Source organism: Orcinus orca, chromosome 2 (assembly GCF_937001465.1).
Source record: "Orcinus orca chromosome 2, mOrcOrc1.1, whole genome shotgun sequence".
NCBI lineage: Eukaryota > Metazoa > Chordata > Mammalia > Artiodactyla > Delphinidae > Orcinus > Orcinus orca.
This window is the reverse complement of record NC_064560.1, coordinates 150,260,326-150,332,414: the sequence shown is the minus strand read 5'-3', so window position 1 is coordinate 150,332,414 and position 72,089 is coordinate 150,260,326.

Genomic DNA, 72,089 nt, shown 5'->3' with positions numbered 1-72,089 from the left:
GCATGTTTCTTATAAGTTTTAAGTCAAGGGTTTTCTACCTGTGTGTGATAAGTTAAAGAATGGGTGAGACCTGCCTCTAAGCTATTGAAGTACATATGTATAGGAAATTTGTGGAGGTACCATTGCTAAATACATCCCCAACTCTCTTTTTTTCTGCTTAACCTTAAGCATTGAATCTGTGGAGACTTTCATGTTTAATATATGCAAATCTATAAGGAGAAAGATCAAACTGAAGCTGCTGACCTTTTACTGATTCTTGTTGAACCACAATTGCTGGTCTCACTGTAGCACAGCTTTTCCTGTTTTCCCAAGACCATCGATGGGGCACTGGGAGAGTTTAGAAGATAAGATCAAGCAGTAGGATGGTGGCCTCCTTAAAAATTTCCTTGAAACTGGGGTCTTATTTGGCAGTAGCTTTGAAATAAAGAACTGAGCTTTCACACAATTTCGTTCCCCATAAGTTAAAGTTCTCACTAATAGGCTTTTTAATACAAGCTTGATATTATCCAGTGTGGCAGACAATAGATGATCTGACATTTAATGTGAAGCTTCTGAGGTGGCACATGGATTTTGGAAGCTTCTGAGGATGTGGTGAAGTGGAAGTAGAAAAAAATGCTCTTTAAAATAGACACAAAATTTTTAAATAGCTATAAACTGTCGTTTCTTAGATAATAGAACAAAATTGAATGTTCAAGTTCTTCATCTTAATATAAAAATTCCTTTATTCTTTTTTTCCACATAATTTTCTAAAAGTGAGTTAATCAAGTTAAAAGTTACATGCATATATAGCTTTTGTCTGTTTAAAAGCTTGAGTTACTTCCAAAATTCAGATTCTATCTACTTTTTTTTTTACACACACACACTGTATTTTATTTTTACAAGAGATAAATAAACTGACACCAAGCATTGTAAATGGTTGACCACAACAAAAGCAACAATGATTGCAATTACCAAACACGAAACACACTCATACTATGTCATAATATTGACATTCAGTCCAGTAATCCTCACCTGTAACAGCTCCTTTACTTTGCAGTGAAAATTGATTTGTATATTTTTTGCCTCTGAGTCCTTGTGGGAATTTTTTTAATTCAAACGGAAAGTCACAAAAGTTATAATCATCCTCATCAGTTCAGTCAGTCCCATGTAATTAATTTTTTTATCTTGATCTTTTCTTAGCACTTTTATGAATTCATCAGTTTTCCATTAGAGTTCTGAAAATGCTTATTCATTCAGTTCAGCAGTATAGTCAGTTACCAGAAACCTGTACTTGTCAGAGTCTTTTCCATGAATTCCTTGAAGATGAAACCCTTTTATAGGAACATTTTTGTGAAAGCATAAGAGTACACCCAGAACTGTCTGTAAAAATGACAAAAGACTTAAAAATGACCACAGTTAAAGATTTGATGAAAGTTCATAATAATGCAATTGACAAGGAAATTTAGTTAACTCTGAGATATACATTAAAAGTAATAACTAGAATTATGACTTATAACATAATACCAGAACATATAAGATTTTTTAGAAATTTCATGTAATGTCTGAAACATTTATATCAACGTATTTCCATACAAATAACCCAAAGAAAGCTTAGTATTAGTTCTTTTTTTGTTTGTTTGTTTATTTTTTTGTACTGCAGGTTCTTATTAGTCATCAATTTTATACACATCAGTGTATACATGTCAATCCCAATCACCCAATTCAGCACACCACCATCCCCACCCCACCGCGGTTTTCCCCCTTTGGTGTCCATACATTTGTTCTCTACATCTGTGTCTCAACTTCTGCCCTGCAAACCGGTTCATCTGTACCACATCCACGTCTCAACAAATGACTCAATTTCGTTCCTTTTTATGGCTGAGTAATATTCCATTGGATATATGTACCACATCTTCTTTATCCATTCCTCTGTCGATGGGCATTTAGGTTGCTTCCATGACCTGGCTATTGTAAATAGTGCTGCAATGAACATTGGGGTGCATGTGTCTTTTTGAATTATGGTTTTCTCAGGGTATATGCCCAGGAGTGGGATTGCTGGGACATATGGTAATTCTATCTTTAGTTTTTTAAGGAACTTCCATACTGTTCTCCATAGTGGCTATATCAATTTACATTCCCACCAACAGTGCAACAGGGTTCCCTTTTCTCCACACCCTCTCCAGCATTTGTTGTTTGTAGATTTTCTGATGATGCCCATTCTAACTGGTGTGAGGTGATACCTCATTGTAGTTTTGATTTGCATTTCTCTAATTAGTGATGTTGAGCAGCTTTTCATGTGCTTCTTGGCCATCTGTATGTCTTTGGAGAAATGTCTATTTAGGTCTTCTGCCTGTTTTTGGATTGGGTTGTTTGTTTTTTTAATATTGAGCTGCATGAGCTCTTTATATATTCTGGAGATTAATCCTTTGTCCATTGATTCATTTGCGAATATTTTCTCCCATTCTGAGGGTCATCTTTTTGCCTTGTTTATGGTATCCTTTGCTGTGCAAAAGCTTTCAAGTTTCATTAGGTCCCATTGGTTTATTTTTGTTTTTATTTCCATTACTCTGGAGGTGGATCAAAAAAAGATCTTGCTGTGATTTATGTCAAAGAGTGCTCTTCCTGTGTTTTCCTCTAAGAGTTTTATAGTGTCTGGTCTTACATTTAGGTCTCAAATCCATTTTGAGTTTATTTTTGTGTATGGTGCTAGGGAGTGTTCTAATTTCATTATTTTACGTGTAGCTGTCCAGTTTTCTGAGCACCACTTTTTGAAGAGACTGTCTTTTCTCCATTGTATATCTTTACCTCCTTTGTCATAGATTAGTTGACCATAGTTGTGTGGGGTTTATCTCTGGGCTTTCTACCTTGTTCCATTGATCTATGTTTCTGTTTTTGTGCCAGTACCATATTGTCTTAATTATTGTAGCTTTGTAGTATAGTCTGAAGTCAGGGAGTCTGATTCCTCCAGCTCCATTTTTTTTCCTCCAGACTGCTGTGGCTACTCGGGGTCTATTGTGTTTCCATACAAATTTTAAGATGACTTGTTCTAGTTCCATAAAAAATACCATTGGAAATTTGATAGGGATTGCATTGAATCTGTAGATTGCTTTGGGTAGTATAGTCATTTTCACAATATTGATTCTTTCAATCCAAGAACATGGTATATCTCTCCATCTGTTGGTATCATCTTTAATTTCTTGCATCAGTGTCTTATAGTTTTCTGCATACAGGTCTTTTGTTTCCCTAGGTAGGTTTATTCCTAGGTATTTTATTCTTTTTGTTGCAATGGTAAATGGGAGTGTTTCCATAATTTCTCTTTCAGATTTTTCATCATTAGTATATAGGAATGCAAGAGATTACTGTGCATTAATTTTGTATCCTGCAACTTTACCAAATTCATTGATTAGCTCTAGTAGTTTTCTGGTGGCATTTTTAGGATTCTCTATGTATAGTATCATGTCATCTGCAAACAGTGACAGTTTTACATCTTCTTTTCCAATTTGTATTCCTTTTATTTCTTTTCCTTCTCTGATTGCCGTGGCTAGGACTTCTAAAACTATGTTGAATAATAGTGGTGAGAGTGGACATCCTTGTCTTGTTCCTGATCTTAGAGGAAATGTTTTCAGGTTTTCACCATTGAAAATGATGTTTGCTGTGGGTTTGTCATATATGGCCTTTATTATGTTGAGGTAGGTTCCCTCTATGCCCACTTTGGAGAGTTTTTATCATAAACACGTGTTGAATTTTGTCAAAAGCTTCTTCTGCATCTATTGAGATGGTCATATGGTTTTTATTCTTCAATTTGTTAATATGGTGTATCACATTGATTGATTTGCATATAGTGAAGAATCCTTGCATCCCTGGGATAAATCCCACTTGATCATGGTGTATGATCCTTTTAATGTGTTGTTGGATTCTGTTTGCTAGTATTTTGTTGAGGATTTTTGCATCTATATTCATCAGTGATATTGGTGTGTAATTTTCTTTTCTTGTAGTATCTTTGTCTGGTTTTGGTATCAGGGTGATGGTGGCCTCATAGAATGAGTTTGGGAGTGTTCCTTCCTCTGCAATTTTTTGGAAGAGTTTGAGAAGGATGGGTGTTAGCTCTTCTCTAAATGTTTGATAGAATTCACCTGTGAAGCCATCTGGTCCTGGACTTTTGTTTGTTGGAAGATTTTTATCACAGTTTCAATTTCATTACTTGTGATTGGTCTGCTCATATTTTCTGTTTCTTCCTGGTTCAGTCTTGGAAGGTTATAACTTTCTAAGAATTTGTCCATTTCTTCCAGATTGTCCATTTTTTTTGGCATAGAGTTGCTTGTAGTAGTCTCTTAGGATGTTTTGTATTTCTGCAATGTCTGTTTTATCTTCTCCTTTTTCATTTCTAATTTTATTGATTTGAGTCCTCTCCCTCTTTTTCTTCATGAGTCTGGCTAATGGTTTATCAGTTTTGTTTATCTTCTCAAAGAACCAGCTTTTAGTTTTATTGATCTTTACTGTTGTTTTCTTTGTTTATATTTCATTTATTTCTGCTCTGATCTTTATGGTTTCTTTCCTTCTGCTAACTTTGGATTTTGTTTGTTCTTCTTTCTCTCGTTCCTTTAGGTGTAAGTTTAGATTGTTTACTTGAGATTTTTCTTGTTTCTTGAGGTAGACTTTTATAGCTATAAACTTCCCTCTTAGAACTGCTTTTGCTGCATCCCATAGTTCTTGAATCATCGTATTTTCATTGTCATTTGTCTCTAGGTATTTTTTGATTTCCTCTTTGATTTCTTCAGTGATCTCTTGGTTATTTAGTAACGTATTGTTTAGCCTCCATGTGTTTGTGGTTTTTACGTGTTTTCCCTGTAATTCATTTCTAATCTCATAGCGTTGTGGTCAGAAAAGATGCTTGATATGATTTCAATTTTCTTAAATTTACTGAGGCTTGATTTGTGGCCCAAGATGTGATCTATCCTGGAGAATGTTCTATGCGCACTTGAGAAGAAAGTGTTATCTGCTGTTATTGGATGGAATGTCCTATAAATATCAACTAAATCTATCTGGTCTATTGTGTCATTTAAAGCTTCTGTTTCCTTATTTATTTTCATTTTGGATGATCTTTCAATTGGTGTAAGTGAGGTGTTAAAGTCCCCCCTATTATTGTGTTACTGTCGATTTCCTCTTTTATAGCTGTTAACAGTTGCCTTATGTATTGAGGTGCTCCTGTGTTGGGTGCATATATATTAATAATTGTTATATCTTCTTCTTGGATTGATCCCTTGATCATTATATAGTGTCCTTCCTTGTCTCTTGTAACATTCTTTATTTTAAAGTCTATTTTATCTGATATGAGTATAACTACTCCAGCTTTCTTTTGATTTCCATTTGCATGGAATATCTTTTCCAACCCCTCACTTTCAGTCTGAATGTGTCCCTAGGTCTGAAGTGGGTCTCTTGTAGACAGCATATATATGGGTCTTGTTTTTGTATCCATTCAGCAAGCCTGTATCTTTTGGTTGGAGCATTTAATCCATTCACGTTTAAGGTAATTATTGATATGTATGTTCCTATGACCATTTTCTTAATTGTTTTGGGCTTGTTTTTGTAGATCTTTTTCTTCTCTTGTGTTTCCCACTTAGAGAAGTTTCTTTAGCATTTGTTGTAGAGCTGGTTTGGTGGTGCTGAATTCTCTTAGCTTTTGCTTGTCTGTAAAGCTTTCGATTTCTCCATCAAATCTGAATGAGACCCTTGCCAGGTAGAGTAATCTTGGTTGTAGGTTCTTCCCTTTCCTCACCTTAAGTATATCATGCCACTCCCTTCTGGCTTGTAGAGTTTCTGCTGAGAAATCAGCTGTTAAACTTATGAGAGTTCCCTTGTATGTTATTTGTCATTTTTCCCTTGCTGCTTTCAATAATTTTTCTTTGTCTTTAATTTTTGCCAATTTGATTACTATGTGTCTCGGTGTGTTTCTCCTTGAGTTTATCCTGTATGGGACTCACTGCGCTTCCTGGACTTGGGTGGCTATTTCCTTTCCCATGTTAAGGAAGTTTTTGACTATAATCTCTTCAAATATTTTCTCTGGTCCTTTCTCTCTCTCTTCTCCTTCTGGGACCCGTATAATGCAAATGTTTTTGTGTTTAATGTTGTCCCAGAGGTCTCTTAGGCTATCTTCATTTCTTTTCATTCTTTTTTCTTTATTCTGTTCTGCAGCAGTGAATTCCACCATTCTGTCTTCCAGGTCACTTATCCGTTCTTCTGCCTCAGTTATTCTATTGATTACTTCTAGTGTAGTTTTCATTTCAGTTATTGTATTGTTCATCTCTGTTTGTTTGTTCTTTAATTCTTCTTGGTCTTTGTTAAACATTTCTTGCATCTTTTTGATCTTTGCCTCCATTGTTTTTCCGAGGTCCTGGATCATCTTCACTTTCATTATTCTGAATTCCTTTTCTGGAAGGTTGCCTATCTGCACTTCATTTAGTTGTTGTTCTGAGGTTTTATCTTGTTCCTTCATCTGGTACATAGCCCTCTGCCTTTTCATCTTGTTTATCTTTATGTGAATGTGTTTTTTGTTCCACAGGCTGCAGGATTGTAGTTCTTCTTGCTTCTGCTCTCTGCCCTCTGGTGGATGAGGCTATCTAAGAGGCTTGATGTGAGGGACTGGTCTCTATCTACTTCTTAACCGCAACTGGGAAACTGACTTCTTGTAGATATCTCAAGTATATGACTGGTTAATATATTTGCCATTCTCTTGTTGTCATAAAGTTGAATCATATAAAAATATTTTTGCCGACAAAAAGGGGTCAAATTTTGGGAGTTTCATGTGGGTCAACCTATTATATTTGTTTCTAGTCTCTCCTCTTGTTTTGTGAAAGACACGGTCCTTACTGACAGTACAAAGGGTATTAGACAGTATTTGTATGTGTAATCAGTATCCTTTTATCTATGAGAATTTAAAAATTATTTTTTTCTAGTTTTCAGAAAAGTTTATTATATAAAGAGGGGTTTATGTCAATGATATGGGGAGAAATTGTATTTCTGCTACCTTGTAGTGCTTTGAATATATGAAATATTCTGGGTCAAATATATTTGAAGAACTTTCTATTTCCAAGACACAATATAATACTCAACACTTAACATTAGTGAAACCTTTGTTTTAGCATTTTATGTAATACACAGTTCAATGTACCACCTATTTATTGTGCACATACCATTTGATTCTGTTTGCTTTTTTTAATGAAAGACCATCAAATATAGGGAAACTACTTCTGTAGCAGTTTTTTAAGAGAACTATAAATTTATGTGCAACAGTGACTACCCAATTAAATACTTACGTTTTGTTTTTTATTTTGTGGTATGTGAGCCTCTCACTGTTGTGTCCTCTCCCGTTGTGGAGCACAGGCTCCAGATGCACAAGCTCAGCAGCCATGGCTCATGGCATGTGGGATCCTCCTGGACTGGGGCACGAACCCATGTCCCCTGCATCGGCAGGTGGACTCTCAACCACTGTGCCACCAGGGAAGCCCCTAAATACTTACTTTAATAAGCTCTAAGTACATTTTCATAATATTCTCCCTAAGGAATATTTCATTACAAGGTTTGATTCTTTTATATGTCCATTTTGGTCACAGGTCATTAATTGCTGATAGGGATGATTATACTTTACAATTTTGTGTAACATTTCATTTCCTAAGAATACTCTTCTTTCTAAAACAATGTGATATCCTTGACAAACTGAAGTATTTATGTGTATATCATAAAAAAATGTATAAATGCTGAAGTGTGCTTTAATGCAGCCTCATGTAATGAAAACTGAAATTAAACTTTAACTTAATAGATTGTTTTTTTTAATTGAATGTCTTTCCCCCTCAATTGGGAGTATTCCAATTTTAATTTTATTTCATTAAAAAGAAAGAAAATAAAAATATATTTTCTGACAGCTAATAGAAAACAATATTTCCCACCAAATATTTAAATAATTTTCTGATAAAATCAATTAGAATAATTTGAAATTGACCAATTTTAATTTAAAATTTATAATTTATAAATTGACTTCTGTGCCAGACCATGAGACATAAACATAATTTTAGTATGACTGAAAGTTTATTGAGAAGCTCTTAGGATATTTGGATTGAATATGGATGGGGAAAAAAAGGGAAAAATGTTTTCTGAATTGATATTGTTTTATATGTTCGCAACACATTAACTTATTGAATTAAAAAAAAAGTATCTCAAATTTTTAAAGTAATATTTACTGTTACTAATGAATTTCAGAGAAGATAAAAGATGAAGGAAATAAAATCAGACAAGTGTCACTGATGGTCTGGTTCAGGAATAATCTTTTTCTGGCTTTGCATCAGCAAATTTATGATACTCCATACCTAATCAAAGACATGCTGTGCTTGAGGTGCTTGGTAGGTAGGCTTCTAGACATCCAAGTGGAGATCTAGAATAAGCAGTTGGCTATAGTAACATAATGCCATAATAATAATAATGACAACAATAACAACCACCACATTTATTTAGTACTCCCGGTCACCTGTGGGTCTTAAAGTTTTATTTGCATTATCTCAACTGTACCTATGAGGTAGGTACTATTATTATCCCCGTTTTACAGATGAAAAGACTGAGACACAGATAAGCAGCTTTCTTCATGGTCACACTGAGCTGAGATTTGAACCAAGTCATTTGGACTCCACACTTTTACACGATATGCAGCTAATTCCTGTAGGGGGAGGAGATTGCAGTGGAGATATTTTTGAATAGACATTGATTGACTTACTATTGTACCCATGTACCTTCCCTTTTTTCCTGTTGAAATTAGTGGAAATCTCTCTGTGCCCATGGGAAGAAAATTTTTTCCACTTGATCAACTTGGTCATTAGATTCTTTGCTTGTGACCTATTCAAGGATTTTGCTTCTGTAGTTATAGCTTATTTCTTTTCACAATCAATTTAGTCTCTTTTATCTGAAAATTCCCATCAAAATAAAAAATCATAGTATCTCCCTCTTAAAAAAATCTAGTCCTCACAATATTCCTCTAGCTCCTACCCCATTTCTCTACTCTTTTTCACACACATATTCTAGACACACTATTTCTACTATTCTCTTTCCTCCTTCACTTTTCAATCCACTTCAGTTAAACCTTTTGCCCGTGATCTACTGAAATTGCTTTTGTCAAAGTCACCAATGTCTTCCATCTTGATAAGTCCAGTGGTCAATCCTTGTTTCTCAATTTAGAAATTCTCAGCAGTATTTTCATGTCTACACCCTTTCCTTATATAATCTGATGTAGACCTGTGATTTTTAATACTGTCTTATATTCATGACTATCAAGTTTATATATACAGCCCCAATTTCTGAGCTTAAGAATGATATACCTATTTTACCTTTTCAAAAGCTCCACATAGATATATAGTAGGTATTCTAAATTTCATTTTTTTCAAAAAGAACTGTCACTTTTGGCTCCATCCCTTACTTCCCATCATCCTGGTCCTGTTTCAGCCTTCTACATCTCAGTAAGTGATGCTGCCTATATATAAAAAGTATACATAGGAGTGGCAATTGTCTTCCTTTTTCTGTACATCTAATACATCAGCAATTCCTGTCAACCCTACTTTCAATATATTTCCCAAGCATCACTACTTTGCACCTTTTTCATTATTACTACCTCCATGATTATTAGCCTTCTAAATGATCTGTTTGTCTCTAATCTTACCTATTAATTATTTTGAAATATGTAGCTCTACTGCTTAAAATCTTCTAAGTGTTTTCCATCATGCTAAAAGAAATCCAAATTACCTCCTATAGCCTATGCACTCATAAATTATCTGGCCCCTGCCTATTCTCATACTGTGCTCTATCCTGTTTCCTCTTCTTTGTCCACTTTAGTTTTCTCATTTTCCACCAAAAATATAAGCTTATTATCAGCTTAGACATTTACATTTGTTCTTATCTCTCGACCTCTGTTTTCATTGGATCCCAAGGCTGGATTACTTTCATCTTTCAACTTCCAGTTGAAATGATACTTCCTTCATAGGACCTACATTGACTAATGTAACCCACCCAGCTTAAGTTACTTTCTGTTTCCTACATCTTCCTGTTTATTTCTTTTTTGGCCCTTAATAATTGTCTTGTGTTTTTATTGACTGATCAATTCATTCATTCAATTATCGCTTGTTTTGTTGCAACCAGACTTCCTGCTAACTTTCCTTCTTGTTTTCCTGCAATTCTTAGCTCTAAGAATATAGGTGCTTGGTCAGGGACATAGAATATGCTCAATAAACATTTGAAGAAGGAATTAATTATACTTTAGAATTGACAGAGGATTTTAGGTATATAAACTCGTTATCTGATTAACTATTATCAGCAAGGAATGCAGTATATTTCCTCCCATCCTAGAGGCCTGACATTAACATGGCTTAAAAGATCACCTATTCCGATTCTGTTCCTCTGCTACCATGATGAAAACCTCTTTTTAGAGAGATTTAATTGGCTTGCAAAAATTATAAGAAAGGATTGAGATGGTTTACCCCTAAACAACCTAATGTCAAATTATTCAATGCCTGCCTTATACCCCTCTTTTGACAGTTTAGTGTTTGACATATTTTAGAAAATAGATAGCATCTACAAATTAACCTCTTTAAGTAAATCTAAATATACTCTATATTAAACTTGACAAGATTAACATCTGAAGAAGTCACCTTCTTGAAGAAATAATAGATAAATGTACGACTTTTTAGAATAGGGTGTTTCTCAGTCTCTATCTCTGAGATTTAAAAAAAGGTAAACAAATTAATCCAGTGGTACCAGGATATCTTCCACCAGTTATCAAGGTGATCAGAATGTATCAATATTCAGATTTAACCAATAAGTACTGAATAAATACTTTGCATTAGGTATTGTGCTGATTACTTTTGCCTGTGTTATCTCATTTAATTCGCACAATCATTTGGTAGTTATTTTCATAATTTTTGGTTTGAGAGAAAGCCTTGTACAGCAAGTAAGCTACCAAAGTCCTCTGACTCATAATTAATTGCTCCTTACTTTGTATTTTACTGTCTCTACACTGTTAGAAAAATATCTCTGCAATATAATTAGTGGGAAAAATTTGGCATCTTGACAACTGTATTGTAATGTACCACGTTATACAAGTGCTCACCTTCTCAAGCCCCAAACCCTGGATTTTCCTTTATTTCTCCCTTTCCTTCATGCTCATCCCTCATATTTAATTCATCAATGGATCATGACTGTTCTGTCTCTAATTTGTGTCTTGAATTGGTTCACTTCTTTCCATCTCCACTGCCATTGTGCTGGTCCAAATCTATGTCATCTTTAAACTGTAATAACTGATATTTCTATTCCTGTTCTTGTTGCTTACAAACCATTCTTCGTAGGCTACAACTAAAATTGTCTTTTAAAAACTGAAATCCAGTCATAGCTTTCTATTAAACAAAACATAAATATCAGCCAAAAATAAAACAACAACAACAACAACAATAACAACTCTGTAATGGCTTATTATCATATTTATGATCAAAACCAAACTCTTACCTTGGCCTACAAGATCACATGCTCAGAGTCACATGGTCTGACTCTCACCTACTTCATCTTCTACTAGTCACTTCTTCTTTTTCTAGGTTCCAGCTACAGGGGCTTTCTTTCTTTTACTCAAACATGCCAAGGTCTTTTATGTCTTGTGGTCTTCGCATTTGTTACACCCTTTTCCTTCAATGATTCACAATTATTTTTTTCATAGCTGGTTCATTTCCATAATTTTGGTCTTGCAAATATTTTTTAAGAAGAACTTTGGTGATCATTTCATTTTATACAGTGTGCCCCTTCCCCCTTGTACCTACTTAGTTACACTTAACTGTACCACACTGTTATTTTTTTTAAAAAATGATCACATTTTAGTATTGTCTTTATTTCTTTACTTGTCTATTTTTCGAGTTTCCTCACAGAAGAACATAAGCTCTTTGAATCAGGATCTTCTCTGAATTATTTACCATTGTGTTGTCATGCTCCAGGATAGTGCTGAATACCTGTTTCTGGAGTGAATTAGTGAAGATGAGAAGGATACAAGTAGAATTAAGAAAAATGACAGAATCTTTAATCTTCACTTCATTCCAACTCAACGCATAAGACTGAGTCTTTATTATACAATAGACAATGAAGAGAAAAGAACAAAATGATTCTAAGGAGTAATTTTGGTACTTACAAGAGAACTATGCTTTAATTGGAAAATAGCAATCATCCACTTAGCAATGCTTGTAGAAACATTTCTAAACACTTTCTTTGTATTAATTCAATAATAATTATTGATCTTCCATATAATAATGGAGTAAATTCCATTATTATGAAAATGACTCATATTGGTAATCTAGCAAGATATATCTCTCACGGTATATAACTAAACTGACAATCTAATTTCAGATCACTTTAAATCCAATTGTATGGAATTTAAAATATATATTTTTTTTCATGAAGAGATAGTAGCAAAGATAAGCTAAAACCAGAGCTGATAATTTGAAAAGATTATTAAACTACCCTCTGGTAAGAATGATTAAAAAGAAAGAATAATCAAGATTTCAAAAAGTATCTGCACCCTCATGTGCATTGCAACATTACCTACAATAGCCAAGATATGGAAACAACCCAGATGTCCATCAACAGATGAATGAATAAAGAAAATGTGATATACATATACAATGGAATATTATTCAGCCTTAAAAACAGAAGGGACTCCTACATTTGTGAGAACATGGATGAACCTGGAGGATATCATGTTAAGTAAAATAAGCCAGTCACAGAAGGAAAAACACTGTATGATTCCACTTACAAAAGGTATCTAAAATAACCAAACTTATAGAAGCAGAGAATAGAATGATGATTTTCAGGGAAAAGGGAAGGGGAGATATAGGAAGTTATTGCTTAATTGATATATGTTTCAGTTATACAAGATGAGTAAGTTCTAGAGATATGCTGTATAACATGTGCCTATAGTTAATAATACAGTATTGTGTGCTTCAAAATTTGTTAAGAGAACACATTTCATGTTAAGTGTCCTTAACGCACACACACAATCACACAAGGAAATTTTTGGAGGTGATGGGTATATTTAGCATCTTGATTGTAGTGATATGCATATGTCCAATCTCATCACAATGTTAAATCTGTGCAATGTTTTTGGATATCAGTTATATCTCAATAGAGCTTAAAAAAAGAAAGAAGCTGCAAAAGGCAGTATTAGTTATAAAAATTGGATACAGATTATATTGCATTATACATGTTCAAAATATCAACAAAAATGTACATGTTAATATAGTTGAAAAATTGGATGAAATAGATAATTTTCTGAAAAACACTTAAAGTATTAAAATGGCCTCAAGAAGTAAAAATCTTAAGAGACCTATAACTACTAAAGAAATTGAATCAGTGTTTTGTTTTCTGCTCCCACCTCTCAAAGTCCTAAATTTAGAAGAATTTACAAGGTCATTTCACAAAACCTTAAAGAAAAGATAATGTCATTGTAGTATACTACTCTAAAGACTACAGAGCAATAGGTCTTCCAAATCATTCTGAAAAACTATCTCAAAACCACACAAGAACAGTAAGAAAAAGAAAAATTACAGATCAATATTTATGAACATAGAGGTAAAATTCTAAAAACAAGTAGCAAAATATATAAAGTAATACATAGATAAAATACACCAGAGTCAAGTAGAATTTAATCCCCAAATGCAAGGCTTGTTGAATAGTTGAAAAAATATTTTAATTGCTACAAATGCCCAAACAAATGATAATTAAGACATAAACACTAGAAACATTCAATTTAAGGTCAAGAATAATCAAGGATTCCAGCTATAATGGCTTCTATCTAATGGCTTCACTTACGGGGCTCAATAAGGTAAGATTTAAAAAGAAAAACGGAAAATTATAGTAAAGGAAAAATAAAACTTCACTGTATGCTGACGAAATGATTGCTGATGAGAAAAAATTTTAAAACATCAGCATAAAAAGTAGTACAAAGAACAATTTTCTATGCATCAACTCGTTAAAAATAATTTTCACAGTAGCAACTAACCCCATAAGGCATTTAGAAAGAGAGGCTATACACCAAGTGTAAGATCTGTATAGGAAAAAAAATGTGTGTGTTTCTATATATATATATGTACATATGTATATAATCACTAAAGGACATAAAGAAATGTAAAATAAGTGAAAACGTATCTCATCCTTGTGTATGGGGGATGAAATATTGCAAAAATGCCCATTTTTCCTATAATAATTTATGTATTCAAAGCAATTTCGTTAAAAATTTCAACAGGATCACTTCTGGTAATTTATAATTGGAAGACTAAAGTGGTTTAAAAGAGCCAAGAAAAAAATTTTAAATAGTTTTTAAAAATCAAAATATAATATAGAAATATGTACAGATTATTAAAGCTTAATGCATTGTCACTAAATGAACTAACTCATGAAATTACTACACAGATTAAGAGACAAAACATAATTTGCACATCATTAGCCACCTTCACATTCTCCTCCTCCAGTAGTGACATCTCCCAAAGATAACCACTTTCTAACTTCTAACACCACATTTTAGTTTTGACTGCTTTTTTTGAACTATATTTAAAAGGTATAATAAACAATGTATTATTCTATATTTGGCTTCTTTTCCTCAACATTGTGTCTGTGAAATTCACACATTTCTTTAGGTATGACAGTATTTCATTTATTTTCAATGCTATAGAGTATATAGTTTCCTCTCATTTGTCTACTTTGTTCGTATGCCACAATTTATCCATTTTACTACTAATGGATGTATGTCTTGTTTCATGTTTGGGGTTATTACAGACAATATTACTAAATGATTTTGTGCTTGTCTTTGGCACACACACACACACACACACACACACATATGCATATCCCACACCCTTCTTTTGTGTACATATCCAAGGGTGGGATGGGGTTTTAGGGTCATAAGATGTGTGTATGTTCAGCTTCAGTATGTACTGCCAAACACATAGCCAAAGTAGTTACCCAAATTATATTCCCAGTTGCAGCATTTCCATTGTTCACAACCACCTCAACACTTGATATTGTCAATCCCTTTAATGATAGCCATTCTGGAGGGGCTGTAATGGTAGATCATTATGGTTTACTTTGCATTTCCTGATGACTAGTAGAGTTGCTAAATGTTTATTTATTGACTACTTAGATATGCTATTTTATGGAGTTCCTCTCCAAGTCTTTGTCCATTTTCTATTAGGTTGCCTGTTTTTATATCTTTGTGATTTATATATTTTTTCCTGGACACAAATCTTTCTACGTGTTATAAATATCTTCTTTAATTCCTAGCCTTCTTTTGCATTTTCTTAATGTCTTTTGATGAATATACATTCTTAATTTTAATACAGTATAATTTATCAAATTTTCCTTTATGATTAGTACTTTTATTTTTTTGATTTTATTTATTTATTTATTTAATTTTGGCTGTGTTTGGTCTTCATTTCTGTGTGAGGGCTTTCTCTAGTTGCGGTGAGTGGGGGTCACTCTTCGTTGCAGTGCGTGGGCTTCTCACTGTCTTGGCCTCTCTTTTTGCGGAGCACAAGCTCCAGACACGCAGGCTCAGTAGTTGTGGCTTATGGGCCCAGTTGCTCTGTGGTATGTGGGATCTTCCCAGACCAGGGCTCGAACCCGTGTCCCCTGCATTGGCAGGCAGATTCTCAACCACTGCGCCACCAGGGAAGCCCCTGATTAGTACTTTTTTTCATGACCAGTTTGGGTAATCTTTGTCTGTCCTATGTGTATTTATTTCCTGTAGCTGTTGTAACAAATTTCCAACAACTTGGAGGCTTAAAAGAACAATTTATTCTCTCATAGTTGTGGAACCAGAAGTCCAAAATTAGTATCACTGGGCTGAAATCAAGGTGTTGGTAGGGCTGTGATCCCTCTGGAGGCATTATGAGAAAATCCCTTTTATGCCTCTTCCAGGTTTTGGTGGCTGCTGACAGTCTTTGGTTTGTGGCTGCATGACTGCAGCCTCTGCTTCTTTACATTGCCTTTGCCTCTTCTGTATGGTCACATCTCCCTCTGCCTTCCTTTTAGAAGGATACATGTGATTGTATTTCAGATATCCTGGATAATTTCCCCATCTAAAGATTCTTAATCACACCTGAAATGTTGTTTTTTCCAAATAAGATGATATTTACAGGATTCAGAGATTAGGAGGCCATTAACTCAGCCTACTACACCAAGCTAAGGAAGATCTCCTATTATATTTTCCAGATGCTTTGTTCTTCACATTTCCATTTGCAGTCTATCTGGAATTGATGTGTATGTGTGTGAGGGTGGAAGATGCAGGAAGGATACAGGTTTTTCCACATTAATACTTTTGAAATATAATATCAGTACCATCTCTGTCATAAGTTAAATGGTCATACATGTATGGTACTGTTTCTGAAATTTCCCTGGCTTCCATTGGCTATTTGTTTTCCTTTGCATCAACAGAATTCTGTCTTAATTATTGTAAGGCTAACATAAGCCTTTATATATGATATACGTCCTCTATGTTATTCCTCCTCAAGACTGTCTTTTGTCTTTGATATTTTTGGCACAATCAGTTTATCAGTAACCCTCCCTGGAACTTCCCCCTCCCCCAAAAATTACTTGCTGAGCTTTAGATTGGGATTGTATTGTACTGAATCTGAAGAACAATTTTGGGAGGAATTTTCCATTTTATGATACCAAATCTTCAAATTCTTGAATGTCATTTCTTCCATTTATTTTGTCCTTTGATTTCTTTCAATATTTCATAGTTTCTGTGAAGAGGAATTAAAAATCTTTTATTAGATTTTACCAGAGCACTTAATGTTTTTTGATATATCATAAAATGTATGCATGAATTTTATATTTCATTTTCTAATTTTCAGGGTTTTTATATTTAAATACAATTGATTTTTACATGTTGATCTTGTGTCTATGGACCTTGTTAAATAATAGTAAGTTGTAGATATTTTTGATTTTCTATGAACACAAACATGTCATTTGTGAATAATAATATATTTAGTTTTTCCTTGGAACTTTCTTAAACTGTTCCCGTGTATTGTTCTGGATAGGAACTCTAGTATAGCATTAAAAGAAGTTAGACATGTACTGCTGTCATAGGTGGTCTACCTTGTTTCAAATCTGCATGCACCTGAGTCAAATAGGCCCCATGGGTCCTCACCACAAGCTCACAAGCAGGAGCATTATGATCAGCTTCAGAATGTCATCTCCATAAAAAGCACTGACATTATCACTTTTAAGGGCCATGAGCATGTATATTCAAAGCAAAAATGCAATGTACCATCAACTACTTATTAAAGTCCTTGTTCATTCCAGTAAAATTAAATTATGGCTAGTTTCTGACAAAAGGCTTTTAAACCTGACTGGTTTAAAAATATTTCACCTGAAATCTGATTTTATTGCCCATTACTCTGCCTTGTAATTTAACTGCATATTCACGCCCTTTTCCAATTTTTCTATTCATGTATTTTTTTTTTCATTTTGGAATTTAAGCACTAAATTTGCACTATTTTTAAACCTTTACATTATGAAAAATTTTAAACATAGAATACAGAACAGTATAAAAACCCATATGCCCATCAACCAACTTAAATATGACCCATCTTGTATCGTCTATATCTCCCTACACATACGCCCATCAAAACTACTCTCTCCACCCCCTTAGAGTTAATTTAAAGCATATAAAAGGAATCATATTACTTTATTTACAAATATTTCAGTACATATATCTAAAAAGCTACTTTTAATACAACCACAGTGTTATCATCTCCAAAAATTAGTTGAATTTGCTCTTCTTTTGCTAGCTTCTTGAGATGGGTTTTGTCAGACTTCCTGAGAAATTTTATCAGACTTCTGATATTTACATTTAACACTGAACATTTACCAACAAGAATGGTTTTAGCTGCATCCTTCTAGCTGGGAAATGTCATATTTTCACTATATTCAGTTCAAAATATGATTAATTTCCACTATCTAACCCATTCTTTGACACTTGAGTTATTTAGATGTATATGCTTAATAGCTTAACATATGGGGATTTATTTTTGTGGTTATAGTTTTGTTTTTAATTTCTAGCTTATTCCACTGTGGTCAGAGAACATATTCTATAAGTTCGATCCTTTGAACTTTGTAGAAATGTGCTTCATTGTGTGCAAGTATTTAAATGATAGAGTTAAATCAATATGTGTAAATGTTCTGAAAGCCCTTGAAAAAAAATGTTCTGCAGTCGTTAGGTGCAGTGATCTACTAATATCAATTAAAAGTCAATAGTGTTACTACTATACATAAAATAAACAACAAGGACCTACTGTATAGCACAGGAAACTGTAATAACTGAATCACTTTGCTGTACACCTGAAACTAACACAACTTTGTAAATCAACTATACTCCTATAAAAAAATGTCAATAGTGTTAATCATGTTGTTCCAGTCACTTATGTACTACTGATTTTGGTTTTTGCTGGTTTCATCTGTCTTTGAGATATATATGTTAAAATCTTCCATTGTGATAGATACTGTGATGTGCCACTCAAATTTTCCTCAGAAATGAGGATTTAGTACCACATCTACTGAGAGGGCTATAGGCAGACAGCTTTTACCTGTCAGCACCCTTCAGAGACCTTTCTGGAGTTTCCTACACCCAATAACTGATCCATGCAGGGATATAAAAGCCTGGCTTCCTTATCCCAATTTGGAAAGAATTCAAAGGATCATCTAATCTTCAGAACTCCCTAAGGGTAGGCTAAAACTTCCACAGAGACAGCATTAGATCTCAACATTTCTTTCTGACCAGTTTTGCCTTTTTCTCTCTCTTCTGTAGCTGCTGATCCCAGGAGTACTCCTCAACAAATCTGCAACATGGTAATCTCCAGCTCCGTACCAGCTTCCAGAGAACCCAACCTGTAGCAGTTGATGGAAGGAATGGCCCAAGAAATTAGCCATGGGGATGGAATTTTGGAGCTGGATCATTTGCCACCCAGCTAACTGTGAGGACTGCCAACCTTGGTGTAGGAGGTAGGTGAAGACCAGATACTTCTACAAGGTAGGTGTCCAACTGTTAGACTTCCACAGATATTAGACTGCAATGATATTCTTGTATAAGGGAATGCTTTTGCTGACAACGTAGATTGGACCTCTGAGAAATATGGAGAAAAATTTAACTATAAGGGCAATGAAATTGGGAAGTAGCTGTTCAACTCAGTTGATATTTAGAAAAAAATTATTTTTCTAGGAAGCTGGGAGTAATTCATCAATTATAAGCTAAGTTGAGAAAGCAAAGAGGACTCCTTTGTTGCATACCAAGAGCTCTCATCTCCTGCAGTTTGGAGAACAGAGAAAGCTGAGTATGAGGCTCAATACTTAATTGTAAAAGTAGCCACGATCTAAATATTAAATTCACAGACAAGATAAGTCTTCTATGTCAAGGTTTGGAGCCTGACTGGAAAAGAATAGGAAGCCCCAAATCATGAATCCTTGGATTGCTTCAAACTTTCTGAGTCTTCACAAGTAGAAAATTCAGAGGCATGTCCACTCAGGATCTGCCTGCACTGCCCCTCTGGTCTACTAGGAGAGTAACTAGGGTTAAGTCATAACTCAGCTGGGGACACCTGGATCTGATAAAAGAGGAAAGGGCCTATGCTCAAAAGAGTGTACAGCAAGACTTAGCCTGTGTGTTCTGGCAGGAGCTGAGAGATTAAGCATGGGACTAGATTTCTGAGAACTCTTAATCAAGGGGCTGAAACACAAAATTGGATAAGGGAGAGATTATTCATTTGAGAGTACTCTCATAGGACCCAGGATTCAACACCTTGACAAGGAGCCCAGAAGATGTTACAAACATGCTACTAAGATGACTTCTAGAAGCATGGAAAAAGCAATCGCTAACATTTAGTGTGGTAGAATTACCAGAATTGCCATGACAGATAGTGAAGGAAGGGATTAAAAGGCTTGGATAAGTAGGAATGCTGGAGTGAATATACAGTGTAAGGCGAAAAACTCCATCAAATGATTATGTTCCATGAACAACCCAGAAGATACATTATTTACTAATGCAAATATGAGTGCATTAGTGAGAAGGTGGTTAGGGTCACTAAGAAATTCAGTGGTGGGTCTCTTTCATATGTAAAGACTCATGATAGGAGATGACATTGCAGATATGGGCTCACTGATGGCAACTGGGCAGGTAGGAGAGATTATTAAACATCAGAAGCTAGATGGACAAAATTACCACAATGAGTGGCAAGGTCAAAGGATTCTTTCTCTGCTCTTTTCTGGGACACCAATTACATGTAAGTTAGTCTTGTCACTGTGTCACCTTTCTTACATTAGTTTTTAAAATTTCCATTCTTTTTAAAACACTGTATTTCCTTCTGTATGTTTTTTTCTGACCTATATTCTGGTTAGCAATTCACTGATTAGCATTGCCTAATATGCTATTAAACCCATCTTCAGAGATCTTAATTTGGTTATTTTATTTTTTTCTATTCATTTATATATTCTACTTTTATATTAATGTTCTAGATTTTGTCTTTTATATTCTTTAACTTATTTACCAGTTATTTTAAAGCCTGCATCTGATAATTCTATTATCCAGTTCCTCTGTGTATCTATTTCTATTGTGTATTTTTCAATTTGTTGTATTTATATTCTTTTATTTCCTCATTGTCCTGATATTTCTTATTGGGTGATATTTGCTGCTTATAAAGTTTTAATCGTATGATGCCTAGGATAATATTATGTTCATTCAGAGAGGATTTGCATATGCTTCTGGCAGAACACTAGGACACTAGCAATCTTGGATTACTTGTAAACAATTCTAAGGAATTAATAGTATTTGAACCTTAACTTCAGTCCCCTTGAGAATGAGACTATGCCCTGGGCACACTTACTCCTTGGATGTGGTCCCTAAAGCATGAAGGATTTATCAGGACTTGGCTTGTTATCAGGTCTGAACTGCAACTTTCGTTCCTCTAGTAACATGACACTTGTCATGAAGTCTAACATTGACATTACATTATCATCAAGGCACAATTTCTCAGGCTAAGTGACCTTTTCCAGAATCTGCAATAGTCCCCAGAGAAATAGCTCCTCCATGAGCGAGGCTCATCTCTCTGAGTTTCCTGCTTCTGAATTTGGTTTTGCAGATATTCACTACCTTGATAGCTGCCTTATATCAAGTGTGTGTGTATGTGTGTGTACAGGTTTTCTACTTTTATTTAGTGGGAGTGTAGTTAACATTATCTAGTTTGTGACATTTAATATTCTAGGAATATTTCCTTTATTATTTCTTCATATTTTTTGTGTCAAGGCATGTTTTATTATTTCAGATAAACATTAAAGTCAATAGGAAAGCTACCCAAAAAAGTTGCAGTGGGATTTTTTTATTGAGGTATAACTGACATATAACATTATATTAGTTTTAAGTATATAACATAATGATCTGATATTTGTACATATTATGGAATGATCACCACAATAAATCTAGTTAACATCCATTGATATACAAGGTTACTACATGATGAGAACTTTTAAGATCTACTATTTAACAACTTTCAAATATATAATAAATATACAATACAGTTTTATTAACTATAGTCACCATGCTGTACATTATATCCCCATGACTTATTTATTTTATAACTGGAAATTTGTATCTTTTGATACCTTTCATTCATTTTCCTCACCTCTTACCCTCCCTCTGCCAGCTACCAATCTGTTCTCTGTATCTATGAACATTTTTAAAATTCCACCTATAAGTGAGATCATCCAGTATTTGTCTTTCTCTATCTGACTTCTTTTACTTAGCATAATGCCCTCAAGGTAAATCCATGTTGTCCCAAATGGCAAGATTTCCATCTTATTTATGGCTGAATAATGTTCCATTGTGTGTATGTATCATATTATTTATCCATTGATCCATCAATGGACACTTAGGTTATTTCCAATCCTGGCTAGTGTAAACAACGCTGCAATGAATATGGGGGTGCAGATATCTTTTCAAGTTATTGATTTCGGTTTCTTCAGATAAATACCCAGAAGTGGAATTGCTAGATAATATGGTAGTTCTGTTCTTAATTTTTTTGAGAAAACTCCATACTGTTTTCCATAGTGGCTACAGCAGTTTATATTCCCACCAACAATGCAAAAATGTTTTCTTTTCTCTACATCCTCATCAACACTTGTTATTTCTTATCTTTGATTATACCCCATTCTAACAGGGTGAGGTGATATTTCTTTATAGTTTTGATTTGCATTTCCCTGATGATTAGTGATGATTGAATGCCTTTTCTTATACCTGTTGGTCATCTGTATGTCTTCTTTGCAAAATGCCTATTCAGATCCTCTGCCCAATTTTAATTGAATTGTTTATTAATTTATTTTTTGCTGTTGAGTTGAATTAGTTCTTTATTTATTTTGATATTAACCCTTTATCAGATATATGATTTACAAATAATTTTTCCCATCTGGTAGGTTGCCTTTATAGATGGTTTCCTATGCAGTGCAGAAGCTTTTTAGTTTGAAGTAGTGTCACTTGTTTATTTTTGATTTTGTTACCTTTGCTTTTGGTATCTAGTCCAAAAAAATCATCATCAAAACCAACATCCAGGTTACACTGGTTACAACCTATGTTTTCTTCTAGGAGTTTTATGATTACAGGTTTTATATTGAAGTCTGTGATCTATTTTGAGTTACTTTGTATATGGTGTTAAGAGACAGGTCTAGTTTCATTCTTTTGCATGTGGCTGTCCATTTTTCCCAGCAACAGTTATTGAACAGACTTCTCTTGTATTTTCTTGGCTTCTTTGTCATAAATTAATTGACCATATATGTGTGGGTTTATTTATGGGCTCTGTTCTATTCCATTGATCTATGTGTCTGTTTTTATGCCAATAATACCATATTGTTTTGATTACTATGGCTTTGTAATATAGTTTGAAATTGGGGAGTGTGATGCCTCCAGCTTTGCTCTCTCTCAAGATTTCTTTGGCTATTAAGGGTCGTTTGTGGTTCTAACTAATTTTAAGATTGTTTGTTCTCTTTCTGTGAAAAACGCCATTGGAATTTTGATAGTGATTGCATTGAATCTATAGATTGCTTTGGGTAGGATGGATATTTTAACAATATTAATCCAGAAAATGATCATGGAATATCTTTTCACTTATTGTATTTTCTTCAATTTCTTTCATTGATATCTTAAAGTTTTCAGTGTACAGGTCTTTCACCTCATTGGTTAAATTTATTCCTAGGTATTTTATTCTTTTTGATGTAAATAAAAATGGGATTGTTTTCTTAATTTCTTTTTCTGATAGTTTATTATGAGTATATGGAAATGTGACCGATTTTTGTATATAGATTTTGTATTCTGCAACTTTACTGATTTTGTTTATTGCTTCTACAAGTTTTTGGTGTAGTATTTAGAGTTTTTCAGTAGAATATCATGTCATCTGCAAATGGCTACTGTTGTACTACTTCTCTGATTTGGATGCCTTTTATTTCTTTTCCTTGCCTAACTGCTCTGGCTGGGACTTCCAGTACAATGTTAAATAAATATTCAACAAGTCAAGAGTAAGCATCCTTGTCTTGTTCCTGATTTTTAGAGGAAAAGCTTTCAGCTTTACACCATGAGTATCATGTCAGCTGTGAGCTTTTCATATACAGCTTTTACTATTTTGAGGTATGTTCCTTACATACACACTTTGTTGAGAGTTGTTAATCATAAATTGATGTTAAATTTTGTCAGATATTTTCCTATATCTATTAGATGATCACGATTTTTATCCTTCATTTTGTTAACACGGTGTATCCCATTGATTGATTTGCAGATACTGAACCATCCTTACATCCCAGGAATAAATACCACTTGATCATGGAGTATGATCCTTTTATTGTATTCTTGAATGTTGTTTGTTACCATTTTGCTAGGGATTTTTTCATCTATATTCATCAGAGATATTGGCTGCAATTTTCTTTTCTTGTGGTGGTCCTTGTCTGGTTTTGGATATCAGGGTGATGCTAGCCTCATAAAGTGAGTTTGAAAGTACTCCCTCCTCTTCAAATTTTTGGAAGAATTTCAGAAGGATTGGTATTCATTTTTATTTAAGTGTTCGATAGAATTCATCAGTGAAGCCATCTGGTTCTGGACTTTTTTTTGTTGGCAAATTTTTGATTACTGATTCAGTCTCTTAACTAGTAATAGTTCTGTCCATATTTTATTTCTTCATGATTTAGTCTGGTAGGTTGTATTTTCCTGGAAATTTATCCATTTCTTCTAGGTTGTCCAAATTGTTGGTGTATATTTATTCATAGTAGCCTTTTATGATCCTTTTTATATCTCTGATATGTATTGAATACTTTATCAAGTAAATCACTTATCTCTATTTTGTTAAGATATGTTTTTAACGTTTTATCTTGTTCTGTTGTTTGGAACATATTTCTCTGTTACTTCATTTTCCTTGACTCTCTGTGTTGGTTTCTATGCTTTAAATAAAACAGCTACCTCTCCCATTCTTGAAAAAGTAGACTTGTGTAAGAGATGAACCTTATCATTAATCCTTGCCCTAGCTCTTGTTTGTCTGTCAAACCTTTGTGATTATACAAGCAGCCTACTTTTAGTGGATCCTAGTGGTTGACCATGTGCCAGGACTTGTCAGTGTCCCAAAAGAGAGGATCTCAGTCAGCATCTAGATTCAGGCTGGCTGAAAGCCAGACACTCAGGCAGTAGCTTTGAAAAATACACACACACACACACACACACACACACACACACACACACACACACACACAGACACACAGACACACACACACACACACACACACACACACACACACACTCCTATGGGACCACAAGGTTAAGTCCCCCTGGTTATCAAAGACAGGCTATCAACTGCCATCCCTGGGTGGCAGCCACAAGACCTGGGGCAGCATATACAAAATTCCATCCGGGCGATACCCTGGAAGGAGGTGGTGGGAAAGTACAAATTTAGCACCCACCCTCTGAGGTCTCTGGAGAAGATTACAGGTGGCCCTAAGAAGTATGTTTAATTAGAAGCCTGCCTCTCAGGCCATAGCTATGAAGATGAACTAATAGGCCTCTTTTACAGAAAGACTAGGCACCTCATTCTGTTGCTTCTTGGTGTGCCCTAGGAATGATAGCTGGTTAAGAATGTCTCCATTGATTACAGTCCCCCGGGACCCATAAGTGTAAGCCCCACTGGCCACCAGAGCCAGGTGAGCTAGAGGTGTCCCTTGGGCAGCAGCTGCAAAAATCAGGTGCCAGATGGGTATAAGCTCTTTTCCAAGAGATACTAGTGACTTCCAGTGAGGCAGAGGGAGAATGAATAGATACCATTTACTGACCTCCATCCCTGGAGTCCCTAGAGAGCATCTCAGTAGGATCCTACATGTGTGCCAGACCAGAAGCTGGTCCCTCAGGCTCCAGAACAAGCAAATAGGCCTCTTTCACAGAAAGACTGAGTATGTGCTTTAGTCTATTTTCTGTGCTGTGCCCTGGGAGTGGTAATTGGCCAAGGACTGTTCCATGGGACACAGGAATGCAAGCCCTGCTGGCCACCAGAGCCAGGTGGTCAAGGGACATCCTCTGGGTGGCAGCCACAAAAACTGGGGTGCTAGATGAGGATAGTATCTCCTGTCTGGGAGATACTGGTGAGCTGGAGCAAGGCAGAGGGAGGGCACAAAGATGGCAGCCACCAACCTCCATCCATGGAGAGTATTTCAGGAGACCCACAGATGTGTGTTAAATTATATGCCTGCCCCTTTAAAGGTCATTGCTTTAAAATAAGCAAATAAGACTCTTTCATGGAAAGTCTGGGCTCTTTGCAGTTGGTTGATGCTGTGCTGGACTCTGGGGTGTGTGGGTTAATGTGCACGAGCCCTTTAAGAAATGTTTCTCAGTTTGCTATAGCTTTGTTGGTCTCCTGAACACATGTCCCATTGGCTTTCAAAGCTAGATGTTTTGGGGGCTTGTGTCTCAGGTGCAGGACTTAAAAGTTGGGTAGCTCAAGGAGAAGCTTGGGGTTTTGAGTTTCCTCCAAACTGTGGGCTCCTGTGCTGGAGTTAGGATTTATGGTGAAGTGGTATCTGACCCTTGTCTACGTACTTCAATATGGATTTATTTCCCCACATTCACTTGATGTGTATGAGTCACTCAAATAATATTGGGTTTTCTTCAAAGGAAATTGTTCCATATGTAGCTCTAAATTGGACATGTCTGCGGCAGGAGCGGAGTTCAGGATTTTCCTCCATCACCATCTTTTAATTTTTTTGTGGTACGCAGGCCTCTCACTGCTGTGGCCTCTCCCGTTGCGGAGCACAGGCTCTGGACGTGCAGGCCCAGCAGCCATGGCTCACGGGCCCAGCCGCTCCACAGCATGTGGGATCTTCCCGGACTAGGGCACGAACCCGTGTCCCCTGCATCGGCAGGGGACTCCCAACCCCTGCGCCACCAGGGAAGCCCCATCACCATCTTTTTTTTTTTTTTTTTTTTGCGGTACGTGGGCCTCTCACTGTTATGGCCCCTCCCGTTGCGGAGCATAGGCTCCAGACGCGCAGGCTCAGCGGCCATGGCTTACGGGCCCAGCCGCTCCGCAGCATGTGGGATCCTCCCGGACCAGGGCACGAACCCGTGTCCCCCGCATCGGCAGGCGGACTCTCAACCACTGCGCCACCAGGGAAGCCCCCATCACCATCTTTAACTGGAGCTGCAGTGGGTTTTGATTGGAATGTAATTAAATTGAAAATTTATTTTTCAGTAATAGACATCTTAATATTTCATATTGACATAATATTTTATGTCAAAATATGATAAAACATCCCATGCATCCACAGTGTCTTATTTATCCCTAAAGTAGATTTATATTTTTAACTGTAAGGGCCAGGCAGGTTTATTTATTTTCAAGCTTTCTTTTTTTTTTTTTTTTACATCTTTATTGGAGTATAATTTCTTTACAATGGTGTGTTAGTTTCTGCTTTATAACAAAGTGAATCAGTTATACATATACATATGTTTCCATATCTCTTCCCTCTTGTGTCTCCCTCCCTCCCACCCTCCCTATCCCACCCCTCTAGGCTTTCACAAAGCACCAAGCTGATCTCCCTGTGCTATGCGGATGCTTCCCACTAGCTATCTATTTTACGTTTGGTAGTGTATATATGTCCATGCCACTCTCTCACTTTGTCACAGCTTACCTTTCCCAAGTCCATTCTCTAGTAGGTCTGTGTCTTATTCCTGTCTTACCCCTAGGTTCTTCATATTTCTTTTTCTTAAATTCCATATATATGTGTTAGCATACAGTATTTGTCTTTCTCTTTCTGACTTACTTCACTCTGTGGGACAGACTCTAGGTCCATCCACCTCATGACAAATAGCTCAATTTCATTTCTTTTTATGGCTGAGTAATATTCCATTGTATATATGTGCCACATCTTCTTTATCCATTCATCCGATGATGGGCACTTAGGTTGTTTCCATCTCCTAGCTATTGTAAATAGAGCTGCAATGAACATTTTGGTACATGACTCTATTTGAATTATGGTTCTCTCAGGGTATATGCCCAGTTGTGGGATTGCTGGCTCATATGGTAGTTCTGTTTGTAGTTTTTTGTTTTTTTTTTTTTGGTGGTATGTGGGCCTCCCACTGTCGTGGCTTCTCCCGTTGCAGAGCACAGGCTCTGGACGCGCAGGCCCAGTGGCCATGGCTCACGGGCTTAGCTGCTCCGCGACATGTGGGATGCTCCTGGACCGGGGCACGAACCCGTGTCCCCGGCATTGGCAGGTGGACTCCCAACCACTGCGCCACCAGAGAAGCCCCTTATTTGTAGATTTTTAAGGAACCTCCATACTGTTCTCCATAGTGGCTGTACCAATTCACATTCCCACCAGCAGTGCAAGAGTGTTACCTTTTCTCCACACCCTCTCCAGCATTTATTGTTTCTAGATTTTTTGATGATGGCCATTCTGATTGGTGTGAGATGATATCTCATTGTAGTTTTGATCTGCATTTCTCTAATGATTAATGATGTTGAGCATTCTTTCATGTGTTAGTTGGCAGTCTGTATATCTTCTTTGGAGAAATGTCTATTTGGGTCTTGTGCCCATTTTTGGATTGGGTTGTTTGTTTTTTTGATTTTGAGCTGCATGCGCTGCTTGTAATTTTGGAGCTTAATCCTTAGTCAGTTGCTTAATTTGAAAATATGTTCTCCCATTCTGAGGGTTGTCTTTTGGTCTTGTTTATGGTTTCCTTTGCTGTGCAAAAGCTCTGAAGTTTCATTTGGTCCCATTTGTTTATTTTTGTTTTTATTTCCATTTCTCTAGGAGGTGGGTCAAAAAGGATCTTGCTTTGATTTATGTCATAGAGTGTTATGCCTATGTTTTCCTCTAAGAGTTTGATAGTTTCTGGCCTAACATTTTGGTCTTTAATCCATTTTGAGCTTGTTTTTGTATATGGTGTTACAGAGTGATCTAATCTCATACTTTTACATGTAGCTGTCCAGTTTTCCCAGCACCACGTATTGAAGAGGCTTTCCTTTCTCCACTGTACATTCCAGCCTCCTTTATCAAAGACAAGGTGACCATATGTGCATGGGTTTACCTCTGGGCTTTATATCCTGTTCCATTGATCTATCTTTCTGTTTTTGTGCCAGTACCATAATGTCTTGATTACTGTAGCATTGTAGTATAGTCTGAAGTCAGGGAGCCTGATTCCTCCACCTCCGTTTTTCATTCTCAAGATTGCTTTGGCTATTCGGGGTCTTTTGTGTTTCCATATAAATTGTGAAATTTTTTGTTCTCGTTCTGTGAAAAATGCCAGTGGTAGTTTGATAGGGATTGCATTGAATCTGTAGATTGTTTTGGGTAGTAGAGTCATTTTCACAATGTTCATTCTTCCAAACCAAGAACATGGTATATCTCTCCATCTATTTGTATCATCTTTAATTTCTTTCATCAGTGTCTTATAATTTTCTGCATACAGGTCTTTTGTCTCCTTAGGTAGGTTTATTCCTAGATATTTTATTCTTTTTGTTGCAATGGTAAATGGGAATGTTTTCTTGATTTCACTTTCAGATTTTTCATCATTAGTGTATAGGAATGCCAGAGATTTCTGTGCATTAATTTTGTATCCTGCTACTTTACCAAATTCATTGATTAGCTGTAGTAGTTTTCTGGTAGCATTTTTAGGATTCTCTATGTGTAGTATCATGTCATGTGCAAAGAGTGACAGCTTTACTTCTTTTCCAATTTGGAATCCTTTTATTTACTTTTCTTCTCTGATTGATGGGGCTAAAACTTCCATGGGGCTAAAACTTCCAAAACTATGTTGAATAAGAGTGGTGAGAGTGGGCAACCTTGTCTTATTCCTGATCTTAGTGGAAATGCTTTCAGTTTTTCACCATTGAGGACAATGTTGGCTGTGGGTTTGTCATCTATGGCCTTTATTATGTTGAGGAAAGTTCCCTCTATGCCTACTTTCTGGAGGGTTTTTATCATAAATGGGTGTTGAATTTTGTTGAAAGCTTTCTCTGCATCTATTGAGATGACCACATGGTTTTACTCCTTTAATTTGTTAATATGGTTTATCACATTGATTGATTTGCGTATATTGAAGAATCCTTGCAGTCCTGGAATAAACCTCACTTGATCATGGTGTATGATGTGTTTAACGTGCTGTTGATTCTCTTTGCTAGTATTTTGTTGAGGATTTTTACTTCTATGTTCATCAGTGATATTGGCCTGTAGTTTTCTTTCTTTGTGACACCCTTGTCTGGTTCTGGTATCAGGGTGATGCTGGCCTCGTAGAATGAGTTTGTGAATGTTCCTCCATCTGCTATATTTTGGAAGAGTTTGAGAAGGATAGGTGGTAGCTGTTCTCTAAATGTTTGATAGAATTCGCCTGTGAAGCCATCTGGTCCTGGGCTTTTGTTTGTTGGAAGATTTTTAATCACAGTTTCAATTTCAGTGCTTGTGATTGGTCTGTTCATATTTTCTATTTCTTCCTGATTCAGTCTTGGCAGGTTGTGCATTTCTAAGAATTTGTCCATTTAATTGGCATAGAGTTGCTTGTAGTAATCTCTCATGATCTTTTGTATTTCTGCAGTGGCAGTTGTTACTTCTCCTTTTTCATTTCTAATTCTATTGATTTGAGTCTTCTCCCTTTTTTTCTTGATGAGTCTGGCTAATGGTTTATCAATTTTGTTTATCTTCTCAAAGAACCAGCTTTTAGTTTTATTGATCTTTGCTATTGTTTCCTTCATTTCTTTTATTTCTGATCTGATTTTTATGATTTCTTTCCTTATGCTAATTTTGGGTTTTTTTGTTCTTCTTTCTCTAATTGCTTTAGGTGCAAGGTTATGTTGCTTATTCGAGGTGTTTCCTGTTTCTTAAGGTAGGAATGTATTGATATAAACTTCCCTCTTAGAACTGCTTTTGCTGCATCCCATAGGTTTTGGGTCATCGTGTCTCCATTGTCATTTGTTTCTAGTTATTTTTTTGATTTCCTTTGTGATTTCTTCAGTGATCTCTTAGGTATTAAGTAGTGTATTGTTTAGCCTCCATGTCTTTGTATTTTTTATACTTTTTCCTGTAATTGATATCTAGTCTCATACTGTTTTCATCTGAAAAGTTACTTGATATTATTTCAATTTACTTAAATTTTACAAAGGCTTGATATTTGACCGAAGATATGATCTATGCTGGAGAATGTTGCATGAGCGCTTGTGAAGAAAGTGTATGCTGTTGTTTTTGGATGGAATGTCCTATAAATATCAATTAAGTCCATCTTGTTTAATGTATCATCTAAAGCTTGTGTTTCCTTATTTATTTTCATTTTGGATGATCTGTCCATTGGTGAAAGTGGTATGTTAAAGTCCCCTGCTATGATTGTATTACTGTCAATTTCCCCTTTTATGGCTGTTAGCATTTGCCTTATGTATGGAGGTGCTACTATGTTGGGTGCATAAATAATTACAATTGTTATATCTTCTTGGATTGATCCCTTGATCATTGCGGAATGTCCTTCTTTGTCTCTTGTAATAGTCTTTATTTTGAAGTCTATTGTTTCTGATATTAGAATTGCTACTCCAACTTTCTTCTGATTTCCATTTGCATGGAGTATCTTTTTCTATCCCCTCACTTTTAGTCTGTATGTGTCACTAGGTCTGAAGTGGATCTCTTGTAGACAGCATATATATGGGTCTTGTTTTTATGTCCATTCAGCCAGTCTATGTCTTTTGGTTGGAGCATTTAATCCATTGACATTTAAGGTAATTCTTGATATGTATGTTCCTATTACCATTTTCTTAATTGTTTTGGGTTTGTTATTGTAGGTCTTTTCCCTCTCTTGTGTTTCCTGCCTAGAGAAGTTCCTTTAGCATTTGTTTTAAAGCTTGTTTGCTGGTGCTGAACTCTCTTAGATTTGGCTTGTCTGTAAGGGTTTTAATTTCTCCACTGAATCTGAATGAGATCCTTGCTGGGTAGTGTAATATTGGCTGCAGGTTTTTACCTTTCACCACTTTAAATATGTTCTGCCACTCCCTTCTGGCTTCAGAGTTTCTGCTGAAAGATTAGCTGTTTACCTTATGAGGATTCCCTTGTATGTTATTTGTTGATTTTCCCTTGCTGCTTTTAATATTCTTTCTTTTTATATAATTTTTGATAGTTTGATTAATATGTGTCTTGGCATTTCTCCTTGGATTTATCCTGTATGGGACTCTCTGTGCTTCCTGGACTTTATTAACTATTTCCTTTGCATATTAGGGAAGTTTTCAACTATAATTTCTTCAAATATTTTCTCATTCCCTTTCTTTTTCTCTTCTTCTTCTGGGACCCCTATTATTAGAATGTTGGTGCCTTTAATGTTGTCCCAGAGGTGTCTGAGACTGTCCTCAATTCTTTTCATTCTTTTTTCTTTATTATGCTCTGCAGTAGTTATTTCCTCTATTTTATCTTCCAGGTCACTTATCCGTTCTTCTGCCTCAGTTATTCTGCTATTGATTCCTTCTAGAGAATTTTTAATTTCATTTATTGTGTTGCTCATCATTGTTTATTTGCTCTTTAGTTCTTCTAGTTCCTTGTTAAACATTTCTTGTATTTTCTCCAATCTATTTCCAAGATTTTGGATCATCTTTACTATCATTATTCTGAGGTCTTTTTCAGGTAGACTGCCTATTTACTCTTCATTTGTTTCATCTGTTGGGTTTTTACCTTGCTCCTTCATCTGCTGTGTGTTTCTGTGTCTTATTTTGCTTAACTTACTGTGTTTGGGGTGTCCTTTTCACAGCTGCAGGTTCGTAGTTCCCATTGTTTTTGGTGTCTGCTCCCACTGGGTTAGGTTCGTTCAGTGGGTTGTGTAGGCTTCCTGATGGAGGGGCCTAGTGCCTGTGTTCTGGTGGATGAGGCTGGATATTGTCTTTCTGGTGGGCAGGTTTGCGTCTGGTGGTGGGTTTTGCGGTGTCTGTGACCTTATTATGATTTTACGCAGCCTCTCTGCTAATGGGTGGTGTTGTGTCCCTGTCTTGCTAGTTGTTTGGCCTAGTGTGTCCATCACTGTAGCTTGCTGGTCGTTGAGTGGAGCTGGGTCTTAGCGTTGAGACGGAGATCTCTGGGAGATTTTCACAGTTTGACATTATGTGGAGATGGGAATCCTCTGGTGGACAAATATCCTGAACTTATCTCTCCCACCTCAGAGGCACAGGCCTTTCACCTGGCCAGAGCACCAAGACCCTGTCATCCACACGGCTCAAAATTAAAGGGAGAAAAATAGAAAAAAAGAAAGAAAAAAATAAAATAAAGTTATTAAACTCAAAACTAAAAAATAACTTAAAAATTTTTTAAAGTAATAATAAAAAAAAGGAAGAAAGTCAGAAAGAAAGAAGAGAGCAACCAAACCAAAAATGAGATCCACCAATGATAACGAGTGCTATAAACTATACTATAAAAAACAAAAAACAAAAAAATGGACAGACAGGACCCTAGGACAAATGGTAAAAGCAAAGCTATACACACAATATCACACAACGAAGCATATACATACAAACTCACAAAAAGAGAAAATGGAAAAAAATATATATATATTGTTTCTCCCAAAGTCCACTGCTTCAATTTTGGGATGATTCGTTGTCTATTCAGGTATTCCACTGATGCGGGGTACACCAAGTTGTTTGTGGAGATTAATCTGCTGCTCCTGAGGCTGCTGGGAGAGATTCCCCTTTCTCTTATTTGTTCGCACATCTCCTGTGGTTCAGCTTTGGATTTGGCCCTGCCTGTGTGTGTAGGTCGCCTGAGAGCGTCTGTTCCCACCCAGACAGGACAGGGTTAAAGTAGCAACTGAGTAGGTGGCTCTGGCTCACTCAGGCTGCCGGGAGGGAGGGGTACAGAATGCTGGGCGAGCCTGCAGCGGCAGAGGCCTGCGTGAAGTTGCAGCAGCCTGAGGCGCACCCTGTGTTCTCCCGGGGAAGCTGTCCCTGGATCTCGGGACCCTGGCAGTGGCAGACTGCACAGGCTCCCGGGAGGGGAGGTGTGGATAGTGACCTGTGCTTTCACACAGGCTTCTTGGTGGCAGCAGCAGCAGCCTTAGCGTCTCATCCCTGTCTCTGGGGTCCGCGCTGATAGCCGTAGCTCGCGCCCGTCTCTGGAGCTCTTTAAGCGGCACTCTTAATCCCCTCTCCTCGTGCAACAGGAAACAAACAGGCAAGAAAAAGTCTCTTGCCTCTTTGGCAGCTCCAGACTTTTTCCCAACTCCCTCCCGGCTAGCCTTGGCGCACTAGCCCCCTTCAGGCTGTGTTCACACAGCCAGCCCCAGTCCTCTCCCTGGGATCCGAACTCCAAAGCCTGAGCCTCAGCTCCCAGCCCCCGCCCGCCCTGGCGGGTGAGCAGACAAGCCTCTTGGGCTGGTGAGTGCTGGTCGGCACCGATCCTCTGTGTAGGAATCTCTCCGCTTTGCCCTCCGCACCCCTGTTGCTGTGCTCTCCTCCGTGGCTCTGAAGCTTCTCCCCTGTCACCCCCTGTCTCCGCCAGTGAAGGGGATTCCTAGTGTGTGGAAACCTTCACAGCTCCCTCCCACTGGTGCAGGTCCCTTCCCTATTCTTTGTCTGTGTTGTTTCTTTTTTCTTTTGCCCTAACCAGGTACGTGGGGAGTTTCTTGCCTTTTCGGAGGTCTGAGCTGTTCTGCCCGTGTTCAGTAGGTGTTCTGTAGGAGGTGTTCCACATGTAGATGTATTTCTGGTGTATTTGTGGGGAGGAAGGTGATCTCCACTTCTTACTCTTTCACCATCTTGAAGCTCCTCTGAAAAGAGAAAATCTTAAAAGTATCCAGAGAAAAAGCACATGTTGTAATACATTTAGAGAATAACAGTAAGAATAATGGCTGACCTTGAATAAAGACGAAACCAGAAAATAATAAAATGACATTTCTGAAGAGAAGCAAATAAAAAAACTAGAATTCTGTATCCTGCTAACGTATCTTTCCAAAATACTGACAAGTAAAGCTATTTTCAAACAAAGAAAATAAAAAGCAATTTGTCATGAGGAGATTCACACTACAAAATACTATAGAAAGTCAAAGATCCTTAAATAGCACTCTGAACTGTAGGAATGAACAAATAGTACTGAAAAGTATGACAGAAATGTAAAAGACTGATTTTTAAATGGTTAAAATAATATTGCCTTTATATAACAATATTTTGTTATCACCATCATTTGATATCCAGTTCCCGGATAATGATTCTGTCATGATGAGATTCTGCTTGTTCTCAATGTTGCTCTTTATGTGGGGATGATGATAAACTACAGCTTCTTGGGAATAAGCAGCGGAACAATGGGAGACCTCATGAACTCAGGTTTCTTTGTGAACTCAGGTTTCTTTGTGAACTCAGTGATGTGGTCCACAAGGACAATAAATGGGGGAGCTCTCTACTGCTGCATGTTTGTAACTAATCTCACAGGCACCAACTTCTGCCAGAATAAACTACAGCTTCTTATGGAAACAGTTGTTGGTGCTGTTGATTTTGCCACTGCCCCCGGGCAGCATTTGGCTGGCCATGTGATTGTGTTACACATCTCTGGAGATGAGTGGTAAGAATGCAACCAGGTATAAGGTGAAGATCCTCTCCTGGATGGATTGCCCTGATTCCCAGTTCACCTTGTCTTTGATAAAAGTGCTGTATGCCTTGGCCCAGGAGTTGCAGTGATTAGAGGTGAGGGAGCTATGGACTCTTTGTTCATTTGCAGTGATGAGTTACACATCTCTAGTTGCATAAAGATCTGATCTTAGGTGAGGGGTGTGATATACATCCAACTCAAAAAATTGGTAGTTGTGCACCATGGTGATATGTATGGGCAGCTTCTCCATTTTGCTGAGACTGATGACAATATATTATGAGGTTTATAACATATGGAGAATCTAAATATCTGACAATAATAGTACAAAGGGCAGTGGGTGAAAAAATGTGAATATACAGTTATATATTGGCTATAAACAATGGTTAATTGGTAAAATATTAACTCAAGTTGGACTACAATAAATTAAGGATACATGATGAAATCTCTAGAGTAACCAGTTAATAATTATTTTAAAAGTAAGGCCATAAAGCCAATATAAAAGATAAAGTAGAATAATAGAAAAGATAGAATGGATAATAAATAATACTTGAGAAAGGCAGACAAGACTAGAGGAAAAACAAGTGAAAACAAACAGAAGGCACAAATAGAAAACAAATAGCAAAGTGGTGAACTTTAAACCAACTATATAAGTAATTAATTAGAGAAGTAATTAATTTTCAGACACCTATTAATTCATAAACACCAAAATTAATAAAGTTAATCATTGAATTTAATTAATGTTTGAATCATAAGTTATGATGTGTTTACCCAGTGCAGTACTGAGATATTTCAATGTGTAGAAGGACAACATGATATAGTGATTCTATTCTCAGTCCTTCCTTATAGGAGAAAAAAAGACTTGAAATATTATTAAATATTAGACTATCCTCAAAGTTCTTGTATATAAAGTAAAATATTAGCTTAAAGTAGTTCTGCTAAAAATTTGAAAACTCTGAGGTCATAAATAAACTTATACTATAAAAGTTATGCAACATTATAAATAAATATTTGTACTCTAATCATGCACTCTGTACATTATATTACAGAATCTGTTGGATGCAATAATGTTGTGTGAAAAATTTTTGCCCAGACTTTGTTGAAAATTAAAAATAATTAAATTTACACATGCAAATTCAGAACTAAATGTTTTTTAAAGAAAAATCACACAAAAGTGACTTTTTATTTTTGAAATATATTTGACATAAAACATTGTGTAAATTTAAGGTGTACAACATGCTATTTGACACATTTATATATTGTAATATGATTGCCATTTCAGAGATCATTAACACCTCTATCACTTTATATAATTATCCTTTCATTTTAGTGGTTGGAATCATTATGATCTAGTCTCTTAGCAGGTTTGATGACTAAATACAATATTGTCTATATCCATTATACTCTGCATTAGATCTCTAGATTTTTTTTTTTTTTTTTTGCGGTACACGGGCCTCTCACTGTTGTGGCCTCTCCCCTTGCGGAGCACAGGCTCTGGATGCGCAGGCTCAGCAGCCATGGCTCACGGACCCAGCTGCTCTGTGGCATGTGAGATCTTCCCGCACCAGGGCACGAACCCGTATCCCCTGCATCAGCAGGTGGACTCTAAACCACTGCGCCACCACGGAAGCCCAGATCTCTAGGTTTTGTTTAATTTTTGGTGGGGGGGCTAATTTGGGTCTTCGTTGCTGTGCACGGGCTTTCTCTAGTTGTGGAGGGCGGGGGCTACTCTTCATTGCGGTGTGCGGGCTTCTCATTGTGGTGGCTTCTCTTGTTGCAGAGCATGGGCTCTAGGCACGTGGGCTTCAGTAGTTGTGGCACATGGGCTCAGTAGCTGTGGCTCGCAGGCTTTAGAGTGCAGACTCAGTACTTGTGGCACACGGGCTTAGTTGCTCCACGGCATGTTTGATCTTCCCGGACCAAGGCTCGAATCCGTGTCCCCTGCATTGGCAGGCAGATTCTTAACCATTGCGACACCAGGGAAGCCCCTCTAGGTCTTATTTTACTACTCAGGGCAAGTTTGTACACTTAAACAACATGTGTCCTATCTTTCCACCCCTTTCCTGTGGTAACAATCATTTTACTTTGTTTTTATGAGTATGGCTTTTTTAGATTCTACATATAAGTGATGTCATATGGTTCCTTCCCTTCTGTGTCTCTCTTAGCATAAAATGCTCAAGATCCGTCAATGTTGTCACAAAGGGAAGAATGTCCTTCTTTCTTGTGGCTGAATAATAGTCCATGGTATAAATGTACCATATCTTCTTTATTCATTCATCCATTGATGAGCACTTAGGATGTTTCTGGATCTTGGCTATCGTGAATAATGCTGCAATAAACATGTGAGTGCATATATCTGTTTTTGTTTCCTTTGGGTATATACCCAGAAATGGAATTGCTTGATCATATGGTAGATTGATTTTTAATTTTTTTAAAGACTCCCCATGCTGTTTTCCATAGTAGTTAAACCAATTTACATTTCCACCAACAGTGTACAAGGGTGCCCTATTCTCCACATTCTCGCCAACACTTCTTATCTCTTGTCTTCTTGATGATAGCCATACTAATAGGTATGGGGTGATATCTCATTGTGGTTTTGATTTGCATTTTCCTGATGATTAGTGATGTTGAACATCTTTTCATGTACCTGTTGGCCATTTGGATGTCTTCTTTGGAATAATGTATATTTAATTCCTCTGCCCATTTTAAAATTGGTTTGTTTGTGGTTATTTTTTTTTATTGAGTTGTGTAAGTTCATAATGTATTTTGAATATTAACTCCTTATCTGATACATGGTTTGCAAAAATTTTTCCCATTCTGTAGGTTGACATTTCATTTTGTGAAGTGTTTCTTTTGCTGTGCAGAAGCTTTCAAATTTGATGTAGTCGTATTTGTTTATTTCTGCTTTTGTTATTTGTGCTTTTGGCATCATATCCAGAAAAGCATTGCCAAGATCACTGTCGAGGAGCTTCTTTCTTACATTTTCTTCTAGGGCTTATAGTATTGGGTCTTATGTTTTAAGTCTTTGATCCATTCAAATTAGTTTTTGTGAGGGATGGAATATAGAGGTCCAATTTCATTTGTCTACATATGTTTATCCAGTTTTCCCAGTACCATTTGTTGAAGAGATGAAACTGCTTTCCACATCAGGTGTTCTTGGCTCCCTTGTTGAATGTTAGTTGACTGTATATGCAGAGTTTATTTCTGGCCTCTCTATTCTGTTCCATTATTCTATGTGTTTATTTTTATGCCAGTACTACACTATTTTTATTGCTATGGGTTTGTAGTATAGTTGAAATCAGGAATTGTGATGCCTCCAGCTTTGTTCTTTTTCCTCAGGATTGGTTTGGCTATTTGGGGTCTTTTGTAATTTCATAAGAATTTTATGATTTTTTTTTCTATTTCTGTGAAGAATGTCCTTGGTATTTTGATGGGGATTGCATTGAATTTAAGATGGCTTTGGGTAGAACGGACAGTTTAATAGTATTAATTCTTTTGATACATGAACATGGGATGTCTTTCCACTTGTTTTTCTTATTTCAGCAAAGTCTCATAGTTCTCATTGTACAGATCTTTCATTTCATTGGTTCATTTTATTCCTAGATATTTTACTGGTTTTGATACTGTTGTAAATGGGATTGTTTTATTTATTTTTTTCAGATATTTCATTATTATTGTATAGAAATTCAACTGATTTCTGTATATTGATTTTATATCTTGAAACTTCATTGAAATAGTTTCTTTGTCCAACAGTTTCTTGGTTGAGTCTTTGGATTTTCTATATGCAAAATCATATCATCTGCATATAGTGACAATTTTCTTCCTTTCTGATTTAGATGCATGTTTTTTCTTTGCCTTGCCTAACTGCCCTTGCTAGGACTTCCAATACTATGTTAAATAGAAATGATGAGAGTGGGCATCCTTGTCTTATTCCTGATTTTAGAGGAAAAGCTTTCAATTTTTCTCTATTGTGTATTAGGTTAACTGTGGGTTTGTCATATATAGCCTTTATTATGTCGAGGCATGTCCCTTCTATACCCAGTCTGTTGAGGGTTTTTATAATGAAAGAATGTGGCATTTTGTCAAATGCTTTATCTGCATCTATTGAGATGACCATGTGATTTTAATCTTTCATTCCATGAATGGGATGTATTACATTTATTGATTTTCATATGTTAAGCCAGCATTGCAATCTAAGGATACATTCCATTTGGTCATTGTATAGAATGTGTCCTTGAATTTCATGTGGTTTGCTAATATCTTGTTGAGAATTTTTGCATCTATATTCATCAGGGTTATTGGTGTATAGTTTTCTGTTATGTCCTTACCTGGCTTTGGTATCAGGGTGATGCTGGCCTTGTAGAATGAGTTGGAAGTGTTTCCTCCTCTTCTGTTTTTTGGAGGAGTCTGTAAAGGATTGGCATTAATTATTCATTAAATTTTTACTAAAATTTGCCAATGAAGTTGTATGGTCCCAGGGTTTTCTGTGTTGGGGGTTTTTGATTACTGATTCAATCTCTTTATAGGTTTGGTATTCTCAGGTTTTCTATTTTTTTCCTGATTCAGTCTTGCTAAGTGAGTTTTTGAAATTTATCCATTTCTTCTAGATTATCTAATTTGTTGTCATATGATTGCTCATAGTAATCTCTTATGATGCTATGTATTTCTGCAGTGTTAGTTGTAATGTCTCATTTATTTTATTTGAGTCTTCTCCCTTTTTTCTTATTCTAGCTAAAGATCCATAAATTTTGTTTTGTTTCTTTAAAAAACAGCCCTTAGTTTTGTTGATCTTATCTATTGTTTTTTCTGGTCTCTATTTCATTTATTTCTGCTCAGATCATTACTTTTTTCTTCCTTTTGCTAAATTTGAACTTCATTTGTTCTTTTTCAAGTCTTTGAAGTGTAAAGTTAGTTTACTTGAGATCTTTCCAATTTCTTATATATGCATTTATTGCTATAAACCTTCCTGTCAGAACTGCTTTTGGTGCATGCCATAGGATTTGACGTGTTTATTTCCATTTTCATCTGTTTTTTTAAATTTTATTTAATTAATATTTTAATACAGCAGGTTCTTATTAGTTATCCATTTTGTACGTATTAGTGTATACATGTCAGTCCCAGTTTATCACTCCACCACCGCCCTCCCCCGACTTTCTCCCATTGGTGTCCATTCATGTGTTCTCTACATCTGTGTCTCTATTTCTGCCATTTTCATTTGTTTTAAGATATTTATTTATTTCCCTTTTGATTTCTTCTTTGACCCATTGGTTGTTCAGAATTGTATTGTTTGGTGTACATATATTTGTAGATAGTCCAGGTTTCCTCTTATTGTTGATTTCTAGTTTCACACCACTGTGGCCAGAAAATATAGTTAGTATGATTTCAATCTTCTTAAGTTTGCTAAGATTTGTTTTGTGTCCTATCATATTATCTATCCTAGAGAATTTTCCATATGCACTTGAGTAAAATGTGTATTCTGCTGGTGTTAGATGACACATCTTATATGTGTCTGCTAAGTTCATTTGGTCTGAAATATGGTTCACAGTCAGCATTTCTTTGTTAATTTACATTATATTAGTTTCAGGAGTATGACATAGTGACTCAGTATTTTTGTAGATTATATTTCATTTAAAGTTATTATAAAATATTGGCTATATTCCCTGTGCTGTACAATATTTCCTTGTAGTTTAAGTTTTTTTTTTTTTTTTGCGGTATGCGGGCCCCCCACCGCCACGGCCCCTGCCACTGCGGAGCACAGGCTCCAGACACGCAGGCCCAGTGGCCATGGCCCACGGGCCCAGCCGCTCTGTGGCACGCAGGTTCCCCCTGGACCGGGGCACAAACCCGTGCCCCCCACATCAGCAGGCAGACTCCCAACCACTGCGCCAACAGGGAAGCCCTGTAGTTTACTTATTTTATATAGAATAATTTGGGCCTATTAATCCCCTATTCCTGTCTATCCCCTCCCACCTTCCCTCATTTTTATATATTGTTGAATTCAGTTTGATCATATTTTGTTGAGGATTTTTACATCTATATTCATCATGGATCTTGGTCTATAGTTTTCTGTTGTGTACTTCCTTACCTGACTTGGTATCAGGGTAATGGTGGCCTTTTAGAATGAATTTGGGAATGTTCCCTCTTCTTTAATTTTTTGGAAGAGTTTGAAAAGGATTGATGTTAATTCTTTTTTTAACGTTTAGTAAAATTTGCCAGTGAAGCCACCTGGTCCTTGGGTTTTCTGTGTTTGGAGGTTTTTGATCACTGATTCAGTCTCTTTTCAGGTTTTCTATTTCTTCCTGATCCAGTTTGGGAAGACTGTTTGTTTCTAGAAATTTATCCATTTCTTCCAGGTTGTCCAGTTTGTTGGCATATTACTGTTCAGAATAGTCTCTTATGGTGCTATATATTTCTGTAGTGTTAGTAGTAGTTTCTCCTCTTTCACTTCTTATTTTGTTTATTTGGGTGTTCTCATGATTTTTTGATTAACCTGGCTAAAGTCATATCAACTATATTATCTTTTCAAAAAATCAACTCATGGTTTTACTGATCTTTTCTATTTTTTTTTTTTTTGGTCTCTATTTCCTCTCTGAATGTTAGTATACTTGTTGTCTCAGAGGTCCCATAAACTGTTCTCATTTTCTTGTTTTTTTTTCTTTTCGATGTTCTGATTGGGTGATTTCTGTTATTTTATCTTCCAGATCACTTATGCATTCTTCTGTAAGACCAAGTTTGATGTTAATTCCTTCTAGTGTGTTTTTCATTTCAATTATTGTATTCTTCTGTTATGACTGGTTCCTTTTTATATTTTCTATCTTTTTGTTTTTAATAATTCTTACTGTGTTCATCTATTCTTTTCCCCACTTTAATTAGTATTACTAATACTAATTTAATTCTTATTACTAATGCTTTGAACTCTTTATCTGGTAAATTATTTGTTCCATTAGTTGTTTTTTCAGGGGTGGCTTTTTTTTTCTTCTTCTTTCATTGAACAAATTCTTCTGTCTTCTCATTTTGCTTAACTTTCTCTGTCTCTATGAAATTAGGTGGAACAGTTGCCTATCCATGTCTTGTAGGGGCATCCTTATATGGGAGCATCCCTATCACAGTCTGCGTGTCCCCAGTGGCTTTAGTTGGGGAGCTGGATCTGAAGTGAGCATGAGTCATGTTTTCCTCTCAGAGTGTGCTGGCTACTATCACATTAGTGGGAGGTGTGGCTTGAGATGGAGGGGCTAGAGTCAGGTGTGAACCATTGCTTCTCCTCTGCTCAGTGGCCACCAAAACCTTTGGGGATGGGGAGCAGAGTCACATCCTAAATTTCTGGAACAGAAGCCCTGAGGGTCTGGTCTAAGCTGGCTCCATTCCCTCTAAGTGTGTGCTATCCCCCTCCTAGCAGTGGCATCTGGTTCCCAGAAGGAAGCAGTGCTAGAGCAAGAGGGGCCATGGTGGGTACCTTGTGTGGTCTGGGGCACATGCTGGTGCATTCCCAGCACACCAGAGTTCCAAACCATTCCCAGTTTGCCACCCCCATGATTGCCAGTAATGGTTGCCTTCACCCCATTCAGTTGCTAATACAGGGTCCAAGCTGGCTCCATTCCCCACAACTGCACACTCTTCTTGGTAGGGACCTTCACCCTAGTGTGGAGCTGTGCTGCAGAACAAGAGGGGCCAGAGCATGTGCTTAGCATGGGCCAGGACATGCACAAGGGTGGTCATAGGGACCCAGTCACAGGAACCCAGCCAGGCTCCTGGGCAGCTTCAGTCTGCTTCTTCTGCCTTGTTTTGGAAGTAAGCACGCATGTGTGCGCCCTTCACAAGCAGAGTCAAGGTTTCTTACAGCTCTACTGTTAGTCTCGCTGGTTTTCAAACCAGCAAAGGGGACTCAACTTCCTGGTGTCAGACCCTAAGGCTGGGGTGCCAAATTATGTGGTTCAAACCACTCACTTCCCAGGGAGGATCTCTGAGCATGTGTAATTCCCCTCCTCTTCTGTGCCCTGTCCTAGGGGTGCAGGTCTTGACCCTATCACTTCTCTTTCCTTTTTACCTCAGTGTGGATCTTTTCTACAGCTTTGGCTGTGTAAGAGTCTTTCTGCTAGTCTCCAGTTTGTTTTCAGTGAGAATTACTCCACATGTAGATGTATTTTTGATGTGCTCATGGGGGAAGATGAGCTCTGAGTCTTCCACTCTGCCATCTTGATCTTCTCACTCCTTGTTGATTTTCTGTCTGGACGATCTATCCATTGCTGACAGTAGGGTATGGAAGTTCCCTACCATTATTTTATTGTTTTCTATTTCTCCCTTCAGTTATGTTAGTATTTCCTTAATATATTCAGGTGCTCTGAGGCTGGGTGTGCATATATTTATGATTGTATTATCTTCTTGATGTATTGACCCCTTTATCATTATGTAAGTATATTCCTGTTACCATTTTTGTCTTGAAGACTAGTTTGTTATAAGTATGGCTACCTGCTTTCTTTTGGCTTTCACTTGCATGGAATATCTTCTTCACCCTCTTAACTTTGAGCCTATGTGTGTCTATATGGCTGAAATGAGTTCCTTGTAGGTAGCATACTTGGGTTTTGTTTTTGTTATCCAGACAGCCACACTGTCCCTTTAGATTGGTAAACTCAATCCATTTATATTTAGAGTGATTATTGATATGTAAGGACTTACTGCTGCCATCTTATTCACCTTCTGTTTGTTTTGTATCTCCATTCTTTCTTTTTCCTTCTGTTTCTGTCTACCTTTGTTGGTTGGTAGTTTTCTATTGTGATATGCTCAGTCTCCCCTTTATATGTTTCTGAATCTACTCTAGATTTTTTTTTTTTTGCCTTGTGATTAACATGAGGCTTACATAAAACATTTCATAGGTAAAAGTCCATTTTATGCTGATAGAAACTTATTTTCATTCTTCAGTAAAGATTCCACCCCCTACCCCTCCCCGTTTATATTTTTAATGTCACAATTCTTTTTACATTGTGAATTCATTTAAAAAATTATAGTAGCTGTAGTTATTTTTAATGCTCTTTTCCTTAAGCTTTATACTATAGTAAATGGGTTAATACCCCATTCTGAATGTTTATTTTTCACCTTTACCTTTGTTGTGTTCTTTTATGTGTTTTAATGTCCCTGATTAGCTTCTTTTCAGTTCACCTTGCAGAACTCCTTTCAGCAGTTCTTGCAAGAAATGTCTAGTAGTAGTGAATTCTCTCAGCTTTTGTTTATTTTTCCCTCATATCTGAAGGATAATTCTGCAGGATAAAGTATTTTTGGCTGGCACTCTGAATATGTCATTCCATTCTCTTTTGGCCTGTAGAGTTTCTGCTTGGAAATCTGATGCTAGCCTAATGGGGGTTCTTCTGTAGACAATTTTATTTCTTTTCCCTAACTGCTTTTAAGATTCTTGATCATTGATTTTTGACAATTTCATTATAAGGTGTCTTGGAGAAGATCTTTTTACATTGAGATAATAGTGTTCTATCGGATTTATGAACTTGATTGTCCAGTTCCTTCCCATGGTTTGGGAAATCTCAGCAATTATTTCTTTAAATACACTCTCTGTCCCTTTCTCCCTCTTTTCTTTTTCTGGTGTAGCAATTATTCTTATATTTGCCTTTGTGGTCAAATCTGATAGCTTTTATAGGGTTTGTTCACTTAAAAAAAATCTAAGTTCACCTTTTGTAACTGAATTATTTCTATATTTCTGTCCTCCAAGTCATTATTCTTTCCTCCATCTGGTCTGCCCTATTATCTATGGTCTCAGTGTACCCTTCATTTATTGAATTCTTTAGCTCCAGAATGTCTGTTTGGTTCTTTTTGATAATTTTAATCTCTTTGGTAAATAACTCCCTCTGCTCATTAATGTTATTCCTGAGTTTTCTTGTAGCTCACTGAATTTCTTCATAACAGCTATTTCAAATTTTTTTTTTGTCAATTAGATTACAATATTCCATGCCTTTGAGTTTGGTTGCTGAAGAATTATTTTCTCTGTGATACCATATTTCCCTGATTTTTCAATGGTGTTTGATGGTATATGCTTCTGTTTTTCTCACATAAAGTAGCAGACTACTTTCTTAGTTAAGATCTTATGTTTACTTTGTTTTGTTTCTTACAATTCAACAGGCTGGTAATTAGAATCTTTTCTTTTGTGTTCTCGAAGGTGGCGCTACAGCTCAAGTTTGTGTTTTCTCCTACCAGAGCTAGAGCTCTCTGAGCACACAGAACTGACAGCAGAGTGAGGGGAGGTATGGGCTCAGCACATGAGGCTTTGGGGATGGCCCATGAGTCTAGTAGAGGGATCTTCCAGCAGGGCACTCCCAGAGGTCCATGGGCAGACTTCCTGCTGAAATCTCAAAGGAGAGAATGCATTCCTTCAGTGCCCTTTGACAGTCTTGTCTGACTCTTTCTATTCCTCACCAGCCCCACACCAGTCACTGAGTACCCTCCTGGTAAAGAGAAATAGGTCCCTCCACCTGCATCCAGAACAACTGGGGCAGCTGGATGGTCACTCAACACTTTCACTTTCTACCTCAACTGCCAAAGAGGTGGCCTCTAATGTCACCTGGGGGAGAGGTGCTGACTTAGTGAGTTCCTCTGTGCCCTCTGCCTCAAAACTTGTCTTTATTCTTCAACAGCATGCCAGAGTCCCCTGTCAGGCAGGCTGGGCCTCCACCAATTGTTTGTCACCTGTGGATATCCACCCAGTTTTGCTCTCTCCCAGTTCCCTTTTTCCTGATGGACATGAGTGGAGCTAGGGCAGGCTCACTGACTCCCAGGATCCATCATCCCCACTGAGATCTTATCTGTCCAGCTTTGGAGGCACAGGTGGGTAGAAAATCCTGGCTGTCCTGTTATAACAGGCAGAGGCACTTGGGTTTGGTTATGGATGTCCAATTAGCTGCAAATGAAGAAGAGAAAAAAAGGCAAATGATGCAGGCTGCCATCATGCTGCAGACAAAAGTGACTTGTCTTTGAATTTTAAGACAATATTTTCTTCACTTTGTATAATGGAAAAACATGAGAGAATAAACTAAATTTTCTTATTATATAAAACAAGAGGAGTTCAAAGGTAAAGGCAGCAGGTGACAAGTTTGCTCTATAATATAAATGAATCTCCCTCAATTTTTTTAACACTTGATGGAAAAGTATGTGCCAGCAAAATCCTTCTTTAAAACATCCCTTGGGACCTCCCTGGTGGTGCAGTGGTTGAGAGTCCGCCTGCTGATGCAGGGGACACGGGTTCGTGCCCTAGTCTGGGAAGATCCCACATGCTGCCGAGCGGCTGGGCCCGTGAGCCATGGCCGCTGAGCCTGTGCGTCCAGAGCCTGTGCTCTGCAATAGGAGAGTCCACAACAGTGAGAGGCCCGCATACTGAAAAAAAAAAAAAAAAAAGCATCCCTTGCCTTGAGTGATCAGAAACTGGATTTGAATGAGATTCAGCCAGAATGAACTAGCTAAGTTCAGAATGGTAAGGAGACAGAGAGGTCGTGAGAGGTCTGAAAGTAAGGAAAGTAACACCTGGCTGCCACTGTGTAGAATGGAGCAAGAGCAGCCCCACAGCAAGACAGCACCATGTTTACCGAATGGTATGTCTGCGATTTATGTCAAAGAGTGTCCTGCCTATGTTTTCCTCTAGGAGTTTTACAGTATCTATCTTACATTTAGGTATTTAGTCCATCTGGAGTGGATTTTTGTATATGGCATTAGAAAATGTTCTAATTTCATTCTTTTGCATGCAGCTGTCCAGTTTTCCCAGCACCATATATTGAAAAGACTGTCTTTTCTCCATTGTATATCCTTGCCTCCTTTGTTGTAGATTCATTGACCATAAGTGCATGGATTTATTTATGGGCTTTCTATCATATTCCATTTTTCTGTGTGTGTTTTTTTGTGCCAGTACCACACTGTTTTGGTTACTGTAGCTTTGTAGTATAGTCTGAAGGTAGGGAGCATTATTCCTCCAGCTCCGTTTTTCTTAAGATTGATTTGGCTATTCAGGGCCATTTGTGTTTCAACACAAATGCAAAATTTTTTTGTTCCTGTTCTGAGAAAAATACTGTTGGTAATTTTATAGGGATTGCATTGAATCTGTAGATTGCCTTGAGCAGTATGGTCATTATAATAATATTAATTCTTCTAATTCAGGAACACAGTATATCTTTCCATCTGTTGGTGTGGTCTTCAGTTTCTTTCATCACAGTCTTATAGTTTTTGGAGTACAGATATTTTGTTTACTTATGTAGGTTTATTCCTAAGTATTTTTTTTTTCGATGGATGGTAAATGGGAGTGTTTCCTTAACTTCTCTTTCTGATAGTTTTTTCTTAGTGTAGAGAAATGCAACAGATTTGTGAGAATTAATTTTGTATCCTGCAACTTTACCAAATTCAGTGATGAGCTCTAGTAGTTTTCTGGTGGCACCTTTAAGGTTTTACATGTATAGTATCATGTCATCTGCAAACAGTGACAGTTTTACTTCTTCCTTTCCAATTTGGATTCCTTTTATCTCTTTTTCTTCTCTGATTGCTGTGGCTAGGACTTCCAAAGCTGTATTGAATAAAAGTGGTGAGGGTGGACATCCTTGTCTTGCTCCTGATCTTAGAGGAAATGCTTTCAGCTTTTTACTGTTGAGTATGATAGCTGTGGGTTTGTCATATATGGCCTTTATTATGTTGAGGTATGTTGCCTCTTTGCCCATTTTCTGGAGAGTTTTATTTCTTTTCTTATAAATGGATATTTAATTTTATCAAAAGCTTTTTCTTCATCTATTGAAATGATCCCATGGTTTTTGTTACCCAATTTGTTAATGTGGTGTATCACACTGATTGATTTGTGGATATTGAAAAATCTTTGCATTCCTGGGATAAATCTCACTTGATCATGGTGTCTGATCCTTTTAATGTAGTGTTGTTATTTTGTTGAGGATTTTTGCATCTATGTTAATCAGTGATATTGGCCTGTAATTTTCTTTTTTTGTGGTATCTTAGTCTGCTTTTGGTACTAGGGGGATGGTGGCCTCATAGAATGGGTTTGGAAGTGTTACTTCCTCTGCCACTTTTTGGAATAGTTTCAGAAACATAGGTGTTAACTCTTCTCTAAATGTTTGGTAGTATTCAACTGTGAAGCCATCTGGTCCTTGACTTTTGTTTGTGGGGAGTTTTTAAATTACTGGTTCAATTTCAGTACTGGTAATTGATCTGTTCATTTTTTAATTTCTTCCTGGTTCGGTCTTGGGAGATTGTACCTTTCTAAAAATGTGTCCATTTTTTCTAGGTTGTCCATTTTATTGGTGTATAGTTATTTGCAGGAGTCTCTTATGATCTTTTGTATTTCTGTGGTGTTGATTGTAACTTCTCCTTTTTCATTTCTGATTTTATTGATTTGGACACTTTTTCTTTTTTCTTAATGACTCTTGCTAAAGGTTTGTCAATTTTATCTTTTCAAAGAACCAGGTTTTAGTTTCATTGATCTTTTCTATTGCTTTTTTAGCCTCTGTGTCATTTATTTCTGCCCTGATCTTTATGAGTTATTTCCTTCTACTAACTTTGGGTTTTCTTTGTTCTTCTTTCTCTAGTTGCTTTATGTGTAAAGTTAGGTTGTTTATTTGAGATTTTTCTTGTTTCCTGAGGTTAACTTGTATTGCTATAAACTTCCCCCTTAGAACTGCCTTTGCTGTGTCCCATAGGTTTTGGATCACTGTGCTTTCATTTTCATTTGTCTATAGGTATTTTTTGATTTCCTCATTGATTTCTTCAGTGATCCATTGGTTGTTTAGTATAGCCTATTTTTCCCCCTGCATGTGTTTGTATTTTTTGCAGTTTTTTCTTGTAGTTGATTTCTGATCTCATAGCATTGTGCTTGGAAAAGATGCTTGATGTGATTTCAATTTTGTTAAATTTACCAAACCTTGTTTTGTGGCCTACCATGCGATATATCCTGGAGAATGGTCCATGTGCTCTTGAAAAGAATGTGTAATCTGCAGCTTTCAGATGGAATGCTCTATAAAGATCAATAAAATACATCTGGTCTAATGTGTTATTTAAGGCCTGTGTTTCCTTACTGATTTTCTGTCTGGATGATCTGTCCATTGATGTAAGTGGGGTGGCAAAGACTCCCACTATTATTGTTTTACTGTTCATTTCTCCTTTCATGGTTGTTAGCATTTGTCTTATATATTGAGTTGCTCCTATGTTGGGTGCATATATATTTACAATTATTATATCTTCTTGGATTGATCTCTTGATCATTATGTAGTGTCCTTCTTTGCCTCTTGTAACAGTCTTTATTTTAAAGTCTATTTTTTTCTGATATAAGTATTGCTATTCTGGCTTTCTTTTGCTTTCCATTTTGGTAGTATACCTTTTTCCATTCCCTCACTTTCAGTCTGTGTATATCTCTAGATCTGAAATAAATCTCTTGTAGGCAACAAATATATGGGTCTTGTTTTTGTATACATTCAGCCAGTCTGTGTCTTTTGGTTGGAGCATTTAGTCTGTTTACCTTTAAGGTAATTATTGATATGTATGTTCTTATTGTCATTTCATTAATTATTTTGGATTTGTTTTTTTAGGTCTTTTTTTACCCTTTTGTCTTTGTTCTCCTATGTTTTGATGACTAATGATATTTTTGGGTTCCTTTTTCCTTTTTGTGTGTATATCTATTCCAGGTTTTTGGTGTGCGGTTACCTTGATGTTTTTGTGTAGAAGTATATATATATATATATATATATATATATACACATGATTATTCTAAGTTGCTGATCTCTTAATTTCAAATGCATTTTAAATACCCTGCATTTGTACTCTCCTCTCCTCATGATTATTATTTTTGATATCATATTTTACATCTAATTGTTTTGTGTATCCCTTAACTACTTATTGTGGCTACAGATGATTTTACTACTTTTGCCTTTTAACATCCCTACTAGCTTTGTGTGTGGACAATTTCCTACCTTTACTGTATGTTTGCCTTTACCAGTGAGCTTTTTTATTTCATATTTTTCTTGTTTCTAGTTGTGGACTTTTCTTTTTCACCTAGAGAAGTTCATTTAACATTTGTTTTAAAACTTATCTGATGGTGTTGAATTTTTAGCTTTTGTTTGTTTATAAAGCTTTTGATTTCTCCATCAATTCTGAATGAGAGCCTTGCTGAGTAGAATATTCTTGGTTGTAGGTTTTTTCTCTTTCATCACTTTAAATATATCTTGCAACTCCCTCTAGCCTATAGAGTTTCTGCTGAAAAAAGTCAGGTGATAGTCTTATGGGAGTTGCCTTGTATATTATTTGTTGCTTTTCTCTTGCTTTTTTTTTTTTAACATCTTTATTGGAGTATAATTGCTTTACAGTGGTGTGTTGGTTTCTGCTTTATAACGAAGTGAATCAGCTATACATATACATATATCCCCATATCTCCTCCTTCTTGCATCTCCCTCCCACCCTCCCTATCCCACCCCTCTAGGTGGTCACAAAGTGCTGAGCTGATCTCCCTGTGCTATGCAGCTGCTTTTTGTATTCTCTCTTTATCTTTAATTTTTGTCATTTTGATTACAAGGTGTCTTGGTGTGTTCCTCTTTGGACTCCCTGCACTTCCTGGACTTAGGGGACTATTTCCTTTCTTGGGTTAGGGAAGTTTTCAGCTGTTATGTCTTCAAATATTTTCTTGGGCCCCTTCTCTCTCTCATTCTTCTAGGACCCCTATAATGCAAATACTAGTGTGCTTTATGTTGTTCCAGAGGTCTCGTAAACTGTCTTTCTTTTCATTTTTTTTCTGTTCAGTGGCAGTGATTTCAATTACTCTGTCTTCCAGCTCACTAATCTGTTCTTCTGAATCATTTAGTCTGCTATTGATTCCTTCCATTGTATTTTTCATTTCAGTTATTGTATTCTTCATCTGTGTTTGGTTCTTTATATTTTCTAACTATTTCTTAAAAACTTCTAACTTCTTGTTCTGTGCATCCATTCTTCTCCCGAGTTCTTTGATCATCTTTACTGTCATTACTCTGAACTCTTTCTCAGGTAGACTGCCTATCTCCACTTCCCTTAGTTCTTCTTGGGTTTTATCTTGTTCCTTTTTCTGGAACATGTTCCTCTGCTGCATCATTTTGTCTAAGTTGCTATTTGTATTTCTATGTATGTGGTAGGTTATTTATGTCTCTCGACCTCGGAGATGTGGCCCTCTGTAGGAGGCATCCTATGCCTCCCAGGAGGGCACTCCCTCTTGTCACCTAAGCTATATGCTTTAGGGTTTCACCCTAAGGGGGCTATGTTGGTCCTTCTTTTGTGGTGGGATGTGTGGGTGGTCTAATAGGCCCCTAGTTGTTTGGTTGCCAGGCCCTGCCTTGTGTGGCTACTCCTGGCTACTATTTAGTGGGGTCTGGTCACCAGGTTGCTGGTTGTGGAGCCCTAGGGGGTTCTCAGGTCTAGTGCTGGCTCTCTGGTGGGCAGAGTCAGGGTCCCAAAGACTCTGGAGCTCTTGCCCACCCACTGGCAGGCAAAGCCAAATCCTGTGGTTAGTGCCAGTCTACTGGCATACAGTGCTGATTACTGGAGTGTGGCTGCAGGGCCCAGGGTTCCCAGAGCTTGTTTTAGATCATTGGGGTGTATGTGTGTGTCAGTTCCTGACACAGTTTGGTATGGGGTCTTGGGTGTCCCAAAGACTGTGTTGATCTGCTCTTGGGCCAGGCTAGGGCCCTGCTGGTCCCAAGGAAAGGTTTAGGCTGCATTGCAGGATCATAGTTTTCTTGCTACTGGTGTCTGCCCCTGGTGAGGTTAGTCTAGAGGTTTGGTCTGGCTTCCTGGTGGGAGGGGCTGGGTCTTGGGGCAAGCCCAGAGGTAGCTGTGGACTTTTTAGTCTTTAGGCAGCCTGTCTACTGATGGATAGGGCTCTGTCCCCACCTAGTTAGTTGTCTGGCCTGAGGCATACCAGCATTGTCACCTGCAGACTGTTGGGTGCCCAGATCTTGGAGATACTGAGCCAAGATGTCAGCTGCCAACAATGTTCCCCAATATGTCTACCACTGGTGTCTATGTCCCCAGGTGAGCTGCAGCCACACACCCCCAACCCCCCACCATCTTTCCAGTAGATTCTCCAAGAGCAGCAGCTCCTATCAAATTACTTCTCTTGCCTTGTGTCCTGGTGCACTTGAGATTTTTCTGGGCACCTTTTAAGAGTGATGTCTCTATTTTCCCCAGGCCAGTGGGGCTCCTGCAGTTAGGCCCCACTGGCCTTCAAAGCCAAATGCTCTGGGAGTTCATCTTCCTGGGCTGGGGAGCCTGACTTGGAGGTCAGAACTCTTGCTCCTGTGGGAGAACCTCTGCAATATAATTGTTCTCAGTCTTGTTGTGGTTCCTTCTTTATGTCTTTAGCTGTAGAAGATCTTTTCTTGTGGATTCCAGTCATTTTTATTGATGGTTGTTTTTCAGATAGTTGTAATTTTGGTGTGCTTGTGAGAAGAGTTGAGCTCAGGGTCTTTTTACTCTGCCATCTTGTACAGATCAAGGAACATTTTTTTTTAGAAATTAACCTTTGGATATAATATTTATACAATCAATCATAAACAAATATTGAACTTTAGTTGTAGTAGGTATGCTTTTTCAGTGGTATAGTTTAGCAATTCTCAAACTACTTTCTATATATTCTACGATTAAGCTAGTTAGCAACTATATTATAGATGTCTGAATTTACTCTTAAAGGGTTCAAAATAAAGATTATAAGTGTACCTGTGTTTTAAGGGTAAATACAAATTAAAAATAAGAGATTTAATTTTCCCTGTGGATAATAAGGGAAGAGACTTCCCTTCTCTCTTAGAGCATGTCCTTTAGACAACTTGTATTATAAACATATTCTCAATATCTTTAAAATGTGTATAAACCTTTTTAGAAGCTAAATAAGCCTCTTGTTAGCTTTACGACCCAGGAACCCTCTCTTTATAATGTGGTCACCTAGGAAGATAGTGCCCAGTTTCCAATTCTCTGTGGGAGGGTAGGAACCTAATTTGGGTGAGTCCCTCATTCCAGGTTGCAAATGGATTGTATCTGCTAGGTTATACAAAAGGGTGATTTTTTTCCCCCTCTAGGCAGTCTCTTAGCAGATTGCCTGTAAAGAGCATCGCATTCTGGATTAATGCTTATTCAGTAATACAACTTTCTTTCCCTTCCACCTTTGTGAAGAGGTTTTCTGGGTTGAAAGAAGATTTTATTTGTAATTATATTTCCTCAACAGTAGAGAAAGGAAGAGAGCATAAGGAAGAGAGAGGGAAAGAGAAAGAAAAGCAAATGTGACAATGTTAATATTTGGGGAATTTGGATAAAGATTATAGGGAATTCTTTGTACTGTTCTTTCACCATTTCAATAAGTCTGAAATTATGTCAAAATAAAAAGGTAAAAGAAAAGAATAAAACAGAGTAAATAGTAGGAGGGTACAGAAAAAATGCTGAGCATTAAACTCACCAACCTCGGGTTAGTTTTATTCAGGAAATCCAGGGCCTTGGCCTTGGCACCTCTTTCAGAATCTTGTTCCACTAGTCACCACTAATGAGATCTCAAGCCTGACCTGTAGCAAATTTACCCACCTCATCAATTTATCACTTAGGAACTTTTCAGAACCATGTAACTCTTAGCTCCTAGCACTATAATAGGAAACATTTTCTCAATTTTGTGACAGATCAAGATGCAAGTAAATTTCTAAAAATGACTGAGAAGTTATCATCATATTTGATTTGCAAATGTGGAAATGCATTATGCAATACATATTTAGCAAATTCAACAAATCTGTTATTTATAAAGCCAAAAATATTTGTAAGTCACTCAATATAATAAACAACAAAAATTATAATATATACAAGGAGAAATCAACCATGCCTAAAAATTAGAGAAGCTCTTCATAACTTATAATCAGCCTTTTGATGTTAAAAACAACTATATTGAGCTTCAATGGAAGAAAAGAAGCTGTATTGTTTCTGTGAACTATCAGAAAGGGAAATGCCTCAGTAAATTATAAAAAATAAATAAAAGCAACTACTTATGCCTACATTTATTTTCATATCTTTCTATATGTCATTTCTATAAATTCTTTATTCCAAGTTTATGTACCCATTGGTATTATGGAATGGATAATCTCTTAAATGTTGTGTATTCCTCACCACTATAATGGTGTTACAGATTTCTTTTTTGTCTAGTTTATCTTGTAATTCAAACTGTCTCTACTTACTAAAATGATAGGAAAAGCAAAATGTTGTGTCAAAAAAAGACAAAACTACAACTTGTACTAGTTTCCATTTCTTATAATCCTATTATCCTTTTGCCAAATTTTCTTTCAGTACTGTAATACTAGCTTCATTAATTGCATTGGCCAAAGAAATTCTAAAAGTATACAAACAATAATAGTTATAAAATAGTAATAGCTAATGTGTCATGAGAACTTGCTACATATCATGCACCATATTATGCACTTAGACATTTATTTCTTACAAAAATTCCAAGAGTCTTATTATTTCCAGTTTATAAATGAGCTAACTGAAGCTCAGAAAGATTAAGTAACTTTTCCAAGGACACAAAGCTAGTAAATGGGTGGATCAGCATAAATCTAAGACTGTCTGATTTCAAAAGTCTAGGAAAAGCATCTGTAACAACAATATTTCTCAACCTGGATTCATCACCTGAGCTACAGAATACAAGAAAAAAATTATTTGACCATTTCCTGAATTTTTCCAAGAAAAGTTAATTCATTAGCTCTATTCCTTAGTGATTGGTATATTCTGGATAACGTGCCATGCACTGTACATTGATTCACTTAATACTCAAAGCCACCTGAGGGTAACATGGCATCATCTCAAGTTTCCATGCTGGGAACTTGATACTCAGAATGGAGAGTGAATTGACTTAGTTCATGTAGACACTAAGTGGTGATAAGAGAACAAATAACAAGCATGTTATTTTAGTTGATCCTGATGTACTACTTAGAACTTACTGACAAGTGGAACTCCAGTTAATGAATGGGTTATTTACATCATTTGTTTTCAGATTTGACTGTACAATGTACCTGAATTCCACCCCCAAAATTTCTAATATGATTGAGCTGGGGGAGTCCCAGGGCATCAAGATTTTGAAAGCTCCTCAGATGACTCTAAGCTACAAAAAGCAAAAAGGTTACCTGATGGATAAATGATGCTAGCTCTAAATCAGCCAAGCCAGGAAAAAGTATAAACTATAAACTTTTACCACAAAGAACTATTTCCTACCTACTTTTCATATAATAGCATATGATCTCCATCAGGAAGTCTGTCTTCAGAAGGAAATTCAGTTGTTGTAATGTAGGTTATCTAGTAATTTGCTGTATTGATCATTATCATCATCATTACTTTATGAACAGAAGGCCTAGCTTTGCAAAATCTGAGAGGTAAGAGGCAGACCAAGCACATACTGAAATTACCAGCAAAGTCCTGACACAGGGGACTGTGGGAAATAGTATAGATTAAAAGAATCAGAAATTGAATCACTCATCTTACAGATAAACTAACAGAAAAATGCAGTGAATGGGCCATGACTTCATAAATGAATATTGATGCTCCCACCAGTATTGAAGCACCACCACTATAGAAAAAAACAGTTTTTGTTTGTGTGGCCCTCTATGGTTGGATCTATTTTTTCAGCTTTGCTCCTCTTTCCTCCCTCACCCAAAGCTTATACAGAAGAAAGCAGATGGACAAATAAGCCACTCTCAAAGAAAAATAACTTAAAAGGAGAAACGAGAAAGTCATTGGTATCAAGGATACCATACGCATTCTTACTCCTACACTTATTAGTTATGTGACATTTGACAGGTAAACAATCTTGAGAAAGAACAAAGCTGGAGGTATCACACTTCCTGATTTCAAACTAAATCATAAAGCTACAGTGATCAAAACAGTGTGGTATTGACATAAAAACAAACACATAGATCAATGGAACAGAATAGAGTGTCCAGAAATAACCCACTCATAAATGGTCAGTTGATTTTTGTCAAAGGAGCCAAGAATATACAGTGGAGAAAGGATAGTCTCTCCAATAAATGGTGTTGGTAAAGCTGGACAGCTACATGCAAAAGAAAGAAATTGGACCCCTATCTTACACAATAGACAAAAATCAACTCACAATAGATTAAAGACTTGAATGTAAGACCTGATATTGTAAAACTCCTAGAAGGAAACATAGGTGATAGGCTCCTTGACATTGATTTTGGCAATGATGTTTTAAATTTGGTAACAAAAGCAAAAATAAAGAAGTAGGACACCATCAAACTAAAAAGCTTATGCTCAGCAAAGGAAATTATTAACTAAATGAGAAGGCAAACTATGGAATGAGAGGGAATATTTTCAAACCACATATCTGGTAAGGTGTTAATATCTAAAATATATAAGGAACCCATACAACTTAATAGTAAAAAAACAAAATAACTTAATTGAAAAATGGGCTAAGGATCTGAATAGACATTTTTCCAAAGAAGACATACAAATGGCCAATAGGTACGTGAAAATTGCTCAATATCATCAATCATCAGGGAAATGCAAATCAAAATCACAATCAGATAGCACCTTACACCTGTTGGGACAGTCCTTATCAAAAAGACGAGATAAATGCTGGTGAGGATATGGAGAAAAGGGAACCCTTGTGCACAGTTGACTAGAATGTAATCTGGTTCAGCCACTATGGAAAACAGTATGTAGGTTTCTCAATAAATTAAAAATAGAACTACCATATTATCCAGCAATCCCATTCTGGGTATATATCAAAGGAAACAAAACCATTATCTCAAAGAGATATTTGTACTCCCATGTTGCTTGAAGTATTATTCACAGTAGCCACCATCTGAAAACAACCTAAAAGTGTCTATCAGTGGATGAATGTATTAAGAAACTGTGATACACCACACACACACACACAAATGGAATATTATTTAACCTCAAAACAGAAGGAAAGCCTGTCATTAGCATAACCTGGAGGGCATTATGCTAAGTGCAATAAATTAGAGAATGAAAAATATTGTATGGTATCACTTATACATGAAATATTTTTAAAAAGTCAAATTTATAGAAGTTGAAAGTAGAGAAAATACGGAGAAGTTAGTAAAGGGGTGCAAGGTTTGTTATGGGTTGAGTAAGGAACACTGTGTTGTAGCACTGAAATTTGCTAAGAAAGTAGAAATAAATGTTCTCACCAAGTGAGGGGAAGTATATATGTGAGGTGATGGATGTGTTAACATGATGGGGGAAGCCTTTTCACAATGTGTACACATATCAAATCATTACTTTTTAGTCTTTAAATATATTACAACTTTGTTAATTATACCTTGATAAAGCTGGAAAAAAATGTTGTATGAAGACAGGAATTTTGTTTTATTTGCTGCTTTAGACCTAATTTTTATAATACTGCCTGGAACATGGGATAAATTAGTATTCTTTTTCCATATTTCCAGTTGTAGTTTGTCATCATCTCTAGGTGCCCTGCACTTAATTTTCTCTTACTCTGCTTTCATTTTTGACCAACTATCTTTCTTTTTGAGATTTACTACTTTCTGGCTTGGGGTAATTTGCTAAATAAAATCCTTTCTGAGTTTTTATCTGCTTTGCTTTATGTCTTCATTCACTGACATTGTCTTGCATTTTAATTTGAATACTATCATTACTGCAGAAATGTTCATTTTACTTTACTTTTCCTAGTTAAAAAATATTAAGCAGCAAATTTTCAATACTAAGTATATCCTTGTTGTTTGTATATATACTGTAGAGGATACAAAAACATTTTAAGAAAAAGTAGCTTTCTTCATTGAGCTAAAAATATAGTTGGGCAGAAATAATTCCAGAAGAAATACAAAAATATATACCTCAAAGTGGTAGTTCTGTTATTACACACAACATAGGTTGAGAAGAGAAAGCTTGGTGTAGGATGATTTAGTTTCTCTTTGGCTTTGAGGTAAGGACATATTTTTCTCTTTACTCAGCCTTCTCTTTTATACAAAAGAGAATTTTGCTGCCATTTTTTGTTTTAAATTATTATTATAGAAAATTGAAATATTTATAAAAGAAGAAAAATACTATAGTGCACCTCAAGGACCCATCACCTAATTTTTGGTTTTCTTTTTTAACATTTTTATTGGAGTATAATTGCTTTACAATGGTGTGTTAGTTTCTGCTGTATAACAAAGTGAATCAGCTATACATATACATATATCCCCATATCTCCTCCCTCTTGCATCTCCCTCCCACCCTCCCTATCTCACCCCTCTAGGTGGACACAAAGCACCGAGCTGATATCCCTGTGCTATGCGGCTGCTTCCCACTAGCTATTTTATATTTGGTAGTGTATATATGTTCATGCCACTCTCTCACTTCGTCCCAGCTTACCCTTCCCCCTCCCCATGTCCTCAGCTCCATTCTCTAGTAGGTCTGTGTCTTTATTCCTGTCAGGACCGTAGGTTCTTCAGAACCATTTTTTTTTTTTTTAGATTCCATATATATGTGTTAGCATACAGTATTTGTTTTTGTCTTTCTGACTTACTTCACTCTGTTTGTTTGACAGTCTCTAGGTCCATCCACCTCACTACAAATAACTCAATTTCGTTTCTTTTTATGGCTGAGTAATATTCCATTGGATATATATGCCACATCTTCTTTATCCATTCATCTGTCAATGGGCACAGGCTGCTTCCATGTCCTGGCTATTGTAAATAGAGCTGCAATGAACATTGTGGTGCATGACTTTTTGAATTATGGTTTTCTCAGAGTATATACCCAGCAGTGGGATTGCTGGGTCATATGGTAGCTCTATTTTTAGTTTTTTAAGGAACCTCCATACTGTTCTCCATAGTGGCTCTATGAATTTACATTCCCACCAACACTGCAAGAGGGTTCCCTTTTCTCCACACCCTCTCAGGCATTTATTGTTTGTAGATTTTTTGATGATGGCCATTCTGACTGGTGTGGGGTGATACCTCATTGTAGTTTTGATTTGCATTTCTCTAATGATTAGTGATGCTGAGCATCCTTTCATGTGTTTTTTGGCAATCTGTATAACTTCTTTGCAGATATGTCTATTTTGGTCTGCCCATTTTTGGATTAGGTTGTTTATTTATTTCATATTGAGTCGCATGAGCTGCTTGTATATTTTGGAGATTAATCCTTTGTCAGTTGCTTCATTTGCAAATATTTTCTCCCATTCTGAGGGTTGTCTTTTCGTCTTGGTTATGGTTTCCTTTGCTGTGCAAAAGCTTTTAAGTTTCATTAGGTCCTATTTATTTATTTTTGCTTTTATTTCCATTTTTCTAGGAAGTGGATCAAAAAGGATCTTGCTGTGATTTATGCCATAGAGTGTCCTGCCTATGTTTTCCTCTAAGAGTTTTATAATGTCTGGCCTTACCTTTAGATCTTTAATCCATTTTGAGTGTGTTTTTGTGTATGGTGTTAGGGAGTGTTCTAATTTCCTTCTTTATCATGTAGCTGTCCAGTTTTCCCAGCACCACTCATTGAAGAGGCTGTCCTTTCTCCATTGTATATTCTTGCCTCCTTTATCAAAGATAAGGTGACCACACATGTGTAGGTTTATCTCTGGGCTTTCTATCCTGTTCCATTGATCTATCTTTCTGTTTTCATGCCAGTACCATACGGTCTTGATTACTGTAGCTTTGCAGTATGGTCGGAAGTCAGGGAGCCTGATTCCTCCAGCTCCATTTCTCTTTCTCAATATTGCTTTGGCTATTCAGGCTCTTTTGTGTTTCCATAGAAATTGTGAAATTTTTTGTTCTAGTTCTGTGAAAAATGCCATTGGTAGTTTGATAGGGATTGCATTGAATCTGTAGATTGCTTTGGGTAGAATACACATTTTCACAGTGTTGATTCTTCCAGTCCAAGAACATGGTATATCTCTCCATCTGTTTGTACCATCCTTAATTTCTTTCATCAGTGTCTTATAGTTTTCTGCTTACAGATCTTTTGTCTCCTTAGGTAGGTTTATTCCTAGGTATTTTATTCTTTTTGTTGCAATGGTAAATGGGAATGTTTCCTTAATTTCTCTTTCAGACTTTTCATGATTAGTGTATAGGAATGCAAGAGATTTCTGTGCATTAATTTTGTATCCTGTTACTTTACCAAATTCATTGATTAGCTCTAGTAGTTTTCTGGTAGCATCGTTAAGATTCTCTATGTATAGCATCATGCCATCTGTAAACAGTGACAGTTTTTTACTTCTTTTCCATTTGTATTCCTTTTATTTCTTTTTCTTTTCTGATTGCCGTGGCTAGGACTTCCAAAACTATGTTGAATAATAGTGGTGAGAGTGGGTAACCTTGTCTTGTTCCTGATGTTAGTGGAAATGATTTCAGTTTTTCACCATCCATCACCTAGTTTCAATAATTGTTGCCTCAACACCAATCTTTTTTCATTTATATCTGCTCCTAACTCCTCACCCATCCCCTTACTTTACCATTGTGAAGCCAATTCCAAATACCAAATGAATTTATTTGTAAATATATCACTGTGAATCACTAAACAAACGGACCATTTAAAAACATTGCAACAATGTTAATATCATCAGAATATACTCAGTGTTCATATTGTCCCAGTTGTTGTCTTTTTTTTTTAGTTTTTTTACTTAAAATACAAAAAAGTTCTTTATAGTTGCAATTAATATCTCTTTAAGAGTATTCTTTGTTGACACATGTTGAGTTTCTAAAGCTAGAAATTTAGTTCTTTAATTGTAAAATCTTTTGTCTAAGCTTAGCCTGGAGAAATATTTGATGTCAGCTATAACACTAGGAAGAAAATTGAGATATCAGAGGGTAATTTCTGTGAGAAATGAGTCCTGATTCATTGGCTTGAGGATGAGAGCTTGAACTAAGCAGCCTAGAACTTCCTACTAATCACTCTCTCATACATGGTAGTGGTCACTCTGATTGTTACCTCTAAGTGTGCATAGCCCCCTACCTAAAAAGTAATAATGAGTGATTCTCATGTCATAGGAATTCTTGGGCTGCCTTTTTATCAACATGGACTGTTATTCAATAGGAAGATAGTTATTCTATGTAAATGTTAATATTTATTCAATTTCTGCTGCCATAGCCTTATGTGATTTTTTTTCTGTAATGAAAAGAAGTGTCACACACTGTAACAGCAGTGATTGGAAATAACTCTTGAAATGTCAAGGAGTTTTTCTTTAAACAATAATTAGCAGATTAAATGCCAACAAGTACATTTAATAACCACGATATTTTGCATTTGGACCACAACCAACATCATCAGTAAATGTAGTCCCTTAAGGATCACATAGCATTCTGATCTTGAATTGAAATGTTATTTGTTAAGGTATATTTTCATTATTCAACAGTAACCTTGACTATATACGGTATGTATAGTGAGTCTGAAATGTTACACTGTACACAGAGTTTACTAAATTACAGGAAAGTATTTGAGAGTAAATTCCATGTCATGTTAGCTTTTCCCTTAAATTTTCTGATATAATTTTATAGCCCTACCATCAATATTCAAGTTTTCTGAATTCATATACAATGGTTTAGAAAATATGAACAGTAAATAGTTAATCCAATGAATATTTATGTAATGCCTATTTATATGCCAGGTACTAGTCTAAGGAATATGTATAAAGCAGAGACTAAAACAAAAAAATCCCTACCTTCATGGACCCTCCTTTAAATAACACTCACAAAAGGAAATAGGAAGAAGGAAGAGTTCTCATTTCTGGAAAACAAATATGAGTGTATTTATTAAATATCCAACATGTTACAGGCACTGTTCTAAGTAGTAGGGACAACAAAAGGAGTTGGAAACATTCCTTCCCTCCAGAATGATGTGAGAAGGCAATAGAGCATAGGCAGTCATAAGTAGCAGACTAAGCAAAATAAAATCACGAGAAGACTAAAAGCAACACTGGCAGATGAGAATATTAGTAGGAGATGATAATGAAAGAGAAGGAAATAGAACATGAGAGGATATGAATATGGAATTTTCCCACCTTATTTTGATGGTAGATTCTTGGACAAAGAGATAAAATTGATTTAGATTTTAGTTTGCCATAGATTGACAAGCTGTTAAGAGTAATAACTTCAGATTGCTGAGTGTGGGAGCTGAAATGCACTTTAACAACTAGGTTAAGTCAAAGCAACAAAATATGTTGAAATAAAAAAAGTTTACTCACTCAAGTTGATGCATCATTTGAACTAAATCAGAAGTACAAGGCTTTTAGGGATGGATATCTGATCCTATAATTGAAAGTTTATGAAAATTAACAAGTTTCTTCCTCTCATGATTTTTTTCTATAAAAACAATTGGTATTGAAATCAGAAAAAAGTTTTCTTTGGGTACCTTTTGAATTTTATCATCCTATGTTTTTGTCTCATAAGGGGCCACTTTCTCTTCAATAGAATTATTGCTGACATAGGATTGATGAAAATGAAAGGTCTCTCTGTTCACTATTTTCTAATCGATACTTCTCTAGAAGCAGTACTCCAAATTGTTTGTATGCTTTATATATAGAAAGTAAGTACACAAAATCTCTAAAGCAATCAGAAAATCTTCAGTGTCCTAAAAAATCATCAGTAGAAGAATGGTTTAGAGTAGATAATCCTCCACAATATGAAGTCATTTAAAAATACAACAGTAATGAAAAGGTCTGAAGAGTCAAAATAAAGATGTTACCCCTTACTGGACTCATAATAGGCCTCATAGTCCCAGTGATAAAGGTAATTAAATTTCAAAGACTTTAGCACTGGTAAATAGTTTAAAAACTTGACAGACTTGCTCAGTTAGATTCTATGCTTCAATTTGTACTGATTTGGAAAGCATATGGAGATGCTGCTGCTGTGTTCCAGGTGCAGCATGAAGCAGTTGGGCTCTGATAAAGAGCCTTTTGGAAGCAAAGATGGACAATGAATACCTTCTCAATAGGTCTGTATGCATTCACCTGTAAGTGTGGTTTTTAATCTGTCTTCACTAACCTGGTCAGTTAGACTATTAGGAGATTAAGAGCCATAAAGCACAAATTTTAGAAACTTTAAAGGACAAACAAAAGTAAAAGTGAAAACCAGAGAAGTAAAGGAGGAAGGAAAAACCTTGCCTTCTGAGGGACAAATGATTTAAGCCAGGTCCTGGCAGAACAAATCATCAGACAAAGGATCATCTGCACACATATTCCTGCTTACATATTGCTTTTCCTTTTTAAAGAAATATTTTCTGTTTTATGACCCTTGTAGAAATTTTGCCACTCTAGTGTGATTGTTATTTTTCTGTTTGTACAGGTACATTAAAAAGTAGGCAATGGGGAGCTAAGACTTTCAAGTAAAGATCAAACTTGTATACAGTAAAACAATAACTAAGAACCAAAGTATATAAATTTTAAAAAGCTAAGATGGCAAAAGTAATCTGCTCATTGGATCTATTCCCAGTTCAGGAAAAATTGAGGATTACATCTTGCAAATATCTGTCAGTTAAATGTAGCTGTGCTTAAAAGGTATTTCTGTACACAATTAAATGATATGAGGGCAGGTGCTGAGATGCAGTTTTCAAGCCAATAATCCAAGTTCTAAGAGTACTTAGGTATAAAAGCATAGACGAATAAATGCAATGAAAAATAATCTTCTGCACCTAGCCCCCCTAGAATATAGTAGTAAGAAACACACTTTTAAAAGTTATTGTTATTACCAGGGCACATGAACAATATATTGTAGTACGCACATGGATGAACATGAACACAAAAGATTCATTTCACTGATAAAATTATACTAAGATTATTGCAATTAGTCCACATAGGTTTCCAACCTCCAAGAAATATTGGAATCAGTGTCTCCTACAGGATGTTGCTGACTCATCAGTCTCCTCTGTGAGAATTGGGGGGAAAAAAAGACTTTCCTTCCTTGGGGCGGGCTTAGCCCAGGACCACGGTCATGGTTCTGCAACACTCACCCAGTGAGCCTAGTACCCTTTTGCAAGACAGCCTTATAATCTGGCTCCTGGTCATGATGAAGTATTTCCAATGCTGCCTTCAGGTATAATGTAGACAAAGCTTTCATTGTACCTGACAAAGGTCCTGTACCTTTAAAGGAATTTAATTACTTATATTTAAGATGATCTACTGCAAATGCTATTTGAGAAACTTACAAATACATTTCTAGGTAAATGGACCAGCTAAAATCAGTTTATTATTATTATTATCAGCATTTGAAATGACAATGAAAAGTGAGGTGTAACGTTTAGTTAATTAATAAGACCAGAATATACTTCTATGGTCAAGAAATGATTTTTCATTCTAAGACACATTTGACAAGGGACTAAAAAATTAACTACATTTGTGAGAGTTTTTTAGTTTAGAAAAGTAAAAACGACAAGTATCCATCACTTTAAACACACAGTTCTAGTTATCTTCAATAAGTATCTTCTCCACACACAAGGGCATTATTTACACACTTATCTAGTCATGAAATGAAAACATATTTATCTAGTCATGAAATGAAAACATATATAGACAATAGAAATTCTGTTGGTCAATCCATTTGAAACCCAGGCAAAGCACAGAATCATAAAAATGTATAGGTACATAATGTAAACATTTTAATTTTAACCTGAAACCTAATGTATATTAATTTATCATATATAACATATATATATTTTATATATGGTATATAATCAATACAATTTGATTTGTATTAATTATATTAAGTTTTATTCTCTTTTATAAATATAGAAAATATACTTACTTTAAAAACTGTGGGCAGAATCCTTGTAGAAGTTAACCAGTATTTGTAGTCAGTATAATTAGTTTCAGCCACTCACTGGTATAATTTTCCACTATGGAATGAATGTTTATGTCCCCCGAATTCCATATGTTTAAATCTTAATCCTCAATGTGATTGTATTAGGAGATGGAGCCTTTGGGAGATAATTAGGTCATGAGGGTAGAGCCCTCATGAATGGGATAGAACACTAGCTATTTCCCTATCTCTAACTCTGTCTATAACTCTATCCCTTCCCCACGCCCCTTCTCATGTGAAGGTACAGGGAGAAGATGGCTGTCTGCAAACCAGGAAGAGTGCACTTACTAGATACCAGATCTGCCAGAGCCTTGATCTTCAACTTCCCAGCCGACAGAACAGTGAGAAATAAATTTCTTTTACATCACCCAGCCTATATAATTTGTTATAGCCACCTGAACTGAGTAAGACAATTACCTATATCAGGGTTTTGCTTTTCCATAACACTCAACTAGCTTTTATTAACATAAATGTTTACAAACATATTTCATATAATAATGCTTAAATGCTTAATTAAATTTCATAACTAGATTTCAAAATGCAGTTTGCGTAATCTAAGAAACACATAGATGAGTCTTTTTGATTGTATCATTCAGGTAGTGGAGTAAAACTACAGGAATGCAAAATAGATAGACAACAGCAACAGACAAAATAACAATGACAAAAAGTAGCATCTTCCAGCTACCTCACTCTAATGGCAGACTCTTCTGTTTAATGTGTGAAGTTTAAGTAGGGAGACTATTAATACTTCCAATATACTACTTTTTCTTCCATTTTAACTATTTCTTCTCTAAGATCCAAGTTACTTTGTTGCAGAAAAATGTAGACCAGCACTCATGAGAAGCCTAAAAATATGGTTATCCTATCCTTCATGCTTAGTAAGTCACATACAATTTGTGCAAAGTGTAGAATTACTGTTGTCTTGTATCTGTTGCTGTTCTTTTTTCTTCTTTTAAGAGTTATTTAATATGTCATTGGAAATATTTCTTGGCAGATTGGGTATTCACAGTCTGAAAAACACCTTGGTTCTAGCCTTATGTATCTGTCCCATGTCACTAAAAAATGCACACCTTTCTTAACTCACTTGACTTGTATAGCAAACCCTTGAAGCTATGATTTGAGTTCTATGATTTGGGAGAAAATTTTCCATTTCTTTATAATTTTTTAAGATGAAAGTGGGTAGGAAAAGAAAGGAGTTGGTTAAATATAGTATAAATGTAAAGCATCAGACATACTCATTGAAATTAACATCAAAATACTGAGTTTCTGGCATTTGCAATTTCTCACTTCAATGAAGGACTTTTATCCATATGCCAATAGTGTAAATTTACGTCAGTCTCAAAATTATATGCTTAGAATACAACATTATGTATTTTGGTGAAGGAGTAAATTTTATAATTATTCTATATGAGGGTTATCAATTGCATAATGTATAGATAAATTGACCCTTCTATGCTTTTCATAGTTGACAAAGATTTTTAATGAAAGGAAAAAAATCAAGTATGCAATTGGTTGCTCTGTTTATGCCCCATTGAATGACTAGGATTCTCATTTTCCATTGGCTAATATTTGTGAGAAGGTAGAGTCTTTCCACATAAAATTCCTAATTAAGAAAAAAAAAAGGAAAGGAAAGAAAAGAAAACCTAAGGCACTCAGTATCTAGCTGTCTATAGGAACATGTCAAGTCTATTAAAAATATTAAGTGGTATTCTATATGATCAATTGTTCTTTTTTCTTCTAAGAGATAAAAATGTGCTTTATTAATTTTTAAATATATATTTTTTCTTCTTGACCCTTTAGAATTCCACAATGTTTTCTTTTATTGCTTTTTTCTGTGTGTATTTTGGGGAAATATAATGGGTTTCTGGAACCTCTAAGAGACCCTTCCTCCAATGGGATCTCGATAAAACAAGACCCAAGTACATGCTGCCTACAAAGGATTCACCTCAGCTTTAAGGATACACAGAGACTGAAAGTAAAATGTGGAAAAAAGACATTCCATGCAAACAAAAACCAAAAGAAAGCTAGGGTTGCTATACTTATGTCAGACAAAAACTTTAAAGACTGTAATAAGAGAAAAAGAAGGTCATTGTATAATGATAAAGGGGTCAATCCACAAAGAGGATATAATATTTGTATATATTTATGCACCCAACATAAAAACACCTAATATATAAAGCAAATATTAACAGACAAAGAAAACAGCAATACAAAAATAGTAGGGGACTTCAATACACTTTCATCAATGAATAGATCATCCAGCAGAAAATGAATAAGTAAACATGAAAGTTAAATGACATGTTAAACCATAAGGACTTGAAGAACATTTGCTGACAGTTCCATCAAGAAGCAATAGAATACAGATCCTTCTCAAGCACACATGGAGCATTCTCTAGGACAGATCATATGTTAGGATACAAAACAAGTCTCAAAAAATTTAAGAAGACTGAAATCATATCAAGCATCTTTTACAACCACAGTGGTGTGAAAATAGAAATCAGTTACAAGAAGAAAACTGGAAAATTCACAAATATTTGGAGATTAAACCACATACTACTGAACCAAATGGGTCAAAGAAAAAAAAGTGCAATCAAAAAATATCTTGAGGGCTTCCCTGGTGGTGCAGTGGTTGAGAGTCCACCTGCCAATGCAGGACACACAGGTTCGTGCCCCGGTCCGGGAAGATCCCACATGCTGCAGAGTGGCTGGGCCCATGAGCCATGGCCACTGAGCCTGTGCTCCGCAATGGGAGAGGCCACAACAGTGAGAAAAAAAAAAAAAAGAAAAAGAAAAAAATATCTTGAGACAAATGAATGGGAAATGCAACATACCATAACCTATGGGATGCAGCAAAACAGTTCTAAGAGGGCATTTCCTAGCCATGAATGCCTATATAAAAACAAGCACAATCTCAAATAAACAATCTAACTTTTTACCTCAAGAAACTAGGCAAAAATAACAAACTAAGCCCAATGTTAGAAGAAAAAAAATTACAGATTAGAGCATAAATAAATGAAATAGAAACAAAAGACAATAGAAAAAAGATCAATGAAACTGAGCTGTTGTTTTTACAAAAGATAAATTTGAAAAATATTTAGCAAGACTTATAAAGAAAAAAGAGAACTCAAAATCAGAAAAGAAAGAGAAGACTTAACAATTGATAGCCTAGGTTTACAAAGGCTCATCAGATAATACTACGAACAATTTTATGCCAACAGAATGGACAGCCTATAAGAAATGAATATCTTCCTAGAAACATACAACCTACAAGGAATATATCATGAATAAATAGAAAATCTAAATAAAACAGTTACTAGGAAGCAGATTGAATCAGTAATCAAAACACTGTCAACAAATAAAAGTCAAGGACCAGATGGCTTCACCAGTGAATTCTATTGAAAAATTGATACCAATCGTCTCAAACTCTTCCAAAAACTAGGAGAGGAGGGAACACTTTCAAACTCATTTTATGAATCCAGCATTTAACCTGGTACCAAAGCCAAATAATGACACTACAAAAAAAGAAAATTACAGGCCAATATCCCTGATGAACACAGATGCAAAAGTTTTCAAAAAATATTGGCAAACCAAATTCAATAGTATGTTAAAAAGATCATACACCATGATCAAGTGGTATGTATTTCAGTGATGCAAAGATAGTTTGACATCTGCAAATCAATATGATGATACGTCACATTATAAGATGAAGGATAAAAATTATACACAACCATACAAAATCTATGGGATGAAATAAAAGCAGTTCTTAGAGGGAAGTTCATACTGATACAGGCCTTCCCCCAAAAAACAAGAAAAATCTCAAACAACCTAACCTACCACTTAAAACAATTAGAAAAAGAAGAACAAATAAAACCTAAAGTCAGCCAAAGGAAGGAAATAATAAAGATCAGAGAGGAAATAAATAAAACAGATTAAAAAACAATAGAAAAAAGTCAATAAAACCAAGAGCTGGTTCTTTGAAAGGGTAAACAAGATTTAAAATCCTCTGGCCAGGTTCACTAAGAAGAATAGAGAGAGAACCCAAATAAAATAAGAAATGAAAAAGGAGACATAACAACAGATACCACAGAAATACAAAAAACCATAAGGGAATACTATGAACAATTATATGCCAATAAATTTGACAACATAGAAGAAATGGACAAGTTTCTAGAAATATACATCTCACCAAAAATGAATCAAGAAGAAATAGATAATTTGAACAGACTGATTACTAGAGGTGAAATAGAATCTATAATTTAAAAACTCCCTACAAACAAAAGTCCAGGACCAGATGGCTTCATAGATGAAGTCTCCTAAACATACAAAAAAGAACTTTTATACCAATCCTTCTCAAACTCTTCCAAAAGATTGAAGAGGAGGGAATACTCCCAAAGATGAAGCCACCATCACCCTGATATCAAAAACAGACAAAGACACTACCAAAAAAGATTACAGGTTGATATTTTTGATGAATATAGATGCAAAAATTCTCAACAAAATATTAGCAAACCAAATCCAACAACACATAAAAAAGATCATACACCATGACCAAGTGGGATTCATCCCAAGTTCACAAGGATGTTTCAACATACCAAATCAATCAATGTGATACACCACATTAAAAAAAACCCACAAATGATCATCTCAATAGATGCAGAAAAAGCATTTGACAAAATTAAACATCAATTCATAATAAAAACTCTTAGCAAAGTGGGTATAGAGGGAACATATCTCAACATAATAAAAGACATTTATGACAAACCCACAGCCAATATAATACTCAATGGTGAAAAGCTAAAAGCTTTTCCACTAAAATATGGAACAAGATAAGGATGCTCACTCTCACCTCTTCTATTCAACATAGTATTGGAAGTCCTGACCACAGCAATCAGAGAAGAGAAAGAAATAAAATGTAGGGAAGGGAAGAGGTAAAATCGTCATTATATTCAGAGGACATGATTCTGTATATAGAAAACCTGAAAGACTCCACACTAAAACTACTGGAATGAATTCAGCAAGTTAGCAGGATACAAGATTAACATACAGAAATTGGTTGCATTTGATTATACTAAAAATGAAATATCAGGGAATGTAAAAAAATAATACCCTTCAAAATCACACCCCCAAAAGTAAAATACTTAAAGACTTATACACTGAGAACTATAAAACATTAATAAAGGAAGTTGAAGATGATTCAAAGAAATGGAAAGATACCCCACACTCTTGGATTGGAAGAATTAATATTGTTAAAATGGCCATAGTACGCAAAGCAATCTACCAATTTAATGCAATACCTATCAAAGTACCTATGACATTTTTCACAGAACTAAAACAAATAATCCTAAAATTTATATGGAACAATAAAAGACACAGAATTGCCAAAGCAATCATGAAGAAAAAGAACAAAGTAGGAGGCATAACCCTCCTGGACATCAGACAATACTACAAAGCTACAGTAAACAAAACAGTGTGATGTTGGCACAAAAACAGACATGTGGATCAATGGAACAGAACAGAATAGAAAGCCCAGAAATAAACTCACCCAGCTATGGTCAATTAATCTTCAATAAAAGAGGCAAGAATATACAACGGGAAAAAGACAGTCCCTTCAGCAAGTAGTGTTGGGAAAGCTGGACAGCCACATTTAAATTATGAAGTTAAAACACACCCTCTCAGCATACACAAAAATAAACTCAAAATGGCTTAAAGACTTAAACATAAGACAGGACACCATAAAACTCCTAGAAGAGATCATAGGCAAAACATTCTCTGATATAAATCGTACCAATGATTTCTTAGGTCAGTCTCCCCAGGCAATAGAAATAAAAGCAAAATAAACAAATGGGACCTAATCAAACTTACAAGCTTTTGTACAGCAAAGGAAACCATAAACAAAATGAAAAGACAACCTACAGAATGGGAGAAAATATTTGCAAACAATGTGACCGACAAGGGCTTAATTTCCAAAATATACAAACAGCTCATACAACTCAAAACAGAAAAACAACCCAATTGAAAAATGGGCAGAAGACCTAAACAGACATTTCTCCAAAAAAGAAATACAAATGGCAAAGAGGCACATGAAAAGATGCTCAACATCACTAATTATTAGAGAAAAGCAAATCAAAACTACAATAAGGTACCACCTCACACTGGTCAGAATGGCCATCATTAAAAAGTCTACAAATAACAAATACTGGAGAGGATTTGGAGAAGAGGGAACACTCCTACACTGTTCATGGGAAGGTAAGTTGGTATAGCCACTATGGAAAACAGTATGGAGGTTCCTTAAAAAACTAAAAATAGAATTACCATATGATCCAGCAATCTCACTCCTGGGCATATATCCAGACAAAAAGATACATGCGCCCCTATGTTCATAGCAGCACTATTCACAATAACCAAGATATGGAAACAACCTAAATGTCCATCGACAGATGAATGGATAAAGAAGATGTGGTACATATATACAATGGAATACTAGTTAGCCATAAAAAGAATGAAATAATGCCATTTTCAGGAACATGGATGCAACTAGAGATTATCATACTAAGTGAAGTAAGTCAGAAAGAGAAAGAAATACCATGTATCACTTATGTGTGGAATCTAATATGTGACACAAACAAACCTATTTACAAAACAGAAAGAGACTCACAGAGATAGAGAACAAACTTGTGGTTGCCAAGGGGAGGGGTTTGGGGAAGGGATGGAGTAGGAAGTTGGAATTAGCTGATGTAAGCTATTATATATGGAATGGATAAACAACAAGGTCATAATATATAGCACAGAGAGCTATATGGGAAATAACATAAAAAAAGAATGTATATATATATATATATATATATGTATTACTGAATCACTTTGCTGTACAGGAGAAATTAACACAACATTGTAAATTAACTATACTTCAATAAAAAAAATTTTAATTATATGAATGCCTCAACAGATGTAGAAAAAGCATTTGACAGCATTCAACATCCTTTCATGATAAAAAACTCTCAACAATCTGGGTATAGAAGGAATATACCTCAATATAATAAAGGCCATATATGACAAGCTCACAGCTAATATCATACTCAATGGTGAAAAATGGAAAGCTTTTCCTCTAATATCAGAAGGAAGACAAGGATGCCCATTCTCACCATTTTTATTCATCATAGTACTGAA